Below are 71197 nucleotides of genomic sequence, written 5' to 3'. Positions count from 1 at the left end.
AGAAGAAGAAGAAGAAAGAAAGCTTTCTCCGCCATGTCTTGCTTTACAAATATGCTTGGGAAGAAAACCAAGGAGCCGGCGGCGGAGGTGGAGTCGGGGCAAAATGAACGACGTCCCACGAAGAAGGCCGAGATATCTAAGCGATTCAGGGAGTGGTTTGAGCAGCAGCGCGGCCGACTGACGAGTAGCACCGATGAGACAACCCAGGGAAATGATCAATTTGTTGCCGGAAGGACTTGCGACAAAAGAGGCTGAGTGAAAAGAAAAAAGTGTGGCGGCCAAAGAATCCTCCTCTTGGGACTCTTAAAACATCTGGGTATGGGTAATTCTTCATGATTAGTGAGGAGGGAATTTGTTTTTAAAAACAAAAACCATTGTGCAAGAACTATCTTTTAATGGATCAATTTTTCTAGCCTTATTTGGATTGTGAGTTTTTACATAAAAAAAAAAAATTCTCTTAACACATTTTCAATCGTCTTTTTATCTCACAAACGTCACATTGATATAGTTAGACATCACAATGCCAATGTAGAAAAAATCAATTTTTTTTGGGGAGCTATTATTTTCAATTTAGCAATCCTATGTTGCTAATTTTGGTTGTGTAAGTGAATATCTAGTACGTTATAATGTGCATGATGAAGATTTTATTCCATTACTTGGTTATCTTTTAGAGGAAGCAATGTTTAAATCTGGATGGTTTTTATTATGCCACATCCCTAATTTGCAATGAGATTTTACAATATAATGATTTTTCTTGTACATGAAAAGCTATTGGCTTGCAAGTTGCAAATTTCTAGTCCAAAAAGTCAATTTTGTATCCTGATGTTCCATTTTCCTTTCCGTTCACCTTTCATTGACCTTTTTCTTATCTTGAACAAGAAACTGTAGAAATTCTACTCCAAAATTTTCTAATTTTGTTTCTTAAGTTGATTGACTGCCAGATTACCTTGTGACCCTCCAAATCTAAGACAGTATATCTGCAGAACCTGTTTCTGTTCTCGGTATTGAACGAAAGTTTATGCCATGTCTAAAATACTGTCGCTAGTTGGCCTAGTATTTGAAGAACAAGAGGGAATCAGAATTTAAGGAGTCGATTGGTGTTTTTCTAAGTTTATTTTTTACTATGAATGAGACAGAGTTCTATTTTATCTAAAATGTAGAACAAAACATTAGTTTGTTTGATTCAAATCCTTTTTTCCTTTCATCGTTTCTTAAACAAAAAATTAGCATCTTGGGTTTGTAATCTTGAAACACATGAGGGGCAAAAAATGCATTAAAGGACTAAATTTGGACACTTTACAATATTGAGGGATAAATTTAAATCTTGAAACAGATAAGATGCCAAAAGTTAACAACTAGATAATTTATATTGTTTTATAAAATTTTGGTTACATTTTGCACTTAGAGGTCGATTTTACTTAGGTGTACTCAAAGGCTACAGGTCAGTCGTTCCACATTAATAATTCTCATATAGAGGATTGTCACTTGGCACTAGGCAAATTGTTCTGCTCTTCTACATCATTGAGAAGCTAGTGAAAAAGTCCCAAAAAAAAAATCAATGGACATGAGAATGATTGAAACTCTAAAAGTATCTTCCACTCAAATGAGTCACTATAATTCAACATACTAATTAAGTGGGGTTTAATTGGCATGTGAATTAACAAATGGGATTTTTATATATCCATGTGAAACTTTTTTATTAGTTTTGGAACAACTACTAGGCATGTTAAGTAGTAGTTACTTCAGACATACATAAAATTTTTTGCAGATAAGAGACCAAATAGAAGACTTTTACAGAGGAGGAGAGAACGAGTTTAAAAGGAGAGGAGAATCTGTTTTTGGTTAAAACATGATCAAAGGGTTTTGTTAGCTATTAATTTGGATTTGTGGATTCCTTAGTCACTATCAGTTGCTTCTTTTGATACTCAATTAGTGATTTTTAGTTGCTGCTTTACCTATTTAAGTGAGCAATGACAACCCCAAATGTTGGCTCTAAAAAAGCACAAAATGGAAGCATATATCATCCAACATCACTTGGGAAATTTTTAAATTCACATAATATTGGAGCTAACACTGGTTGTGTTTGGAAAGATAATTATTTAAAATATTATTTAGAATAATCGTTTTATCAATTTTTAACACACGATGTATATGAGATGAAAAGATATTTGAAAAGATAAAAAGTGATTAAAAAACGTAATTTAAGATGCAACTAAATAATTTTTTGCAAGTCATGCCAATCCAAACATACGTACTATAAATCATGGAACAAAAAAATAAGGGTGGAGCCTTTAATTTGGGAGGCAAAACAATAGTTCTATTATTACTATACCACACCTCTAAGTGACACAAACAGTAGTACATATACACGGAGGAATTTGGATCGACAAACTTTGGAGTTGGGAGAAACCGATCTAAAAAAATCCCATCTATGAATAAGTTATTGAAGACACATTCTAATCTAACTAAAATTACTAGGAGTCAACCGACTATTAAAGCTAAAATCACACACAAAGATGTGGCACAAACTTCCTAGTAGCACACAAGTAACTTAACTAAACGAATGAAATAAAACACCTAATAAACTATGGAATACTCCCAGTGGGTAGCTCGGCCGGTTCCGGTTGTCTGTCTTTACAGTAAGGTCCCAGGTTCAATATCCACTTGCTACCGTTGCTGGGGCATCTTTGGGGCGAGTTCTGCCCAACCTGGGAGATTAGTCCAAGTGATTCCGGGATATCATTTCACAAAGCACGAACTTAGTGAAATCAAATGCCGCTCCGGCAGAGCCAAGCATCAAATGAGAATTCATCCTCTCTGAGAATGGACCAGGAAACTCTTCCTCTGCAGATCAAATCACATTGACTTAATCTGCACAAATTTAGTTCTTCACCAGCAGCAACACAGAAGTCAAGTGCAACTGCAGTTTTCTATGTACCAAGATTCAGTCTTTACAGCAATTGACTGCACCTCATATAAAACACCATGCCGGACAAAATGTTAAGCTAATATTTTATAATCTTTGGCTTTTGATTTTGATATGTAGGCAAATTAGCATTTAAGAAAATTAATATTTGTGCTTTTCATTTGAAATCCAAGCTTGGTAGACCTTTTGAAAATATATCAACATGCTAACCAGTAACAATGATTTAAAGCTGCAAATACACTGCTATACAAAACTTGCGTAGAAGGGTATTGACCATTTCATGAATATCATTGTCACAAACATTTACGAGTTTGTATTTCTCCAATGGCATTCAGAACTCGTGGTTTTACCTGAACCCATATGTTTAGAAATATTTCCCACTAAAAAAGAACAACTATATTTTTCAAGAGCAATTTTGTTACCAACATTGTGGGGTAGTGGCCGCGTCAAATGCTGCCACTCCCTACAGGTTAGCGGAACTTTCTATTACTAAAATATAATGGTCAAAGAAGTCAGAATTCGGAACATCGGAGTGGGTCTTAAGAATTTTTTTTTTTTTTGTTTTGTCAGAGAACAATATCTACTTTACTCCTATTTAACCTTAACCGAATGCGTAACGCACTCGTATGGAGGAGAGACAACATATAGTGATACAGTGATTGGAGGTAAGATTTGAACCATTGACCTCCCATCTCATCAAGACTTAAAGTCTTTAGTGATGGTCAACAGTCCAAGGAGTCATTGATTGGGTCTTAAAAATTTAGTATTCCAACTTCATCGATGTCCACATGCTCATCAATTACTAAGGATCTGTTTGAAATTCATCAATCCCATATTGATAACTAGGGCTGACAATTAACGGTAATAAGCCTTTGAAATAAATTGTACAACCAGTGAATATAAATTGAACCACCTTCGGAGCAAAGAGATTGTCCAACTATTTGTTGTTTCTTTCCTTTTTCTTTGGAGAAAAACATAAGTTAATTTGGAGGAATAAGTTTGAATGTCTCTAAAATGATAAGGAGAAAAATCTGAAATACTTATTCCGATTAATTTTTTTTTCAAATGAGACATTCACAACCTTCATAAATGTTTTCTTCAAGTGCTTAGAAGATTCATCAATGATTTTGGCCAGGTCTATCGCTTTAGAAAAGTTTAAAAAATCCAGAAGTGCTGACATTAGATTTGGCCTAAGAAATAAGGTTAAGCAATTGATTTCAGGAATCGTGGCCATATTTTACAAATGCCCATGTGGCGATGCTGGAGTGGAGGCCATGAATGGAAAACTGATGTAAGCTACATACCTCCTTCTCATATATAAGAGCCTATTTGAGAGATGAATTTATCCAAGTCCCAGTTACCAAAAGTAGCAACTAGGCAGCCAAGAGATATTATACATGGAGCTCTTGCTTCTATTTATTTTTCTCCTCCTTTCTTGCCTAACAGTAATCTCTTTCCCACCAAAATCCAAAGCCATATTCAATTCTCAACTCCCCCCTGGCACAACTGGTTTTGGCCAATTGTTGGAGAAACCTTCCAATTATTCAACATGGTACAGGAGGGAATCCCTGAAAAATTTTTCATGGATAGAATGAAAAAATACTCCAAGGAAGTGTTCAAAACCTCACTACTTTCAGAACCAACTGCTGTTTTTTGTGGGGCTGCAGCAAACAAATTTCTGTTCTCAAATGAGAATAAGCTTGTTTCTCTTGCTTTTCCAAGAAATATCAGGAAAATCTTCCCATATTCTGCAACGCCAACAACAACAATAGCTGATTCTTCCTTGAAGCTCCGTGTCATGCTGTTAGGATTTTTCAAACCTGATGTTCTGCATAATCTTGTTGAGGTTGTCGATTCTGTCGCGAAGAAACACTTTCAAACTCACTGGGATTCCAAAAAGAAGTCAATGTTTTATCACTTGTCAAGAAGTTTGCCTTCACGGAAGCCTGTAGAGTTTTTTTGAGCATTGATAATGATCCTAATCAAATCCAACATTTTTCCGAGCCATTTGATGTAATGGCTGCTGGGATTTTCTCCCTTCCTATAAACTTACCAGGGACTTCATTTTATCGTGGAATCAAAGCCGCACATTCTATAAGAAAGAAATTATTGGGAATTATAAGGCAAAGAAAAATGGATCTCGTGGAAAAGAAATCATGTCATGCTGATGATCTTTCATCATATCTGCTAACCGTGCCAGATGATGGAGGCAAATTCATGTCTGAGCTGGAAACTGCTGATAAAATATGGGGCTCGATTATCGGTAGCCAAGACTCAACTACCACAGCCATCACTTTTGTTATGAAATATCTTGCTGAATTTCCCGATATCTATGATGAAGTCCTAAAAGAGTAAAAGGTAGAAAAATCTACAATTTTCCTTTTATATATAATTGCAAGAAAGTATTGGACTGACCCTTCTGATCTGAATTTTGGAATTAACAAGAACAAAGGAGCATTGCAGAAAAGAAAATTCCTGGGGAGCCGCTAAATTGGAAAGACCTACAGAACATGAAGTATGCCTGGAATGTGGCTTGTGAAGTACTGAGATCAAAAAGATCATTTCATTTAATAAATTTGCAATAATGGCAGAAAATATATCAAACATGATCCATATACATATAGATCTGAAATCTATAGATATAACATATTTAATAAATCAATACAAATAAAGATAATATTGATACTTTTACACATCTTCCATTCGAATGAATCATTGTAGCTTAACATATTTGTGTATGTCTTTTGATAGTCACACTTGATTAAAACTGATTTAAGTCCAAAGAAAAATTTTAAATTTGACAATAATAGAAAAATTGCATATATGAAAAAATAGATCTTAAATCTACAAAATCTCAAATTTCACAAAAAAGATAAACAAAAATAACTTTCACAAAGAAAAACTCAGGAAACTGCGCTAGAACAATTTAGGAGAGAAAAGAAAAACTCTCACTAAGAAATCTTAGGAGAGAAGAATCTCTCATTGGGAAATCCTAGAAAAGAATTTATTCAAACAAGAGAAGCTAAGAACCAGAGAGAGCACTTCCTCTAATGTGGAAGAGAGATGAAGGAAATTTTGATTGAGTTAGAAAAGGAAAAGAATTTTAGAAGAAGAGACTATTTATGTACTGACAATGTAGTGATATTTTTATGTTAGCAATAATGAATGAATATCACATGTGGCTGATTTAAATTTTAAATTTGAGTTTATCTTATGTGGTATGATCTAAATTTGTTAGAATAAAAAATTTTGTACACTGACAGTGTACGTATAAAAAACTCACTCTTAAAAATTGAGAAACTTACAAATTATTTCTCTCAAACGTATTGCTAATCTATTTCCATATCCTTAAATTATAAGTATGCCCATCCCTATTTTCTAGACACTCACGAATCTTGAAAATCCCAAGTAATGACAAGTAATGACTTTCCAAGTTGTGTTTAGATTGAGAGATTTGATGAAGAATTTGAATCCTTTCAAATCATTTGAATTGTTTAAATTACTCAAGAGATATTTGGATTTATAAACTACCAATTAATTTAGTGTTGAAAATGTATTTAAATAAGTAATAAATTACAAATCTAGATACTTTTTAAGTAATCCAAACAACTAGAGCGATTTAGATGGATTTTAAATCTTTATTCAAATTTCTCAAGCCAAACAAAACCCTTCTGTAGAGGTATTCATTTTCTATTTTACATACAGTATCTGTTATGCTACTGAAATCCTTTGAAAAAACGGTTACTCTTACTTTGCAATGGTCATGTAGTGTACAAATGTGATACCCTCAAATTCTCTTTGTATCTAACTCCCTGGTATTTTGTACAGATATATTGGACCCCCAATACAACGCACAAGAACCCAGAGTATTTCCCTCAACCAGAAAAGTTTGATCCCTCCAGGTCTGAAGGAACTGGATCAATACCTTATGCATATGTCCCTTTTGGCAGAGGACCTCGGATATGTCCCGGAAAAGATATTGCTCGATTGGTTATACTGGTCTTTATTTACAATGTGGTGGGGAAGTTTAGATGGGAAAAACTCATTCCTGATGAGAATACGGTGGTGGTACCTGTCCCTTTGCCTGCGAAAGGACTTCCCATTCGCCTCTATCCCCATTGAACTTGAATTCCCATTGAGTCTATAATGGCAATGGAAGTAATGCACAATTGTAGAAGGAGAGAGGGTTGTTTTATTTATTTTTTCTATCATAATTAAAGAGATTACAAAGGTTTATCATGCAATTAGACATGAGAAGAAGGAAAATTGTTGCAACATGCCAATGCATATTGTTGTCCACTTAACATTAAAAATTGTAAATAATCTGGTGATTTGAGACGTCTTGATAAAAATGAGAATGTAAATGCTTATGCATTATAACCACAATCGGATCTCTTTGAATTCACTAGTCTTGCTGAAATTTGTTGCACTCTTCGCTTTGTTTTCATTTTTGGGTTGAGAATCACAATTGATAAAACTAATCTTCTGTTAGGACTAGGAAAAGATGGTTTTTATTTTGCCAACTAAAGAATCCACCAGCTTCTGCTAGTTTGAACAAGATATGGGTTGGGAAGAATGATTTCTTTAGCTTCCTTCGCCAATTATTTATTTTTAAACGTGATTGATTTATGGGCTTGTCTTTTGACTTTTGATTGCTTTTTTGCGATTGCGTTCTTCCACTTATATTCATACATATGCTAAACACACGAGATCATACTTCAAATACTAAATTACTTCAAGAGAGTACATTGGTAAGAAGTTTTCCACCAGTTTATGAATCAAAATGCAGGGACAAAAAATTGAAAGATAATGAAAAAAAATGATGAAATTCCATGAAGAAGCTAATGGATTTCGTGGAAATCACCCAACAGAGAAGAGGTTTTAATTATTTTGTTACTAATCCGATGTGAAAAATTGGCATTTAATCCGCATATAAAGTCACTAAAATTCAACGATCACAGTCTAATGCTGAGATTTTTTTTCCCTTTCTTTGTCTTTTTTGGGAGGTGGTAACTTGGAGTTTTCTGGTAATAAACGGTATTTCCTATATAATATTGGCACCTTATTCTAAAATGCTGAGATGGATGAGAAAAATATTAAGCTGGCATATGGAAGAAATGGGAATTTTTTGCTCTTTAAGCTGATAATTTAAAAGTCTAAACGTTGGTTCAGTAATAATATCAATTACGATATGTCTAATTTGTCATAACTTGTAACTGCAAGATGTCAATTGACTGTCAAAATGTTACGGAAAAAAAACAAATTTGTTTGAAAAGGAAATGATAAAAGTTGATAACTGTTCCATTGAAGGATTTCTTAATTGTTGTAGCCAGGAAAAGAACCCCCTTTCACCCTTTTGTTGTTAATTAAAAAGATTAGCAAATTTAATATGTGAAGTAGTGGGTATTTGCTTTCCGGTATGAAAATCCAAATTGGTCTTCCAAAAATTTGACATCTTTTGGCTGATGACACTTTTTTTATTCTGTAGTATCTCAATATCTTAAACTCATCAGATTTCAGCTCATTTATTAATTATAGACCTGTTAAGTCTTACCAAAGAGACATCAGAATAATAAAAGAATAAATTGAAAAAAAAAAAAAGCCAACTGCATTGCTTTGTCATTTGAATGGAAAAAAATTCTAGCAGATCTTTTGGAATTATTCTAACTTATTAGCAAGTAATCCCCTTGCATATTCCAAGTTATAAAAAGTACTGCAAGAAAAATTAATTTCGTTTTTAAACTGAATTTCATGTGCTTTATTATATGCAGGGATGATTTCATAAACCTCCATGAGATTTCTAACCATCACAAGAAGCTCCCTCTAAATTTCATGCGCTTTACAAGTAGCATCATATATTATGTGATTTTGAAAGTTACATATACTTGTACAATTCTTATATGTTACTTCGATACCTTTAAATATTATAAAACCACATGAGTGTCTCAAAAATAAGGTGTAGATGTGCCTGAAATTCATGAATAAAATGAATTAGCAAAACGTTAAAGGTTAAGTAGGAGGTTTTGAAATTCAATTAAGGGTCTAATTTTCAACATCGATCAAAGTATCTGCAACTTTGCAATTTCTCATTTATGATGGCTTGCCTTATGATGAATGTGGTCACAATGGTTAAGGGTAACATTCATTACTGGTAACAAATATTTACTGCACAATAACGTATGCTCATTCCTCCGGTAATAGATATACTCATTTACGTTTGATTTGATTTCCCATCTCTATTTTAGCTCTATATTAAGACAGATATTCTTCATTATTAATATCTCCAACTTTATTATGCTGAATCATTGGCGTCTATAATTTGTGGCAATCGAAAGCAAGATCACCAGCTGGTAAAATGTGTTATATTTCAGCAAAAACCCATTTCTCCTTCGTAATTCTGACACTTTATATTTCCCCAGTGATATATGTTTCCGCAACTTTGGAACCATATGATGTCTATGTAGTCAACAATCTTCCTGATAATACTAGCCCTTTAATCATTCATTGCAAATCAAAGAATAATGACCTGGGAATTCAACATCTTTTTCAGAATGGCGGTTTCCATTGGCATTTTCGCATGAATTTCTGGGACAGCACTTTGTACTATTGTGGTTTTCTGTGGGCTCAGAAGAATATTACTTTCACAGTTTTTGATTCAGGCTTGGCTGATCATGAATGTGGTCGCAAGGCTAAGGACAACATATGCTATTGGTCAGTACAAAGTGATGGTTTTTATATTGCTAATATACTTAATCCACCTGCGGGTAGTTTGAAGAAAAAGCAGACTTGGTGATAAGTGAGAAAATTGTCATTCAATGCTGTTAATAAGTAAAATCTCTTTCATTCTTTACTTTTCTTCTTTGTTGGAATTTGTATCAGTTTTGTTTCTTTGCATTCTTGGTCCAATATATGGTGATGATAGGAGGCCATCCTTTATCAAGATCTTTGGTAGTACCATAAGTATTAAGGGAAGCTAACAAATTCATGCCAATATTTTGTAAAATTTGTGTTTTCTTAAGACCAGGAAAAATACAACCTAGATGGATGTATACATAATTCGTGTGTCATATATTTTGATAGTTCATATTTTAACGATCGCTTAATAATTTAACTATTAGGCATGTAAAGGAATTGTTTCAAACCGACATAAAATTTCTCAATCACCATCCAATTTATTCTCTCTAAAGGATAGATGAACTGCATAATCTGATGTAGAATATATAACTACTCCATGTTCACATATATTAAAGAAATCGTATGCTTTTTTTTTTTCTTGATTGTTTTTGTTGGGCCCTAAAAATATATATTTTAGATGAGAGGCTCAAAGGAAATGAGCCCAATAGTTTATCAGCAAGAAAACAAAGCTTAAGGGAGGAAGTTGTATGAAAGGAAGATGGGTTGAGATAGAAATTTCATCACAAGAGGTAGAGTTTCAATTGGAGTTTTTGGTATTTTCTGCACAAAGGAAAGGAGAATGAACTGAGAAAGGACACGCACATTCATCAGAAACTCTAATCAAGTTAATTTTCTATTCTATAGCAACAATTTAGGCAGGTTGTTTCTATTTCTAGTTCCTTTTAATCAATTTTTAATCCTAAACAAGGTAGAAAATCTTTTCGCAAACAGTTTTTATTTTGTATCTACCTAGAATTCTACTACATCAAGGGTCTTATTTTATTTTCAATCCAAGTTTGAAGGTTAAGACAGCCTAGATACCGGTATTATCCTTGGAGACACAAAAACATTGCATAAACAGGGTTTGAAAGAAGGATCTTGCGCAAGCCTGCTTGCAAGAGGATTTCTTAAGATGAGAGTACTAAATGCATGTAATTTGTTATGTTTCTAAACATAATTTTTTCCCAAAAAACAAATAAATAAGTCAAAAAAAAGAAAAGCTTTTCACCATCTACATTTTGGAATAGTGGATGCTATTCCTTTTTCCTTTTGTTATTCTAATGCATGAAGTTTCGTGTTCATCTTATCTCAATCGTGGTCTTTCCTCCATAAAAAAAAAAGGGAACAATATCCCCCCTCAGCACGTGCGCGCGTACACACATATGTGTCCGTATATATATATATATATATATATATATGTATATATGTATAACTTATGGCAAATTAAGCATTTCAAAAGCAAGATCATAGCAAATAAAATGAGTTTTCTTTCAATTAAAATCCCTTTTTCCTTATTTGTCCTAACTATTTGTAAAACCCACGATTTTTGGGCTCATTCTATCTTGCCCAATTTAATTAAATGGTAATTTACCCTTGGTAAAAGCAAAAATAATTATAGGATAGGTTAAAGGATTTATTGAGGGATAAAAATGAGATAAGATAGGGTAAAAGTTCATGACAGTTAAAACTCTTATCTAATCCATTTACTAGTGTGTGGTTATTAGGGTTTGGCACACTTATATATATTTATATATATATATAAACAAAAAAAAAAAAACCTATTCCCTACCTTTTATTGTCTGCCTCCCCTTAGAGCAAGAGCCGTCAGAAAATAGAGAAGGAAAAGCAAGCGTCACCGTCAATCAATCAGACGACTAGGTCCCTAAACCTGTAAGTCCCAAATTCACATGAAACCTCTTCTTTAAATTCTAGTAATCGAATTAATTATCCTAAATATTTTATAGATATATATTATTGTTATATACATATTGATATATGCGTTTCTATAAGAGATTAGGAGGATTCATGTTTGGATTAGTAGGAATAGGGTGATAGATTATAATCTTGGGATGAATAGATTTCCCAATCTGTTAAAAGAGAAAAAGAAAAAAAAAAAAAAGGAAAAGGAGGGAAGAGCAGCGGCGGCTGCCGCTGCCCCTGTCCGCAACGCAACAAAAGAGGAAAAAAAAAAAACAAGGGGGAAAAGAGCCGCCGTTGCTGACGGCAAAGGAAGGAATTTCAAGGTTGGCCGAAAGACCAAAAAACAAAAAAAAGGAGATGAGATGATGTCGTCGCCAGCAAGTGCTGGCGACAATGGAGCAATTGTGGTTGGCCGTAATTGAGGAAATTGGGTCGCCAGACTCTCTGGCGACAATGGTCAGCCATGGTTGGCCCACCAAAAATAAAAAAAAATTAATGATAATAATAATAATAAAATAAAATAAAATGAAAATTAATGATAACAATAAACAAAAGTAAATAAGTAGAAAGGGAGCAATTTAAACTTGGACCAAATTATAGTATAAAAATTTAGTAAATATTTAATAAATAGATTTAAATATAACTAGTCCATTTTTATAGTATAGTGTGAATATTAAAATTCAGGACCCAATTTAATATGATTGTTAGTGTTGAGGGTTAGTCATGTAAAATATTACTTTATTAATTAAGTCTAAAGTACTTAAATAGAAATCTAAAACACTTTAGCCTAGCCTTATTAGATTAAGTTATACAATGTAAGATAAGCTCTAGATTGTTGAACAAAGCGCCTAAAATAATAATAGTAATAATAGTAACAATAATATGGACGAAACAAATAAAGGATATAAACGAAAATATAAAGATAAATACAAGTGTAATAAATTAAGACAATAATTATAATAATAAAGCAAAATATATATATGTACATATATACATAAATAATAATAACACCTACACACGCACAAAGGTAGGAATAAAGTGAAAGGTAATAATAACTAATTAATAAATATATGTAAGTGGTAATAAAATAAAGTAGCAACGACACGGACGATAATAATAATAATAATAAATAATTATAAATTATAAACATGTATAGTAAGATAACAGTCAAAATAATAAACATGATTATGGATAATTATTTTATTTTAAATTAGAAAACGTTACAAAAGGGGAAACTTTCCAAATTAAGAAACTTTCTAAAAATAGAAACTTTCCAAAAATAGAAATCACCCAATTTGAGGGATATGCTATTAGGATCCATTTAATGGTCTAGGTACGAATCTTATGCTTACTTAGAGATTGTATATTTATGCATCTATAGGAAGTAACAACTAATTAGGGACCTCATGCGTTTGATAGGTACGGTACAAGAATCTAAAGTAGTTCCACTCGAGCAGCTAAACAAAGGTAGGTGGTACTTACCCTTCTGAGATTTCAAACGTGCAAAGTGAATTTTTGTTTCAATGCTATTTTGTTGTGTTGACTCGAAAGGTGTTTGATTAAATGTTTTGCTTGGATATTTATGAAAGTTATATTTTACTATACAAAAATAGACCATGTGACTTATTTGAAATGTGTTGATATGTTTCTATATACAAAATGAGCTGAATCTTTAATGAAAGCAAAGATTTATGTATACGATATATGAAATGAATTTTAAAAAGTAAAACTCAGAGCAGTCATGGAATAGACGGTAGGGACTATAGTCCTGTCTAATCGCCATGGTAGTCTGGTATAAAGCCCAGCCGATTGGTGAGGTCATGGTAGCCTGGTATAGAGCCCAGTCGATTGACCGATTGATAAAGTCATGGTAGCCTGATATAGAGCCCAACCGATTGACCAATTGATAAAGTCATGGTAGTCTGGTATAAAGCCCAGCCGATTGACCAATTGAGAAAGTCATGGTAGCCTGGTATAAAGCCCAACCGATTGATCAATTGAGAAAGTCATGGTAGCCTGGTATAAAACCCAGCCGATTGACCCAAGAATGAAATAAGACCAATCGGCAGTCATGAAACCTATTGGTCGCCCACTTAGAAGGGGTAAAATCTCTAGGTTGAGTACTCAGTAGCTGGTCATTGCATGTACTTGTTATGAGCTGATCTGATGGAATGATTTATGAACTGATTTGAAATGAGACTTAAGAACTGATATGAGTTGATTTACGAATGGATATGAAGAGATTTGTGACTTGAGACGAAATGATTTATGACTTTGCAATTTCTCATGTACAACTATCAATAAGATGCTTTTAAATTGCTTGTCCTTATTTACTGCTGATTGCTTTACAAATGACGTTATTTTCAAAATTACGGATGTGAGTGATATGCAAACGATTTGAGTTGTACTTATATACTTATGTATCTATAAAAGTAAGAGTGCATGGTCCAACAGAGGGGTAAATATTACCTACTGAGCGATGTGTCGCTCAACCCACTTCTTACCATTTTTGCAGATTCTGAGGAGTATGAACTGGTTTACATAGAAGACCCTGAGGATGACTTTTATTAGCTTAGATGAATAGAAGTTGGCAGGCTAGCTACTTCTAGTTATTAGTCTTATTTACTTTTGTTTCCGCTGTTTCAATTGGAGAATAAATGTACGAACGCCTTGAATATTTGTAGACTTCCTTTTATATGTAATTCGAACCGCACTTTATTTGTTTAATTATTTAGTATTGCCAAGTTTAATTAGTTAATGTAGCCTTGTATTCGAGATGGGACCTGGGAGTACGGCGGATGTTATGTAACATGCACGTGCGGGCTTGGGGCGTGACACTATTTACTTTCAAACCATGCATGTATTTGCTGGATTAGAACCATATAGAGTTTTATATAGTCAATAACCTTCCCAGTGATACTAGTCCTCTTAACCGTCCATTGTAAATCGAAAAATGATGGTCCTGGAATTCATCAGCTTGGTGAGTTGGTACGAATAATGGGTTCCATTTGAAATTTCGCATGAATTTGTGGGAAACCACTTTGTACAACTGTGGATTTTCATGGCCGCCGAAGAGTACTGGTTTCGAGGGTTTTAATAAAGACAGCTTATACTCACTGTGGTAGTAACTATAAGACTAACTAACACATGTTATTGGTCAGTCAAAGGAGATGGTTTCTCTTTTGCTAGTGTAACGAATCCATCTCTAGATAGATTGACAAAAAATGAAGTATTGGTAACGTAAATATTTCCTCTTCTTCAATAAGAAAATTATGATGAGCAAAACATGTGTGAAGAAATTGCAGATCTTTTATTTCTAGTATTTAATTATCCCTTTTTATTACTAATATAAATTACTTCACAAACACATTCAAAATTTCCTTTAGTTCTTAAAGAAATTGGAGCAATAAAATGAAACATAATGGTTCCATGAAGAAAAGAGAATAGGTTCCATGGCAATTTAAGGAACCAATAGGAAAGAAAATTTTGGTTATTTGTTAACTAGCTTGAAACAAAGGTCACTATTATAAGATATCCGCCGCTAATTAGTAACAACTATTAAGTGAAGGCCGAGTTTGTAAAATTCGCTAATGCAAAAGCAGATGCAACTTGTATAACGAAGTTGGATAGCTATAAACATCATATTATATATGTTCTTTTTAAATCCAGTATTTCTAAACTGGAATGGGATCAGACCGGCTAATTCAACTGGTTGAAAAAAATTGGATGGTTATTCAGTTCGAGTTGACAAAAATCGAACATTCATTGACTCGGAGAACTTGGCCTAACAGTTTGATCAAAAAATTTTGGAAAAAAATGTGTTTTCTAATTTCTTTGTTTTTTGAATACTATTTTTTGTACTTTTTTTTTTGCATGTTATTTATTTATTTGATAATAATTACTAAATCTATGATATCATGCAATTTTTATTATTGGTCTAACTAGATCGAGCCACTTTCCTGTTCAAGTATTAAAACATAATTTAGATTGAGAGTGATAAATTTCAATTAATGATGTCCTCACTAAAAAATGATTGCTTCCAAATTAAAAATAAATACAAGAATGAAAGACACAAGTCTCATGAAACTGAATATGCAATTTCTCAAAAGCATGAATGAGAATTAAAATATATTACACATCGACGTATATGTAATTCAATAAGATTACAATTTATGAAGCTATTACAATTGATTGAATTTGGACAATAAGATTCAGAACTTGGTGAGATTTAACTTAAAAAACTCCTAAACCTCAACCTTAACTACTTGATGAAGGCCTCATTGGCAGCATGATAATACTTATTTACCAATTCTTGGCAAGAAAATTCTAATAAAAAAATATTGAATTAAACCATGAACAAAAGAGAATTTAATTTTTAAGTTTATAAAGTTGGGGCTACATGGTACATACCAGAGCTAAAATAAATTTTAGTCTAGCCTATATCCAATTACTGGCCATAGACAAGATTATCCGCGGAAAAAAAGACTAGTTGCGAAAATGTAACGACATTCAATTAACAAATCCTTCTTTATATTTAGTTTTCTTGAGCTTTATCTATTTTTGGAAATGTGGATTCTATTCCTTTTTCCTTTTGTTATTTTAAACAAGAATTTCATGTTCTTAATAAGTTCGTACTAGTATTTTTTTATTTCAATTAGCGTACATCCTCCAAAAAAAGGAACATAATGCCTATCTGTGTATAAAGTTGCAAGTTTAAAATATAGACCTGGATTAGCTGACAAGTAATATTGGATACAAATTACAAACAAGAAAAAGATGCGTCACAGAAACTTTCATATCTAGTGCCTAAATTATAGGGCTATAAATGAATCGAATCTCAATTTAAAGTTTTGGACTCGAACTTGAATTTGAACTCAAATCTTATATGAACTCAAAATCTAAACTTGAGCTTGATTCGATTTCATATTCAATGAGTTCAAGCTCGATTCAAGAGCTCTAAAATTTATTTAATCCTTTCATTTTAATATTAAATTATTACTAGTGCATATAATATATTTAATAAAATAATAAAAATATAATTTTATCTAAAATATTAACAAATATTTTAAACAAAAAAATTAAAAATTAATTGAATTGAATCAAATCTTAACGAGCAGAATATCTACAAATTCAAACTTGATCCGATACTATAAATGAATTCTAAATTTTATTCGAATTCAAATTCGAGTTCGTCGCAAATCAAACTCGAATTGAAGCCTTAACAAGTGAGGCCAAATTGTTCGTTAAGGCTTCGGCTCATTTACAATCCTATTACTACATAATAGCTCAGATTGCTAGGGTTTATAAGTGAATGAAGGGATGGTGCAGGTGCAACCACACCAAGCTATTCATGACTTAGATTAGGCCAACTCAAATTGGCCTGATCTTGGCCGTTGATTTAAAGAGTTATGCTGGTTTGATTCGGACTATGAACAGCCGTCTATAGTTGCATTTGCTATCACAGAGACCCTAGTTCTGTTTATGTGTGTTTCTTTTTCTTTTTTCTTTTTTTTTTAAGTTTTACTTACTCAATACGGATATAAATGGATGACGTGGATTACCCTCTGCCAACAACTACATTAAATGAATTAAAGTGGTCTTAAAAAATTAAATAAATCTGATAGGGTGTTAATTATTGATTATTTTATTATTAATTTTTCCTTTGTTCTTGCCAAATATTGTTTTAATTATTAATATTTACTTATATTTGGTATTTGAACTTAATTTCAGGGAATGAAACAGAAAACTACAAAAATGAGGTACTTTTTGGAGCAAATTACTTCACACGTGGGAGACTGCTAAAATGCTCCGTCAATGTGGCCTACAAGAAGATAATAAAACTAATTTCATACCTTTTTGCTGATAAAGAGAAGACTCATACTTGGAGTCCTACTATCAATCAATGTTTTCAGAATCGGGCCGGACCGGCCGGTTCGACCGGTTGGACAGCGAACCGGCCATGTCACCGGTCCGGTCTAATGCTAAAGCCGGAAGTTCATGGAGAACCGTTGAAACTCGGACGAACCGGACGAACCGTTAAGAACCGTGAACCGGCGATTTTTTAAATTCTTCAACAAAATATCAAGAATGGTGTAGCTACGATTCGAACCTGGGTCTCCAAGTTTGGATATGACAATCTCACCGCTAGACTATAGTTAAGTTTGTTGAGAATTCTACTTGACTAAAAAATATATTAAAACATCAAGTTCTTCTCTTATTTTTTTTTCAATTTTTTCTTCTTAACCATTTTTAACCCAAATATCCACAACAAGATTTTCTCAAGTCTTCACCATTATTATCAGGTTATTATCTTTAGCAAATTGTAAACAAGTTGAAAATTTCAACTTTTCTTGTTTTCCAACATCTTAGTAAGTTTAATTTTTTTCTTTTCAAGGTTTTTTTTTTCTATATTATTATCTTTAGTTGATTTTTTGCATTTTCTTCTTTTTCCCCTCAATTTTCATATGTTTCCCTCATTTTTGTTTTATTTTTATTCGATTAATTAAGGATGAAATTTTTGCAAAAGTAGTGCACATCCGTGTAGGAATTGGGTAGGAATTACAAATAATAACATTGGGCTGGTCAAAAATATGGTAGTTGGCACATAATCGAAGCTATTGATAATTGAATTTAAATTAATTAATGGTATAGGATCATTGAATTTAATATAACATGTTAATTAGTAATGTTTAGTAGCAATTAATTTTTTATGTGTTTAACTGTATATTTGTTTTTCAAAAATTTTTAGTTTTTTTTAGTTTGAGCAATTAGATTTATATTTTTATAATAAAATTTTAACTTTTTCAGCTTAAGTTGATGAAATTGTGAAGGTGGTGTGGTTGCTTATCATGCCACTGATAAAAGTTTGCTATTCAAATAGTTTGTCTTAACTTGAAATCTTTTATGGATTTTTTTAAGGGTTGTAAAAGAATTTCAATATTTAATTTATTTATTTTTTGTGTTTTTATTTGTGATAATTGGTGAACATTTGGATTGTATCTATTTATGTTTATAATGAATTTATGAAAACTTATGGTGAATTATGATATTTTAATTATATTTATCATTCCATGTTTTATGTATAACTTTTAGAAAATTTATTATTATCATAACTTAAATTAAGTTATGTTGGAAAAGTTCAAGTGTAGAATGAAACCTGCTTAGTACTTAACACTAAAAAAAAAAAAAAAAAAAAAAGTGAACCTTTGAACCGGCCGGTTGGACCGGTCGGACCGCGAACCGGCCACCTCTCCGGTTCACTGACCGGTCCGAGTTTAAAAACATTGCTTTTCAAGGCTCCAATTAAAGACCTATGTGAAACTACGTTGGACTACACTATGTTGGACTTTCAAGGTTCCAATTAAAGACTTACGTGATTAATCAAATATTCTACAAACTTTATTACAAAAATTCTTTTTATTTTTATATTTTTCTTGTTCTTCTTCCAATTAAAGACTTACGTGATTAATCAAATATTCTACAAACTTTATTACAAAAATTCTTTTTATTTTTATATTTTTCTTGTTCTTCTAATTTTTGTCTTTCTATTGATTTTAATTCAGAGTATTTATGCCAAAGTAAATCTATTTTTGCTTGTCTTAAATTTTTTAGAAATGATGCGGGATGGTGGTGTGCTACTTTAGATAATCTAGCGTCTTCTATTTGTATATGTGCTAAACACTGGTCTGTTGTTTCAATTTCCTCTAAAATTTTGTCAAAATAATAATAGGTATCTGGTTGTCTGAGGGTTTGTAATGCTAATCTGTATGCGTTTTCTGGAGTGGATGTAAATTGAAAAGGCGGTTCAAAATTCATATAAAATATCAGGATGATTAACTGGAATTTAAGAAATAAATGACTACTAGATACTTTAAGAAAGATAACTGAGATTTTACCTTCCTTGCTTTAAATCCAAATTTTCCTTCTGATGCTATGAAAATGGGAATCTTGTGATTAGGAGTTTTGCCTCACCGGATCTTCCCCTGGCGCCTGCTTTGTAACTGAAAGGCTTTAATGGGTACTACACCGTCTTTTGGTCTTTTAGGATCCTAAAAACAAGGTATCTTTTTCAGAGTTTCCGGTGGTTTGGATCTAATCTAGGGTTGGCTGCCTAAATCTCTACTTTCTTATTTCTCTTTCGTCTTATGCTAGCAATATGAGAGAGCTAAAGACTTGTAAAAAACTGCTAAAGAACGTATGAAATTGGAGTTTTTATTGGATGCTTTAATTTACAGGATGTAAGTGCATCGTACCCAACATTGGTTTGGGACGTATGCCTTTATAGACTTCTTGTGCAAACTGTGCGGACTTAAAATTTTTGACTCAAAGTCCGTGGACATGACATGTTAACTTTACGGACTTAAGACCTTCTGAAATCCGTAAAAACATCAAATCAATTTTGCCTAACTATACAATGTGGCCGACAACTAATAAAAGCATTATGACCGACCTATACATAGATTCTAAATAAATTTGGCCAAACTATACAATGTGGCCTGATAACTAATAAAAGCTTTATGACCGATCTATACATTATAGCTTTTGACAAGATGGCCGAAGAATTATCCTTCCATCATATTTTCGATGTTGCTCATTTCTTCTGGTCCCATTGTTTCCCAATAATGATCATCATTATATTCTTCATCTGCTTCGATATCCAAATGCCTTGCTCCTGTGCTCATATAATATCCTTCCAAATATTTTTCAAAGACTTCTGGATAATTGGTACTTATAGTGAAATCTTTTTCTAACTTAAACCTGTATGGGACATATATCTTTTGTATCTTATTTTCATATACTAACCTAATTCCATTTTCCCATTGATCTATGAAATGTCTGTAAGCTAATTGGATCATTTTAGCATTTATCAATTGTTCTTTCAATTCTAATGGACATTCCACTAGACTGCTGCTGATTTTCTCTAGTTCTTCTGTCGTTCTCCTTGCTGGTGGTATATTGCTGACTGTAATCATCATTCTATGTATTGCTGGTTCTATATCAAAAAGTCCTATCCATTCTGCTGGCGCGGATTTGATATGTACAGTTGCCCACTGTCCATAGTCTAGCATTTTTCTGATGAAGTATCCGAGATGAGTTCCAAGACAATGAGTATCTTCTGGATTTGTAACAATAATTTTTTCCAGGAATCCGGCATCCATAAGAAATTATGGTGTTAAAATAACTCTTTCCCCATTTACTCTTAGTATCTTTGGGGATGAATATTTTGATAAGATAATAGTGGCTCTGAGGAAAAAATTACTGAGTGTATGTATACAATGGCTATTTATTTTCTGGTGGTCACAGGCTTCTGGATTGTTTGGGCAATGTTTTTCTGGGTCGATGAAGAAAGATGGATGTAGTCTAATGGCTGCTGTATTTCTAATTGGGTCTTTTGCTATTTCATAAAAGTATTGTTGGACTGCCATTAATTTTGAATAATATTGGGCTTGGGCTTTTTGGCTAATAATTTCTTGGATATGTAAAGGGAGGAAACTAAGTAGGTGATATGGTTTAAAGAATATTCTGGGCTTAAGAAATTCAAATGGTCTTTCTGAAATGGGCTTTTCTTTTATAAAAATTGTCTGTTTTAATGGGCCGGATGAAGAACTGGCCATTTGAGATGCTGTATGAGACAGCCTTCCTTTGAGCTCCCCAATCTCAGAAATTTGTGAGAGAATAGTATCTCCTTGTGAGCCTGAGATTTTATACATTTCTTTGAGTTGTTCAGTTAAAGATTTTATCTTTTCTTTTTGAGAAAGATCTTATTCTTCAAAATTTTTACACTTTAAATTTAAACTTCTAATAGCTTGCTCCATGCTCTTACAATGTCTACAAAATTCTATTCTATTTGTGTTATCTTTTTCTAATGCATATTGATAATTTCTACTGCTACTAGGGGCATCTGTATTTTGATATACTGGAGCCCTCATGCTGTCCATGCTAGCCTTAGGATCTACATAAAATGTTGTTCCTATATTATGCCTAGCGAATTCTAGTGCTTCATGTATGCTATGAAATGCTTTCCATAAAGGATTATGAAAATGATTTATTTGTTCTATAACGGAAATCCATTTGGAATAGATTCCAGGTATTTTTCCTTTTACCACTACATAATATGAAAAACTTTGTTTTGGAAGATTACTAAAATAAAATGCTAAGATATTAAGATTTCGAACTTTATCAGTGCTATTTCTGCTATTCCAGAGGTTATTTAAGATATCCTGCTGGATGTCTTCTAAATTACCTTCCTCTTGGCTATGGAAATGTAGACTTGTACCTTTAGGGTACTTTGTAAGTTCCCACTGGCCAATTTTGACTTTCTGGAAGTTATATGCCATCTGCTGAGAGATCAGAAGAATTGTTAAACAGTCGTGATAAAAAATCTGCTAAATTATTATCTTTACCTTTAATGTGTTCAAAAACTACTTTATATCCATTACCAATAATACTATCTACAAAATTTAACCATCTTCTAGTAGAACTTCTTTTTTCATTATGTTTATCAAAAAACTTTTTTATTGCTTCACAGTCTGTTCTAATAGTTATTTCAGACTTGTTGATTATAAAAAGTCTAAAATTATCTAAACTATATTTTACTGCTAATAATTCATTATCTATAATACTCCTATTGCCTTTTTCCTTATATTTACCACTAGCATATCTACAGATTTGTTCACTATTTTTACTGCTATACTTATTTGGTTTTGCAAAAAGAACTGCTCCCCATCCGGTACTACTGCCATCACATTCTATTATCAAGTAATCTGTGTCTAATGGTAATTTTAGATCATGTAAATTGCCTATTGTTTGTTTAATTTCTTGTATTAGTTTGACGTCTTCTTTATTAAAGAATTTTTGCCCTTTTAAAGAGGTTTTATTATACAATGGTGCTACTAGGTTATTTAAATTTTTAATAAAAGGTCTTGCATAATTTAATAATCCTAAGAATTGTTGAAGTTTCTTTGTTTCTTCTATCTTATCTGGAAATTCTAAAACCTTTTTACAAATATGTGGTTGTAATTTTATTTTTCCTTGTCCTATTTCTGTTCCTAAAAATTCTATATTTTTTCTAAAAAATTGTGCTTTTTTATTACTGATTATTATTCCGTGTTTAATAAATTCTGAGAAAACTAATTTTAGATGGCTTACATGTTCTTCTTTATTTTTTGAAAATACTAATATATCATCTATGTATACTATGACAAAATCTTTATATTTATTAAAAATATTATCCATTTTTCTTTGAAATATGGCTGGTGCATTTTTTAACCCAAAAGGCATTACTAGCCACTCATAGTGTCCTAAAGGACATGTAAAAGCTGTCCATTCTATACTTTCTTTATGCATTTTTACCTGCCAAAATCCTGACTTACAATCAAATTTACTAAAAATATATCTATATTGGATTCTATTTATTAACTCATTTTTATCTGGTATATCATAGCTATCTTCTTTAGTATTGTCATTTAATCTTTTATAATTTATTACCATTCTACTTTTTCCTCTAACTATTTCACTATGTTTTTTAACTATAATGCTGCACTTCTGTGTGGACTAGTACTTCTTCTAATTATTTTTAACTTATTTAGAACAGCTATATGCATTTCGAATTCTTTTATATCATCATTACTAGCTTCTATTTTTGCTGTGCTAATTTTTAAATTTGGATTTAAAATATCTAACTTACATTCTGTTTTGTCCTTATCCCAATGAATAGTTGGATTTTCTCCAAAAATTTCTAATTTTTCTAATTCACTTATTAGTTGGTCTATATCGCTATGTCCTGTTTCTAACAGATCATATAATTTTTCATTATTTAAAATAGTTTCTATTGTGTCATAATTTTCTATCTCTAAATATTCTTCAAATTCTTTGTCCTCTAAACAGTTTTGAATTCTTTGTGACGAATATAAAGGCCTTTCTCCAGTTATCTCCATATTGTCAAAAGAATTAGTTTTCTGATTCTTCCCCCTATATTCTTGGGTTGAATCATTCTTACAGCTACCTTTTATATCACATTTACAATTATCTTTTTCTTCTAGTCCTAAGAGTCTTGTAAATTTATTATCTTTGTTTATTTTAAATTTATTGCTTGTTAAAAAAGTATTATATGGTAAAAAATGTTCTCTAAGGAGTGTTAATCCTGTTCTAGTAAGAATCATGCCATGATATGCCTGTAAAATAAATGATAGTCCTAATATCATTTGATAAGGAAAACTTCTAATATATATTTCTATTACAGGATATGGTTGTGTACAGTGTATGCTATCTATTTCAAAAAATAATAAAGAATTATGTAATGCTGTGTCATATGTATATGTACTTCCATCCATTTGTCTAGCTGTTCTAATATGGTATGCTTTCTCATAATATTTTTCTGGAATTAACTCTTGTTGGATTACTATATTACTAGCTCCTGTGTCTATTACTGCTAATAATTGTGTTTCAAAATCTCCTATTTTTATTCGAGTTTTTACTTCTATGGATGTTATATTTGATGTTCCTGCTTGTAATAATTCTAGATCATAATTATGTTTTATTTCTTCTATTTCTGGAAAGATTTCTAGATCTATGTTTTCAATAGATACTTCGCTTTCTATTGTTTTTCCCTTATTTAATTTTTCTATTTTTTGCTCTAAATGTTCAACCTTATTTTCTAAAATTCTTATCCTTCTTTCTAAATAATGTTCTAAAAATCCTAAACCACAAAAATTTTAAAAGATGGCTAGCAGAACATCATTTTCAGGACCTAGTAGAACAGTCAACGAAAACACACAAGTAGGAACTAGTGTATTAAATATAGGAAGACAATTAAGAAGGAGTAGGAGCATGCATTTAGAAGAAGCAATAGACGTAGATAGAGACTTGGAAATATACAGGAATAATGAAATAAGTTTATTAAACCCAAGAACCTTGTACTCAGTAGGATTTCTTAGAAGTAATATAGGATTATTTAGACAAAGCAGAGAAGAACCAGTGAGCGCATTAAGTAACCCCGTAAATCTTAGAATGATAACACAACAAAGCATAAACCAAATTAGAAGACAGTATACATATATGCATATAGGATTAATAGTTATAGGAATTAAAGGACTAACAAGAAAAGGATTGGGGAAAAAAGTATTATTAGCAGTATTAGACAAGAGACATAAAAAAGTAGAAGATGCATTAATAGCCAGTATAGAAGTAGATATGAATCAGAATGGAGGAATATTTTATTGTAGCCCAAATTTTATGATAACCTTAGAAGATATAAAAAATTTAGAAATAGGAATACAAACTAAAGGATATGAAAATTTTCAAGGAGATAATTTAACAATAAGTATCGGATTTATAGGAAGATTAACAAATAGTAGTAAAACCAGATATAAGGTAGAAATAAAGCCAATAGTAGAGACTATGGCAAGTAAAGGAATAAAATTAATAAAACCAATAGAAGTAAGTTCAGAAAACTTGGCAGGAGAAGAATGGGAGATTAGTAAATTTGTAGAAGAAAATAATCCAATAATACCAAAGGATAGTATAATATATAAAAATAGTCAAGGAAGAAAAAGCCTTAGATTTTTCAATTATGAACCAACAGCTTTAGGAACAGATAATGAAGAAATAGACAAATCCGACGTAGAATCAGATCTAATAGAAATAAATTTATTAGAAGAAGAATTAATAGAAATAAATCATAGGATTCTTTATCCAAAAGAATTAAAAATGGACTTAACAGAGAAAGAACTATTTGATTTAGAAAGAAAATTAGAAGCAAATGGACAAATAGCATTAAACGAAGTATTATACTATGATAACGTAGGAAATATTAGAGTTAAAGAAGAAGAAGATAATTCTGAAGAAGATAATTTAGAAGTAGCCAGCATAATGTCATATAGAGAATTAATGGATCAACAACAACAAAGTGGTGAAAGTAGTAACAGACCAACAGATATGCAGACCGATCCTAGTCACACAGGCAATGTTAGAACATATGAACCAGGACAATCACCCAGAATAGTCTATAATGAATATAGAGAACCAGAGGAAAAATATAGTTCTAGGGGAAAAAGAAGACCATTAGAATTAGAAATAAAAGAGCATTCAATAGATGAAGGAAAAACTTTAATGTTAACATCTTACGATCCACAAATGATAGAAGATGTAATAGGAAGCTGGAAAGCTAGAGTAGTAAGAAATTATATACAAAAAGGATTCGATCATAACGTAATAGAGATGTATACATATTTAGAAACATTTTTAGGAGGAGTAGCAAGAGCAACATGGGAAGCATTTAAACAAAAATTTCCAGATAGGTTACAACAAGATCAGGCACATGAGGTCAATCCAATGAATTTTGTTAATCGAGTAGAAGAAATTCTATTAGCAACAAGTCCAAATAGAGGAGGAGTAATGACACAGATAGAATCGGTAAGAAAACTAGAACAATTATCAATTAGAAACTGGAAATATATTAAACCTTTTTTACAAGACTTTTTATATTATAGTTGTTTAGCAGGATGTTTTTATGATGAAGGAATTATAGAAAAATTATTTGCAAAATTACCAGACGACTTAGGAAAGAAAATATATACCTTATACAAAGCAACGCCCATGGAACCAACATTAAAAAATGTGAGTACGGCAGTAAGATTTATAATCAATAGACTAGTAGAAGAATGTACTTTTATAAAAATACAAAGACAATTAAAAGGAGAATATAGTTTTTGCTCAGAAATATACACACCACAAAAATATGGAGAAAAAGATAAAGAAAAAAGAAAATATAGAAAGCCTTATAAAAATTATAAAAGATACCCTAGAAAACAATATTATCTTAGGAAAAGCAAAGCTAGAAAACCATTTCTCAAAAAAGAACATCATGTTAGAAGATATAGACCAGAAAGAACTTATGGAAATAGATTATCTTGTTTTATCTGTAAACAACCAAATCATTTAGCAACAAATTGTCCACAAAAACATAACTCTTTTAATAGAGAAGCCCACTTAATAGAATTATTTTCGGAAGATTTAATAGAAATAGATGATAATATACTAGAGACAGAAAGTATTTATAGTATAGTATCTGAAGACTTAAATTTAACAGATTTTATAGAACAAGAAGACACAAGTTTTATAGATGAAATTTTAGAAAAATCAGAAAACAAAACTATCATGGATAATATATATTTAGAAGAAATGAAAGAAGATTTTAAAATGTTAGAAGACTTAGAACTAGTTGAAGTAGAGTGTATCCATAAATGGGAACATAGAAAAGGAAATTATAGTAAACCATGTTATAACTGTAATAAATATCCGTCAATAGAATTAAGGTTTCAATGTCAGCTATGTTATATAGAAGGATGCAAATTCTGTTTAGAAAAATTTACACAGGAATATGTTTTAATAGAAAATATTAAAAAAGAAAAAACTGAAGAAAATCTGCCTTTAGAACATTATTTAGAAAGAAGGATAAGAATTTTAGAAAATAAGGTTGAACATTTAGAGCAAAAAATAGAAAAATTAAATAAGGGAAAAACAATAGAAAGCGAAGTATCTATTGAAAACATAGATCTAGAAATCTTTCCAGAAATAGAAGAAATAAAACATAATTATGATCTAGAATTATTACAAGCAGGAACATCAAATATAACATCCATAGAAGTAAAAACTCGAATAAAAATAGGAGATTTTGAAACACAATTATTAGCAGTAATAGACACAGGAGCTAGTAATATAGTAATCCAACAAGAGTTAATTCCAGAAAAATATTATGAAAAAGCATACCATATTAGAACAGCTAGACAAATGGATGGAAGTACATATACATATGACACAGCATTACATAATTCTTTATTATTTTTTGAAATAGATAGCATACACTGTACACAACCATATCCTGTAACAGAAATATATATTAGAAGTTTTCCTTATCAAATGATATTAGGACTATCATTTATTTTACAGGCATATCATGGCATGATTCTTACTAGAACAGGATTAACATTCCTTAGAGAACATTTTTTACCATATAATACTTTTTTAACAAGCAATAAATTTAAAATAAATAAAGATAATAAATTTACAAGACTCTTAGGACTAGAAGAAAAAGATAATTGTAAATGTGATATAAAAGGTAGCTGTAAGAATGATTCAACCCAAGAATATAGGGGGAAGAATCAGAAAACTAATTCTTTTGACAATATGGAGATGACTGGAGAAAGGCCTTTATATTCGTCACAAAGAATTCAAAACTGTTTAGAAGACAAAGAATTTGAAGAATATTTAGAGATAGAAAATTATGACACAATAGAAACTATTTTAAATAATGAAAAATTATATGATCTGTTAGAAACAGGACATAGAGATATAGACCAACTAATAAGTGAATTAGAAAAATTAGAAATTTTTGGAGAAAATCCAACTATTCATTGGGATAAGGACAAAACAGAATGTAAGTTAGATATTTTAAATCCAAATTTAAAAATTAGCACAGCAAAAATAGAAGCTAGTAATGATGATATAAAAGAATTCGAAATGCATATAGCTGTTCTAAATAAGTTAAAAATAATTAGAAGAAGTACTAGTCCACACAGAAGTGCAGCATTTATAGTTAAAAAACATAGTGAAATAGTTAGAGGAAAAAGTAGAATGGTAATAAATTATAAAAGATTAAATGACAATACTAAAGAAGATAGCTATGATATACCAGATAAAAATGAGTTAATAAATAGAATCCAATATAGATATATTTTTAGTAAATTTGATTGTAAGTCAGGATTTTGGCAGGTAAAAATGCATAAAGAAAGTATAGAATGGACAGCTTTTACATGTCCTTTAGGACACTATGAGTGGCTAGTAATGCCTTTTGGGTTAAAAAATGCACCAGCCATATTTCAAAGAAAAATGGATAATATTTTTAATAAATATAAAGATTTTGTCATAGTATACATAGATGATATATTAGTATTTTCAAAAAACAAAGAAGAACATGTAAGCCATCTAAAATTAGTTTTCTCAGAATTTATTAAACACGGAATAATAATCAGTAATAAAAAAGCACAATTTTTTAGAAAAAATATAGAATTTTTAGGAACAGAAATAGGACAAGGAAAAATAAAATTACAACCACATATTTGTAAAAAGGTTTTAGAATTTCCAGATAAGATAGAAGAAACAAAGAAACTTCAACAATTCTTAGGATTATTAAATTATGCAAGACCTTTTATTAAAAATTTAAATAACCTAGTAGCACCATTGTATAATAAAACCTCTTTAAAAGGGCAAAAATTCTTTAATAAAGAAGACGTCAAACTAATACAAGAAATTAAACAAACAATAGGCAATTTACATGATCTAAAATTACCATTAGACACAGATTACTTGATAATAGAATGTGATGGCAGTAGTACCGGATGGGGAGCAGTTCTTTTTGCAAAACCAAATAAGTATAGCAGTAAAAATAGTGAACAAATCTGTAGATATGCTAGTGGTAAATATAAGGAAAAAGGCAATAGGAGTAGTATAGATAATGAATTATTAGCAGTAAAATATAGTTTAGATAATTTTAGACTTTTTATAATCAACAAGTCTGAAATAACTATTAGAACAGACTGTGAAGCAATAAAAAAGTTTTTTGATAAACATAATGAAAAAAGAAGTTCTACTAGAAGATGGTTAAATTTTGTAGATAGTATTATTGGTAATGGATATAAAGTAGTTTTTGAACACATTAAAGGTAAAGATAATAATTTAGCAGATTTTTTATCACGACTGTTTAACAATTCTTCTGATCTCTCAGCAGATGGCATATAACTTCCAGAAAGTCAAAATTGGCCAGTGGGAACTTACAAAGTACCCTAAAGGTACAAGTCTACATTTCCATAGCCAAGAGGAAGGTAATTTAGAAGACATCCAGCAGGATATCTTAAATAACCTCTGGAATAGCAGAAATAGCACTGATAAAGTTCGAAATCTTAATATCTTAGCATTTTATTTTAGTAATCTTCCAAAACAAAGTTTTTCATATTATGTAGTGGTAAAAGGAAAAATACCTGGAATCTATTCCAAATGGATTTCCGTTATAGAACAAATAAATCATTTTCATAATCCTTTATGGAAAGCATTTCATAGCATACATGAAGCACTAGAATTCGCTAGGCATAATATAGGAACAACATTTTATGTAGATCCTAAGGCTAGCATGGACAGCATGAGGGCTCCAGTATATCAAAATACAGATGCCCCTAGTAGCAGTAGAAATTATCAATATGCATTAGAAAAAGATAACACAAATAGAATAGAATTTTGTAGACATTGTAAGAGCATGGAGCAAGCTATTAGAAGTTTAAATTTAAAGTGTAGAAATTTTGAAGAAGAAGATCTTTCTCAAAAAGAAAAGATAAAATCTTTAACTGAACAACTCAAAGAAATGTATAAGATCTCAGGCTCACAAGGAGATACTATTCTCTCACAAATTTCTGAGATTGGGGAGCTCAAAGGAAGGCTGTCTCATACAGCATCTCAAATGGCCAGTTCTTCATCCGGCCCAATAAAACAGACAATTTTTATAAAAGAAAAGCCCATTTCAGAAAGACCATTTGAATTTCTTAAGCCCAGAATATTCTTTAAACCATATCACCTACTTAGTTTCCTCCCTTTACATATCCAAGAAATTATTAGCCAAAAAGCCCAAGCCCAATATTATTCAAAATTAATGGCAGTCCAACAATACTTTTATGAAATAGCAAAAGACCCAATTAGAAATACAGCAGCCATTAGACTACATCCATCTTTCTTCATCGACCCAGAAAAACATTGCCCAAACAATCCAGAAGCCTGTGACCACCAGAAAATAAATAGCCATTGTATACATACACTCAGTAATTTTTTCCTCAGAGCCACTATTATCTTATCAAAATATTCATCCCCAAAGATACTAAGAGTAAATGGGGAAAGAGTTATTTTAACACCACAATTTCTTATGGATGCCGGATTCCTGGAAAAAATTATTGTTACAAATCCAGAAGATACTCATTGTCTTGGAACTCATCTCGGATACTTCATCAGAAAAATGCTAGACTATGGACAGTGGGCAACTGTACATATCAAATCCGCGCCAGCAGAATGGATAGGACTTTTTGATATAGAACCAGCAATACATAGAATGATGATTACAGTCAGCAATATACCACCAGCAAGGAGAACGACAGAAGAACTAGAGAAAATCAGCAGCAGTCTAGTGGAATGTCCATTAGAATTGAAAGAACAATTGATAAATGCTAAAATGATCCAATTAGCTTACAGACATTTCATAGATCAATGGGAAAATGGAATTAGGTTAGTATATGAAAATAAGATACAAAAGATATATGTCCCATACAGGTTTAAGTTAGAAAAAGATTTCACTATAAGTACCAATTATCCAGAAGTCTTTGAAAAATATTTGGAAGGATATTATATGAGCACAGGAGCAAGGCATTTGGATATCGAAGCAGATGAAGAATATAATGATGATCATTATTGGGAAACAATGGGACCAGAAGAAATGAGCAACATCGAAAATATGATGGAAGGATAATTCTTCGGCCATCTTGTCAAAAGCTATAATGTATAGATCGGTCATAAAGCTTTTATTAGTTATCAGGCCACATTGTATAGTTTGGCCAAATTTATTTAGAATCTATGTATAGGTCGGTCATAATGCTTTTATTAGTTGTCGGCCACATTGTATAGTTAGGCAAAATTGATTTGATGTTTTTACGGATTTCAGAAGGTCTTAAGTCCGTAAAGTTAACATGTCATGTCCACGGACTTTGAGTCAAAAATTTTAAGTCCGCACAGTTTGCACAAGAAGTCTATAAAGGCATACGTCCCAAACCAATGTTGGGTACGATGCACTTACATCCTGTAAATTAAAGCATCCAATAAAAACTCCAATTTCATACGTTCTTTAGCAGTTTTTTACAAGTCTTTGGCTCTCTCATATTGCTAGCATAAGACGAAAGAGAAATAAGAAAGTAGAGATTTAGGCAGCCAACCCTAGATTAGATCCAAACCACCGGAAACTCTGGAAAAGATACCTTGTTTTTAGGATCCTAAAAGACCAAAAGACGGTGTAGTACCCATTAAAGCCTTTCAGTTACAAAGCAGGCGCCAGGGGAAGATCCGGTGAGGCAAAACTCCTAATCACAAGATTCCCATTTTCATAGCATCAGAAGGAAAATTTGGATTTAAAGCAAGGAAGGTAAAATCTCAGTTATCTTTCTTAAAGTATCTAGTAGTCATTTATTTCTTAAATTCCAGTTAATCATCCTGATATTTTATATGAATTTTGAACCGCCTTTTCAATTTACATAATAGATTTACTTTGGCATAAATACTCTGAATTAAAATCAATAGAAAGACAAAAATTAGAAGAACAAGAAAAATATAAAAATAAAAAGAATTTTTGTAATAAAGTTTGTAGAATATTTGATTAATCACGTAAGTCTTTAATTGGAAGAAGAACAAGAAAAATATAAAAGTAAAAAGAATTTTTGTAATAAAGTTTGTAGAATATTTGATTAATCACGTAAGTCTTTAATTGGAACCTTGAAAGTCCAACATAGTTTCACATAGGTCTTTAATTGGAGCCTTGAAAGTCCAACCACTAGCCTGTTTGGTATCAGGTTGTCAAAATAATAATAGGTATCTGGTGGTGTTTGGTACCACTAGCCTGTTTGTTTCAATTTCCTCTAAACTTTTGTCAAAATAATAATAGGTATCTGGTTGTCTGAGGGTTTGTAATGCTAATTTGTATGCGTTTTCTGGAGTGGATGTAAATTGAAAAGGCGGTTCAAAATTCATATAAAATATCAGGATGATTAACTGGAATTTAAGAAATAAATGACTACTAGATACTTTAAGAAAGATAACTGAGATTTTACCTTCCTTGCTTTAAATCCAAATTTTCCTTCTGATGCTATGAAAATGGGAATCTTGTGATTAGGAGTTTTGCCTCACCGGATCTTCCCCTGGCGCCTGCTTTGTAACTGAAAGGCTTTAATGGGTACTACACCGTCTTTTGGTCTTTTAGGATCCTAAAAACAAGGTATTTTTTTCAGAGTTTCCGGTGGTTTGGATCTAATCTAGGGTTGGCTGCCTAAATCTCTACTTTCTTATTTCTCTTTCGTCTTATGCTAGCAATATGAGAGAGCTAAAGACTTGTAAAAAACTGCTAAAGAACGTATGAATGATAATTAATACAAATCCGTGGGGCCCTTGTACCAAACAATGGTTTATCTATGGTTTTGCCATGGTTTTGCCATGATAAATCCAATTAGCTTAAGGAAAATCTTCCAGAAATATATTATCAAAGGGCCCCACCTTTTTGTATTCTCTTCTCTTAATTCGGCAGGGCATTCTTCTAGTAGCTTTTGGACTCTAAATTTCGGCGGGGACCACGGAGAGAAGGCATTGATGATTAGTCATTTTGGCTTTAAAAAGAAAGAAACGTACAGGCGGCTCTTATGATAGCTTTTAGGTTAGTTTAGTTTTTTTTTTTCTTTCTTGGTCCCTTTGATGGCCTGGACCTCAGTAAAATTACGTGGAGATTTTCTCATGAGGCGTGGCTAAGTTTTTCATCTAGTCGAAGGTCAACTTGAAGACTCGATTCCAAATATCTATGAGATCAAATTATTTTACTTATTTCTTTTATTCATTGGTATTCGTACGCTTTCTGGTTTAATTGCTTATGATTATTCTGTTATTTGAATGTCAAGAGCCCGATATTCGAATTAACCTAATAATTTACTGTCAAATTAATTGATTGGATCCTTAATCGTTCAATTGATTATACCAATGACGACTAGCGTGATTGGTTTCATGTTAGGGAAATGCATGATCTAATTTAAACAAACCCTCGTAGCGTGTTTGTTGGTTAGGGTTGAGTTTTTCTAATTATTAATGCAATCGAGTAATTAAATCCTACGGTCGTACCTAGGGTTATTTCTTGGTTAGGGAAATAGTTAACGGTCGTACCTTAACTATCGAGAAATTAAAAAAAGACTGGTTGTTCATCGCGTGTATGATAACTATAACCAATTTATTAATGAGTAATTGAATTATCTTTGCATCGATGATCAGTTGCATGGACCGTGTCTGAAAAGTTGTACCTTTGGCTAGAGTCGTATTGGTTATTGATTAATTTCTATTTATTTCTAGTAGTTGTTTTATTGGTTAGTTAATTAGTTATTTTATATTCTCCAAAAATCCCCATACTTCGGACTCTGAAAGAAATAAGTTATCCCCAGTCCCTGTGGATTCGACCCTGCTCACCGTTATATACAAAATTTATATTTTTCTCGAGTAGGTAATTATTATTGTACAGGCTCGACACCCTGTCAAAATCAAAGTGAGTCAACCATTTAAGTGTACTTGTTTTAGTTATCCATACACATTTGTCAGCTTTGGTGTCGGTTGGGTAATTATTTATGGATTGAATTATTTCCTCTAACATGTATGCATAATTGCATATACATATACACACACACCAAAAAAAAAAAAAGCTAATTCACACTTACAATAACAAGAAGAAATGCTGCACAAGAAATGATGCCAAATGATAATTTCCTCAAACCAAGGTATACATTTACAATATCTATCCGAAGGTGAGGGGAAAATAAAAAAAAATTACACAATTTTGTATATAAAAATTCACCTAGTGCCTCATATATTCAAAATTGCAAAAGGGTCCGCAAATTTTTCTGACTTAAATTAGAGATGCCTAAATCATATTGTTTTAAATTGAAAAATGGAGCTAAAGTTTTGGTTGCCTGCAATTGGGACAACCTAACAATTCATGGCAGATTGACCCATCCTTTCAACAAGGAGGACTGTAAAGTGGGAAAACATACATCATTTCGACATGAATTGTGTGTATCGATTTGACCTCTCTATGTTCAAGATTTAATTCAATGTGCTGTTACGTCAGTTAAGATTTTTCCTTATTATGACGTACTTCATTTTGACCCCGCAATATTTATGGTGCCCTGTTGATCACCTCTGTTTAAGGCGGGAATTCTGCATTTCACGTGCAAGATTGCAGCCTACAGCTACAGGAAGTACAATGAGTTTCATTTCAATTAAATGCCCTTTCTGCTTGTTCATCCTAACTGTTTACTTGGTTCAGAGCATACATGTACATGCCCGTTTAGGAAAATGATTTCTCTTTTTTATATACACGGACGGAGTTGAATGGATGTCATATTATACGAATTTAAATTTAAATATTAAATTAAATATAAATATATATATATGACATGCATTTAAATCTGTTAGTATATACAATATCAATGCATAAAAAATTTATCCTTAGAAAAATATAAAGTTTTTATAACCAATAATCCAGTTAGAATTTTTTATGTCACTATTCGGTGTGTCAAATTCAATATCAATCCTACTTATCACGTCAGAATAAAAGAAAATTAAATAAACAACATATAACAAGTTAAATAAACATAACACTTGATATAAATATATCCCACGTGCCATTAACCTAGCCGATGCCAAAAGTCCTCTGATCGTCCATTGCAAATCGAAAAAAGAAGATCTGGGAGTTCATCAGCTTGCCATGAATAGGAATTTTAACCGAGACATTTCGCATGAATTTGCTGGATACCACTTCATTCACCGGTGGTTCCGAAGAATACGTAGTTTTGTTGTTTTTGATCGTAACTTGTCTTCTCAATGTGGTCGCAATTTAATTAAATCTAACATATGTCTTTGGTCAGTTAAAAAAGATGGTTTTTATCTTGTTAAGGGAATGAATCCACCTGCGGGCAAATTCAAGAAAATGCACGATTTGTAGCATAAGGATTTCTCCTTCTTCCACAAGAAATTATGATGAAAAAAGTTTATGTGAAGAAATTTCAGATTTTGTTTTGCTACGCTTCTATCAGCTTGCAGTTTCTTTCTTTTAGAGACTTATGCTGATTCCTCCAGATTATCCTTCACAAAGTAAATTACTTCGCAAGCAGAGTACTTGGAAGTTTCCCTCTAGTTTGTGAAGAAATTGCAGGAATTAGTATTAAGAAGTAATGGTTCCACGAAGAAAAGTTAATAGTTTTCAAGTCAATATTAGGACTGAAAGGAAAAGTAATTATGGTTATTTGTTAAAAGCAAAACTCATAGGACAAATTACATTTTATCCCCTATAATTTTCGCAAAAATCACATAAACTCCTATGATTCTAAAAGCTATACATATACATAAACTCTTGTGATTTGGGTTGAAGTGTCAAACAGACGAAAATCACTCGTCATCGCGACGATTCGTGACTTAAACGCGGTTGTACTACTGGTAGCAGTAAGAAACATTCTCATATTACCCCCGATCACTTTAACGGACTCAATAGAACCTAGATCTAGATCTGTGCTCTTTATCTTTTTCAATGACGTCAGTGGATATGGCTCTGTAGATGGTAATGGTGGTGGTTATGGGGCTGGAAGCGGAGGCAGCAATGACGGCAGTGGATATGGCTCTGTAGGTGGTAATGGTGGTGGGTCAGGTGGAAGTGGTGGTAGTGGGTCTGGATTGGGTGGAGGTGGTGGTCCAGGCGGTAAATATGGTCCAGGTGGCGGCGGTAATGGTGGTGGATGGAATGGTGGTAGCTATGGTCCTGGTGCAAGCAGCAGGCAAGGGAGTTGGGGCAGCAGCTATGGCCATGGCAGGGGCTGGTGCAGGGCCCTGGCTCAGGATATGGCAGCAGTAGTACTGGTCATGGCAGCGGAGGTAACAACGGAGAAGGGCAGTATGGAATCAATGGTGGGGGCCTAGACAGGGACAAGCAGCAGCTCCCATGCAGCATGAAACCATGACTAGAGCTCTTGTTTCAAAATACTTTCTCGTGACACTCTTTGACAGATACTCTTTCACAGCTACTTTCACAACAAAGATTAGAGCAAGGGAAAATCTGCTTCCTTTTTTGTATTTATATTAGGGTAATTTGGACATTTCACCCACACGAATCGTGTCACTGTAGGTGCTTTCCGTCTGTTTGACACTTCAACCTAAATCACAAAGGATTTACGTATAACTTTTAGAATCATGAGAGGGTTATGTGATTTTTACAAAAATCACGGGAGGATAAAATGTAATTTGCCCGAACTCATGAGATGGTCATTGAGAGGTATGACTATTGGCTTGTATGGTAGTAGTATAGTTCACATATCTCTGCTGATGGCATCAGATTTACACACTTTTATTTAGATCAGACTGGCAATTAGACAAATAGAGGACATGCACAGAAGTGCTTACATTAACAAACAAAATCTGTAAATGAAAATTATTACCACATTCCTCTACATTTTTTCTTTAAAATTTTCAATTAGATGAGCCAAAGAAATGTAGGATGAACCTTCCTCCACAATTGCCTGTCTGCATATTTCTTTCAGATCCTTCACCTTCTCTCTGATTTCATCCTTGTTTCTGTCCATCATAAGTCTCTTTATCCCATTCTCTATCTCATCAGCTGAGACTATTATCTTGCTCTCCATGTTAGCATCGTTCCTGTAATCCATTTTTATTTCAACAGCAATTCCCAGCTCCGCTACAACCTCAAAAGCATTTGTCTGTTGCTCAGCATACATAGGCCAGGCAGCAATGGGCGCTCCAGCCCACAAGCTCTCCAAGATAGAATTCCAACCACAGTGAGAAACAAAACCTCCGACTGCAGGGTGAGATAAGACTGCCATTTGTGGTGCCCAACCAATCACTTTTCCAACCCCAGAAGTTCTCTGCAAGAAGCCTTCAGGGAGAACTTCCTCGGGATTTGCATATGCAGATGGAGCATCAATCTCTCCCTTTGCTGGAGGCTGCCTTAAGGACCACAGAAACCGACACCGACTATGCTCCAGAGCCACTGCAATCTCCTTCACCTGCTCACAGCTGAAGCTTCCTAAGCTCCCAAAACACAAAAACACCACAGAACAAGAAGGTTGAGTGTCTAACCAGCTCATGATCCCATCATCCTGCTTAGAGTTCCAGTTGATTATAGGTCCGATCGGGTAGATTCGTGGGATCTTTCCTTCTTGACCCGAAAGTGACTTAATTGCATATGACTCTAGCTCGTGGAACGTGTTAACTATGATTCCTTTCACTTCTAGCATCCTTCGAGCTGAAGTAACAACAGCCGCCGAGCCCCAGTTTTTGTCTAGCATTGTGGTGGGCAACACCTTAGCAGGCACTGGATTGCTGAAACTCGGGACCAAGAGCTCAGCATCTGAATCTTTATAGTGGGTGATATCTTCATTGTATTCATCATGTAATGACTGAACATGCAACATAAGTCCAAGAAAACCAGCGCTAGAAGTGAAGAACAAGTAACTGGGCAGCTCAAATTCTTGTGCCACATCAATCATGCCTACACAGAACATGTCAACTACAATACCTGCAATTTCTCGATCCGAATTGGCCTTAGATATTATGTCAAGGACTGCATCTCTGACAAGTGGTTTCTGTCGATTGATCAGCTCAACAGCGACAACATTTCTGTTCTTGGATTTTGGTTCTTGATGATCTGATGAATCAATCTGATAAGGGATGTTCACAAATCGTATGCATGAATTGGCGTCTGTTAATTGGGATTCCATGAAGGCATCAACTCCAGTATTATAGGAAAGGTCAATGGTGATGTAAACTATAGAAAGATGCTCATCTCGATTGATAAGAAGCTTCCCAAACTCCACAGCCGAGGCCAGATGACCCATCCCTGGACCAGGGATGAACAAGAGCTCTGTTTTCTTCATTTTCGTTGTGGTCAAAGATCTAGCGTTGTGCTATATGTCTGCTTCTTTAGCTTGTATATAATGATGTTTTGCTTAGTCTTTTTCCCTTAGGTCACGCGCATTGCACGTGATTATAATATTATAAAATATAATATTTCTTATACGTTAATTATTTGTTAATCACTGTGGTTGACTCAGAGATTAAGTTAGGGCTGTTAGGGTTCTCTATTGTTCAGGATTTGAATCCTGTATCTGATAGTTGGGGATGCAAAAGATATGGAGAGCAGTGGGAGGGTAAAAAAATTAAATAAAATATTTTTTTTGTATAAATATCCACTGCATGCTCTACCATTTATATAAGTTGAATTTATTAGTATCTTAATGAAATTTCTCAATATTAAGTTATATGCACCGTTTTTTGAAAAATGAAGAGATGTCTATTCTTTGAAATTGAATCTTTTGTATTATTTTATATATTATTTCTATTAACAACAGAGCATAGATGATTAACCAAATAAAAAAAATTTCCCCTCTAACTATTCATTTTTTTGAGAATTGAAATTTCATAGGTAGAGATAGTTGATATTTTCTTTTTTTCTTTTGTTATTTTTTTTATTTTTTTAGGTAGAATCTAAAATAAAACACAAACAAAAAAATTCTATTAGAAAATTTGAAAATTTCCTAAGAGCACCACCATGTTTAAGTATCAATAGTGATGTTTTTGAAGATTTGAAAATTTAATTAGGCTATAACCAATCAACAATTTTTAATGGAAATAAAAAATGAAAAATAGAATTCAAAGAGACGCATTGGTTTAGAGTGTTACTTTTTTTCCTAACTGCTACGATTATTGCTATTATTAAAATATAATAAATCTAATTATTAAGTAGAATGTTATTTTAGACAAATAGAAAACTAAGACCAAATCTTGCTTAGTCTCTCATGCTTAACATTTTATCTTGTCATCAACTATTATTTTCTTCTAAATCAATAGATATGATATAATGAATTTTAATCATCATAATAAAATTAAAAAAATATAATATGAAATTTCAATCATCAGTTAATAAGGGCATATATAATTGAAATAATAAAAGCTAATATCACAAGAATGCTTACGTTTACACTTATACTCCAAAATACCAAGACTCATGATTCTTTTTATATACTAATGATAATGATACGCAATTTCCGGTGTCTACCTTTCGTGTTTATCATAAGTTAGAATCTTGACCGCTATAATCTTAATGATCAATCAATTGGCACTAAAAAAAACCATGAAAGCAACTCTTTGGTTGTCCCTAGTAATAAAATCAAGAAAGACAAGATGCTTGTGGACAAAAAGGATCTGTCACTGCATGGTTTATTAAGCGACGGATGTATCACGTCACAAAAAACTACTTACAAAAACTTGGCTTTTCTTATACATGGGACGGAGGAAGATGCCGTGACGAAAGGAGGAAACAAGAAAATAGGTTTTTATATTCATGGGACGGAGGAAGAGGCCGTGCCGGGAGGAGGACATAGTTCGTGAATCGAGCCAAAGTTTTGTGATGTGACGCAAGGCATAAACCATTATTCTACATTAGATTCTTGAATCAACTGCATAATTGATTTCTACAATTTCTTCTTCGAGTATGATTTTTATCTTGAATTTTTTTTTCTAAATTTAATTAGATAGTTTTTTTTTTTTAAGTAGAGAATACAAGTACATTAACAAATAAGCATAATACGCAGTCTTAAACAGGTACAGAACATGGGAGGCTAGCTCCCAAAGTTCCTATAAATCCTGTTATAATCATGGTTTGAAGACTCGGCCGAGTCTCCGTCTCGGGCGGCCGAAATGAGACCGCGATGAAACGTTTTCGAGATACGTGACAGGTCGAGACGTCACCGTGAAGGGTTGAAACGGTCGAATCACTCTGAATCATTCCGAATCAACTTGAATTTTTATTATTTTTACTAATTTTTAATTATTTTTATTTATCATATTTTTTATAATTTTTAGAATATTAAATATTTCAAAAATTCATGTCTCGCCAAGATCGCAACCAATATGCCGAGACCGATGTGGAACGGTCCAAGCCGTGACTGTGACTTTTAACCATGGTTATAATGGCTAAAAAATATTTGGCTAGCTGAATCAAAACACATAGAAGGAAGATTCATAGTGGCTCCCATTTTTTGCCAAAGCATCCACACACCAATTGGATTTCATAAACATCCCATGACTAAGGATATCCGGCTAAAGGGATGGTTTTTCTCACTGTGATGGAATCCCATAGAGCTGAATCCAAACACACAAAAGGAAAGATCCACAGTAGCTCTCCTTTCTGCCAAAGCATCCATGCAAAAAGTGGCTTCTCTTAGCTATGGTGGATCTCTAAACATGCTATGAGCCTATGACCAAGGATATCTGGCAAAAGTGATACTTTGAATCTTTGTAACAAAAGGTATCACGTTAGCCTGATATATGGCCTTAGTCATAGAATGTTGAACTTTGAGCAATTAAGTTGTGCCAATAAATTGTTCTTGAGAGAAGTAACTGCTTCAAAATCCTAACACCAGCAATCCATGGCCTTCTTGTACTCTGGCCCTTCTAGGGTCAAAAAGATTAAGACCCTCCTTGTGTTCTTAAGTCAAAATCCTTTTTCAAGTTTCTGACATGTACCTAACCGTAGATGATAATACTACAATTTCTTACAAGGGAGCCAATTTCAAGTGTTGGGATTATTATAAGAAAACCATTTGCAGGATTGGTTTGACATATATATGGATTAGTGTGGACAGGTCCTGCTGAACCGGATGAATTGATTAATGGATACCATTTCTGCAAGTATGATGGAAGAAAATCCTTTTAATTGCTCAAGCTTCTTCAAAGTGAGTCTCAAGAATCAGCCGGTTGTTCCTCAATATGGCAGTCCATGTCGTGCAAAACCAAAGTTGCAGATTGTCAAAACTCAAAACCATCTTAGTGCTTCAGATAGAGATCATGTTTCGCTAATCAGGAAGAATGAGTGCTTAGGCAGACAATCAGGATGTTGAATACAGTTAAAGCATTATACAGACTGCTAGTGCCTAAAGATCTGAAAATGAAAATTTCAGTGCAATTGTTGTAAGCCGTCATTTCCATTTTCCAACCCTTGTCTAGCCTGTAGATTTTATAGCATAATCAAGAATATCTTCTTCGTCATATCAGTCAATAGTCGTATTATACAGTAGAAAATCCTTATTTCAAAGTATGCCATAAAAAAAAATAATAATCAAGGATTCATTAGAAGGTTCCCATGATGAGTTACTAATGAGTCACCAAACTTGCTTGGATCAGGTTTCGATATGGCTACGGCTTAAGCCAACCTGCTCCATCTATCAATTCCAATGAAAAGATGGAGCTGATCTTAGAAACAAGCAACAACCCCCATGCAATGCAGGCAACTTGAGAGATACTTGGCCTTGATTACTCGTGAGATGCAATTTCAGATGGGGAAAGCAGAATTCTTGAAATTTCTTATCTATAAACTCAAAAATATGAGAAGAGGAAATGAGTGAATATAATCACATTTTATTAAGGCAGTATGCTTGTGCGTTTGCAAGGATCTAAAGACCCTCTCTCTCTCTTTTTCCCCCCTGCTTCTTATTATGAAAAGTAGCAGCACATATTTTGAGGTTAGGATTCCATACCTGAGCGATAACAGACCTTTTTCTAGCCTATAACGAATTACCGGTCGTGTTTAGAAATTATCTATAATATTGTAAGGTACAATTATCGAATGACCGACCTTCAATTAACAAATCCTTCCTTATATTCCATGTGTGGTAAATCTGTGTTATTAACTAAAAATCAAAGAGGGACTTGAGAAATATAGCAATCCAGGCTAATCATTAGGATAATAATTCCAACAAGCAACGCAGAACTTCAAAGCATCAAATTTTTGTCCTCGGGAAAACTTTCCAGCCTTCAAACATGATCTCTATCAGGGCTTGCGATCAAATTATCAGGACTACTGAGTTTTAGTATATACTCTCAGCGTACCCAGTCTTCGCTTCTAGGCTAGAAATTATCAGATGTGGAAAAAAAACTTATCGTACAAAATTCTCTATGCTAAAACAAGTCATGCATTTCCTCCAATTGCAGAGCTATACCTGCCAAGAGAAGCATTTTTTGCATTCATTCCTGTTCCTTCAATTTCTTTAAAGTTCAACAGTATACCATCCATAACTTTCACAGGTTACATATTCAAGAGTACTTTCAATCTTTAGAGCTACTAATCACTTCAAGAGTGACAATAACCATCCTTTGATTTATCATTCTTCTTCCCTTAAAGGTAAATGAACACTTACAAATTCAGGCAGGATAGCATTTCCACCAACTTAAAGCCGCAATTCGAATTCCCTCTATATACAAAAATATCCTGCAATAACACTAATCCTCTGCCACCATTCACTTAATTTCAACTTAAACCCCAATACTAAATAACGGCAATAGCCTGCATCCAGCAAAAAAATCCAGTTGAAGGGGAACTTCAATAAAAATAAAATAAAATCATTCATGACATGACAAAACCATTTTGCTTCATTTCATCGATCACCATATCTAGCTTCTCCTGCAAGCCAGCTCGTCTATAGCCAGCAACCAAGAGATCATAAGTCGATCTTCTGAGCGTAAAAGAATCTCTTATGCACTCTAGAAACAGGTCTAGCCTTTCGTAAGCAGCCTGCCGGAAATACAAACAAATTACGTTTTCAACATCATCTGGAAACCTGAATGACATCCCGTGTTTTAACATCCTCCCAACAGCAAATTCTACGTCATCCAATCTAGCTGCCCTAACATACATTCTGATAATTGCATGATGCACATAGGAAAGAATATCTGAGGCTTGATTTGAATTAGATAAAACAACTAATAGCTCCTCCAAATCTTCCACTCTTCCCAGTTCAAGATACAGAGCTACAACCTTCTTTACTGTGCGACGATCAATATTACCTGAACCATCCAATACAAACATCATAAACTCTTTGATTTTATGAAATTTTCTCTGCTCAGAGTAAACCAGAAGCATGTTCTGCAAAATGGATAAATTTGGTACAAAACCAGTTAATGTCATTTCTTCATAGAATTTCTCAGCATTACTGAAATCTTTTGACTTGACACAATCAAATATGAGAGCATCATATGTTTGAGGATCCGGCGTATACCCAGCATCCATTCTAGCCGAGTACCAAGCTTGCATTGCCTCCTTGTTTCCTGAACTGGCATATGCTGTAATAAAAGCAGTATACGTATCAGCATCAGGTTTAGACTCCTCGGAGATCTCCATTAATTCATATAAACTTAATGCTGTGACAATTTCATTCGAGGCCAAGCATGCAGATATGAGGGCATTAAAGACTGAAGAGGTTGGCTTGATTCCTTGAGCCTCCATTGCAGAAAATATTCGCAATGCAGTTTCAATATTGTGTATCTTTCCACATAGCAATATTAACCAAGAATAAGAATCTTGATTTTTCTCATTTTCCTTAATAAATTTCTCTAATCTCCACTCAACAACCTGAATACATCAACCAACAAGAATAGTATCAATAACTTTTCCCTTCAATATTAAAAAACCTTCTAAATCCAGAGTTAGGGAGTAATGTTGTATAGGCTCTTAAAAGAAGGCCATATTTACGTCACACAAATATATCGGTAAGATTTTGACCTTCTAGCAGTTGAGTAGTACTGAGCAGGCTAAAAGGACAGGTTTAGCAAAGCTATTAGCACAAGCAAAACAACCAAATGAGGATATATGAAATAATGTAACATAACCCACCCCTCCAGCCAAATAAGAATAATAATAATAATAATAAAATAAGCCACCATCAACCTATTGACTATTCTTCCCACAAATGCAAAATGAACCAGTAATTTTTCCAGCTCCCATCAATCAGCAGTCCCCAATAGGGAAGCAAAATGCACAAATAATTACATGAAAAAGAAATGTTCTTTACCTTCTTGAATCCATCTATCCCCAATTCTTAGTTCACATCTATTAAACTAAATGCAGTGACAGATGAAATTTTAAAAATCCATTATAAAAGACTGGACTGAAACACAATTATAAAAATGCTAATTCAACTCAATGAGAGTTATCCCAAAATATAAACTTGAAAACGAAAGAAAAATACCCACAGAAAAGGTACAAGCTTACTCACCAAATTGGCCTTTCTGGGAAATGAAGAAGACAAGAGAGCAGAAACAAGCCCATCCCATGAAAAGTCTTGGCTTTTGAGGGTGGAAAAATGAATTTTCTCCTCAGAATCCAGTGTTTCTTTGATTCTTGAAAGTGGCACCTGGACCAATTTTGCTGCTAAAGAATTGTTGCCACGGACCAAGAAAAGACGAGAAATTGAACTGATGATTAAAAACTGCTTTATCTTCGTTGAGTGTATGATAGAACGAGCTGAAGCTAGAGCCATATTTCTTTTCTTCATGAAATTTCCTATTCGTTGATTGAGATTTTTCAGAAGTCGACTAGCCGAGATGGTGGTTTTTAATTTCATTACCGGAAAAAAAAAATTCATTATTCTTGTTTTCCTATTATCCTTTGTAAACGGTATTTACATTAAACCCCTACAATTAGTGCTAATAATACTTCAATCCAACTTATAGCCGGTCGTGCATCAAATTAAACGAGGGAGTCTGCTAAGAATCTTTTGTGATAGATTTCTTCCTTTTATATTAGTGACATTCCAAGCCAAAGACAAAGGATGCAGCTAATTATGAAGTGATTTTGACATTATTTAGAGAAATATTTATGCAGCGTGAAACTAGGTCTCGACTAATTTAGTGTATATCCTTAAGAGTATGTTTTTTTATACACGATCAATGTATAATATATATATTTTTTACATTAGCGTGTCTAGATTATAGCAGATAACATAAATGCAAAATTTAAATTTAAATTATGCATATGTGATATATATATATATAAAATTGTAAGTGGAAAAAATCAATATCGGTAGATATAAAGTTCATCCATATTCTTATACCAACAACTTGAACCTTGTGTTACAAATGGGTAGAATTGATTTTTGGACTAAACTCACATTGCGATAATCTTTTTATATGGTAACGGGAGATAATGAATTTGTGGGTGTAATATATATGAGTCAATATAAAATCTGAGGGAAGTTGAGTATGATTTCAGTATACACAATGTTGATATGATATGTTTTAATCCTATTTCAAGCATTAATTTTTTAAAGAGTGATGTTGAATTGGGCACTGAACAAATTATTTGCATTCCTAACTTTACACTTTTGAAAATTTGTTTCTCAAATTTCATTAGTTTTTGCAGGGGTGGCAATTCGGGTCCAATCAGGTTGGTGGATGGGGTCAAGACCCGACCCGTCAACCCACGGGTCAGTATATCTGACACGAACCCGAAAATTTTGGGTTGATGGGTTGGCGGGTCAACCCGAAATGACACGAAAATTAATTTTAATTTATTAATTTATCACTGTAAATTCTAATAAAGCCAATTTCTCACAAAATTAATTACATCATCAAGTAATAAAAATTTAAATAAATAATTTCAAATCAAATCCAAAATAAATTAAACACCGTAAAAGTGTTTTATTCCAAACCAAATATAAAATAAATTAAAACGAATTATATTATTTGTCCAAATATAATAATTTTAACTTCATACAAGGTAAATAAATTCTTTTAGGATTAAATAATTAATGCTTTTGAAAAAAAAGAATGATTTAGTTTAGTTAGATAAAATAATTTTTATGTTTATTAAATTATTTTTAATTTGTAAACGGGTCATATCGGGTCACCACGGGTTGACCCGAAATTGACATGTTTTCTTTTCGGGTTCATCGGGTTCGACCCGATTCTGACCCGAACCCCCAAAACTTCAACCCAAACCCATTAATTTCGTGTTAGGTTCGTGTCGTGTTTTCGGGTCGTGTCAGAAATTGCCACCCCTAAGTTTTTGGTAGTGCAGAAAAGTTTCTTTTCAACACTCAAAAGGAAAAATGACCATTTTCGTCCCTAAACTTTTTTTTTCTGTCGATTTAATCCCTAACTTTTATTTTTGGTCAATTTAATACATGAACTTAATTTTCGAGTCCAATTAAGGCCCTTTACGGCGGCACCACCATCTAAAAGCAATTTGGCCCCTAATTTAACATCAAACAAGGGCATTTTGGAAACTTCAGGTAAGGAAAACATTAGTCTTCAACTAAGGAAAGACAGATTGGCTCAAGACCCTACTGAGGGATGGTCTTCAACTGCCACTAGCCAGCGATTTAAAGAGTAGCCTCTAAACCTTGACCCTTTTGTTATTATTGAATCCCAAACTAGGGTTTGTTTGGATAGAGATTATTTATCAAATTTTATTTGTTTATATCATCAACATATTTTCAATAATCTTTTTATCTTATACACATCACATAAAAAAGTGTTAAACACACTCTATATTATGTTAAACTTGACATACACAGTACATAATTTCTCAAGAACATAAAATTACCCTCTCAAGGCCTCCAATGTGCACCTCTACTTAGGGGTGGGCGCAGATCGAGTACCCGCCCTATTCACCATTTTGGCTGACCCGACCCGCATCTTGCGGGTCAACCATTTTCTGACTCTTATCCGCTGAGATAGGGTCGGGTCAGCAGGTACCCGCCCCCGCCCTCGCCCCATTTATCATTTAATTTTTTTTTAAAAAATAATTTATACTAATTTAATTTATATTTTAAACATTCATCTAAGATTTAATAAATTTTTTTTCTAAAAAAGGGTTTCCCACCGAGAAACAAGCATGTGAAGAAAATATAAGATAAAGGAAAAAAATTAAAAGAATTCAAAATCAATAAATGTTTGAAATAAGTAGCACAATTTTTAATATATATGTTCCACATTAATTAAACTTTTTTCTATAAAATACAAGATTATGGCCTCTACAAATGAATCTTGTAAATAAACTATAGTCTCTCATATTTGTAATGCAATTTGTTCAATAAAATTACTTATTTAGTTCTAACTTATTATTTTATAGTGTGTGTATAAAATAAAAATATATATATGTGGGACAGATCGGATACCCGCAAATTTTTAATTATATGACCCTAACCCGCCCCCCATCTTAGCGGGTACCCGACCCTCCTTTGACCCTATCAAATAATAAAAATCAGATATCCTAATTTTCGGATCGGATCGGAACGGATATGACAGGTTTTCGGGTTAACGGATAATTTTACCCATCCCTACCTCTACTAGGTTTGCCTGGTTGAGTCGCAAGTTTCAACTATGGCTTTTGTGGTTTTATAGGCCCCTTTTTTAATTCTTTTTTTCAATTTATTATTATTATTATTATAAAGTAAGGAAAGAAGAGAATTTAAGAAGTGGACAAGAAGAAAATGAGGACATGAGTAAATCTTATACATATTGTTAATATACACACTCTTATGATTAAATGAATACCACTTATATAAAATTTATATTTGAAATTCAAATTCAACAGATGTAATATTTATCCAAGCATGTCAGTGTATATAAAATTAATCAAAATCCAAGCATGTAAGTGTATATAAAATTAATCAAAGCTTCTATCTAGTATTTGCTCAATCCTTTTAGGTGGAAATAATCTAACAACATGCCTCTCGTTTGCCTTTTCTCTTGTATTGTTCTATTATTTCATCAACTGGCAAAAAAAAAGTTTTACATTGGAAAAAAAAAAAAAACTTCATCTACTTCCATACAGAATCAATAAGATTAATGCTCGAACAAATCAAGGCAAACCAAACTTGGACAAGGCTGATTGGAACAAAGATGAGAAAGCCTCGGACGTACTCTGATCATCAGCTTTGATCTTCAACTGAGCTTTACTTGCTGATGTATTGATTATGCATTCTACAAGGTAGTTTGAAGATTCTTTTGCCTTTTGTGCGAAGAAGAAGAACTTAAAGTTTGGAGCTTGACCACCTGAAGCCATGCAGTGAATCGATTGCCCTTGCATGTGCCGAATAAGCGCTTGAGGAGTTGTCAGTGCTGTAATTCCTTGAGGGCTTATGGAGATCTCCTGAACAGAACCACCAGGCAATAAAACGATTAAAGAAACGACAAAATATCAGACTTGCAATAGAAGAAAGAGTAGCCTGTAAGTCTTGCCACGTGACAGCAAACATGAAAGCTCTTCCCATACATGTTCTGATAATGGAATGCAAAAGAATTTCATGTGATAATTAAGAATCAAGAACCAAGTTACGAGAGGAAGTGCCAAGGAGAACCTGTGATATAGATATTGGCAGCTGTCGCCATTTTTGCTGAAATGAGTTTGGATCCAGAACAGCTTTGGGATTTAGTTCCAAGGCAGGAGGTGGAGGAGGAGCAGGGGTAGATGCAACTGGCAATCCTAGGCCAAGTAGATCATCAATTGCTAAGCTGGTTGATGATACACTTGCTGCTGGTGTGTGGTCGAGGGACACAAGATCTAATTGAGTCTGTGGTGCTGCTGTCAATGCAGGAGAACCATCATATGCTGGAGCATTATAGGCGGAACCATTATTACCAGGGCCCCTACTTTCTTCTTTTTCAGAAGTACCCAACAGTAAATCCTTGTCATTTGCCTCAACTCTCTGGGCTGTGACTATGTTATCCGCAGATTCAACACCGATAGACAAACTCCCGAGTTCTTCTGAGAAAGCAAAGGGTCCTCTGTGTTCTTTATCAGTAAACATGTATGATGGCTGCAAGATTTACAGATTCTTAGTAAAACAAATGGTCTTCCAACAACCAGATGGTGTTAAGTCTCTAGACTCTCTACATAACGTGAAGTCAGATTGGTATACAGGTTAAACTTACAACTATCACAAAGATCACATACACTTGTTTGCTATTAACACAGAAAGTAAGTTAGCCACATCATAGCCTCAAGCAAGATTAGTAATGACACTCTTATGAACAACATAATCTAATTAGAAGTAACAAAAAACAGTTTATGATGGATTCAATTCAGTAAAATGTTATAAAATACTGATTACCTTTTGATATACAACAGAAAGACTGTTAAATTCATCAAAAATGCGATCTTTAATTTCACTACTTTGAGTGTCAGCAAAGACTGAAACAGCTTGCTTTGGAGGATTAACCACGCGTTCTGCTACAGATACATCATACTGTAAAAGTCTGTAGTAGAGCAGTGCTCTGTCATGAACATCCTGCAGTCAAAGAAAGATGAAACAAATTCTTTGGCAGCAAAGTATAGGAAATGTTCTATTCAAAGATCAAGTAGAATCTGCTAGATTTAAGTATGCTAAAAAAGAAAAAATAAAAAATAGGAGAAGACCTGATGAAAATCAGCAAGACCAGAAGCCAAGGCATCTCCTAGAGCTTTTTGAGTCTCTGGTGGTCTTCTTAAGAAACACTTCATAACTGCAGAGAGTAAATGTAAACGAACCTGCAAAACCAAAAGTATCAGTTGCTTGTTCACATTATACAAGTTGCTTGAACTATGTTGTAATTGTCAACCAATTCTCCAGAGCCATGGTGCCCAGCAAAACATTAATGCCTCAAAGATTTCTACAAAATGAATGAGATACTTCCCAGTTCTATAACAAAAACAACCTAAGCACCAAGAGTCCAACTGCACTTAGTTCTGTAAGAAGATTGTTGAGCCATAGAAGTTGTCATATGTTGTCCAGCTTCTTTTGTACACAAGTAAAAATTTAAAGTGACAAGCAGGTGAATTATGTGACTATCTCAAGCCAAATCCAACAAATGAGAACATAAATCAACAAAATGGTGCAAAAACTACTTGCACATTTTCTTTTTCAAATTTTTGAGTTTTCTAATTCCTAAACGCTTATATATGTTCTGCATGCACAAGTTTTTCCAATAATGGGGATTTCAATAGGAGGTTCTCAACTGCAAAATGCACTTCTGATGCTGATCCCTAGTTGGCAGTCCATTTGGGAGTAAGCTACAGGAGACATGTTTGTTTGCTTGTTTCATGTTAAAAAGGTCCGAATATTCAACACTTCCACAGGAAACATCGTTAGGGACATCCAGAAAGAAATTCCAGAAACTTTGGTAATGTGCTGAAAAAACACTCTTAACATAAGCCTACAAACACGTACACAATACTCAAAATGCAATGCCTTGGGCCCAAGGGCTGCCCCAACAACCTTTGAGCGAAATCCACCGGCTAGAAATGGTTTACCCAGGTTGTTAGTATCCCATGAGCCTAAAGACCTAAACCAAACATTTCCACTCCATTTTCCCAATGTGGGACAAACTGGGGTATCACACACAGAGACAGAGCAAGTGCAGATAATGAATTACTAATAAGTCCAAAGTTGTATTTAATAAAGATGAATTATTAAAAAAGGAAGGCTACCTCTGCAGAATGCTCCTCATCCCAATTCTCAATAAGACTTTCCAAGATGTAAGGAGCATCTTGCATGTCTTGAGCATATTCCCCTAGCATCCAAATTAGAGCAGCCTTGGCTTTAGGTTCCTGAACATTTTTGCTACTAATATTCCCGACAACTGCTATACAATCATGACTCCACTGGGGGTACTTTCTGAGAAGATCTTTGACCAGAACCTAAAAGGGAAAATTCTAATTCTCTCAAGCTTGCTGGTAAAGGAAAGAACACCATTTAAGCAACCAGAAGAAAGTAATCACCAGTGTTTCAGCGGTCACATAGTCCTTTTCCATTTCCAGAAACTGAAGCAGCCTATCCACAATTGCATTTACATCATACTGCTGAAGAGCTATTTTTCCAACAGCCCGAATTGATTCTCTTGCTATGGGTATGTCGACATTTGCAGCATATTCACATAGTTCAGTCACTGAAAGGACATACAAAAAAGGGTCATGGAAGAGTTAGATGAGAATCAAGAACATAAACACAATGGAGTAGAAGTTACAAGCTAGATTAAAAATCATCCTGGACAACAAAAGCACCAAAACATCCTCATCTGATTCATACGTACTGACCTATCTCATAAGTATTGCTTTCATTTGCAACAGCAGTCAACATCTCAAGCTTCAATTTTTTGACATAAAATGGTTCATTGTACTGACAGTAGAAGTTCTTGTAGTCTGAAGAAAAAATATATGGTGCACGCATCACTAATAGATGCAGGTGACTTAACACTGCATATGATTGTTCTGGACTTCCCGAGCTCATCAGTGTAAGCAGAGGGGCTTTGATACGCTCATACACCTGAAAACATGCACAAAATAACTTCAATTCAGAAAACCAATTCAGGATATTCTGACTCGGCTAGTAGACACGTTTAAAACAATTCAGGGGTAATACAATAAATGAGTAAATTGAGAATAATTAACGGGGAAAATTTAAAGTAGTCACCTGCTGATGAACATCAGTCATGGACAATGTCAAATGCAGGAACACCTTAATAGTTGCCAGGACAACAGCACCATTCGCATGCTGAAGTCTATCTTCAAGAAGATTCATGATGTCAAATATGTCATTGCTATCTGAAGGCACATATTTAGCTACCAACTCAAGAACGATACACTGTGCCCATTCATTGAATTCTTTAATTCTGCAAAGAATCGTGTCAAAAGTAAGCATCTTTTGAGGCATCCCCTTGATGATCAAATTACTGCACCAATAATAGGGACAATAATGCCATTGCTCCATTACAAGGTCAAGTTGAACTCAATTGTTGCGTTTTCCTCAATTTTTCTTAAAGGAAAAGAGACTGATAATTCTGCAAAGATGATCTGACTACTATTAGTAGTTCCAGCTGCAACTTGATGCTTTCACTAGTTGGACAATAGATGTTGCAGTTTTTTGGAAATAAGCTACACAGTTGTAAGGCGAGAAATCTTACCTATTTAAAAGGTAGTATACAACTGGCTTGCTTAGCAAACCTTCTCTCTCCCTTGAGGCTTCCTCAGATTTACTTGCCTCCAAACTCCAGATCTCTTGTAAGGCTGATAAGCAGTTTGCAACCACCTAAAAAATGATAAAGAGAATAACGGAACTTTTCATTGGTTAGTGCAGAGGATGAGAATCTCGATTTCAACTTATGGCTACATCTAGATATCAAAGGCCTGGTTCTATATCCTATAATTTATGTTCCTACTGCTTTGAGTATGCCGAATATCACAGATCTCTTGCATTTTTAAGGAGGTTTAAACATAGAATTATATAGTGCATAACTATGTTTTTAGTGCAAGTTAAAACTTAAAACCAGTTAATTGGACCTCAGGAAACACAGCGAGTGCCAGAAACAAAGAAATCCATTGACATTTGGACCACAGAAATGATGGTTCTAAACCTGTAAATAAATCATTTAAGAATGGAATTTAATCATGGAGTGTAAAGTTTGTTGTGAGTGAACTCAACTGCTAAAAACAGCAATGCACATATATAATATACTTTCCTCTTGCGGTTGAACTTCTTTTTTCTGCTTTAAATCGTAAACACACTTAATTTTAAAACAAACTATAATCCAAACAATATCAATAACAAATCTATAACGACGATACAACTTTTCGTTAATCATCATGATCATCAAATTATAAAAAACTAACTGTAACCAATAATTCCATCTTGAGTAATGGGCAAAAAGATTATGAATCCATGAATATAATAGGTAAAAATATGATTGCTATCTTTAAAAAGAAAATGATTACTGTCAAGTAACAAGAATTCATATACTTATAGGACAGAAAATATTCTATCAAGTCATTCTTCAACAGCTAAGCCAACGTGTGAAGAACGCCATTTCCAACCAACTATTTTCATTTTTGACCCTCTTCTTCCTACTCACTTGTGTGTTACGAATTACCTCTTTTACATCTTTACTGCATAAATTACAGTAAATATAGAAAACAACATTAAAATTTAATTCACAAAATTGTGAATTTGCTTAATTATCTGAATGACCATAAATTTGGAAAGCTAACTAAAAGAATCCATGTTGTACTTGCAAAAAGTATTCTAGAGATTGTCTTCACCATGCTAACGAAGGAAGCAAAACCCTTAAGGACATCTAAGACTTACTGTAAAACCACAAAGTAAGGGCCTCTAGTCTTGACAAAGAGACAAGAGACAAAAAGGCTTTTAAGTGGCTCTGAATGCCCTTCTCTCTGCAATACTTATAGCATGCTTATGTTACCTACCACAGGAAAAATACTTCCTCTCACATTCAAGATTTCAAGTACATGGCATTGCATAGACCATGTGTCGCACCTTTGTACTATCTTCACACAAAAGCTTATGCAGACTCAAACTGTGTGGTCCTGTAGTAAAGCAGCAACAAAACGGAACTACTTTATAAAGAACAAAAATGTCACCTGAGCATCTGGATCATCGAGCATCAAATGCTTTAGCGTGGTTGGGAAATCTGCATCCACACAAGTAGAAGCTGAAATATGGTATAATTTCAAAACACCCATTGCTGCAACCATCCTTACATAATTATTGGAATCTTTTAACCCTGAACCCAATGGACCAACCAAGTACTCCACTAAATTTGCAACCCGAAGAGAACACAAGCTCCTCAAAGCCAATCCCCGAATCATGGGATCCTCATCCTTACAGTCCCTCTGAAGAAAATTAATCGTCAAAAGTGAAAGATCCGGATTGTGTTTAGCATAATTGCCAACATAAAGATAGCACATTTTCTTCAGCACAATGTCTGAGGTAGCCGAGCACATAACCATCTCACTGAAAACGGAGGAAACATCAATCCCTATGGTCATGTATGATATCACTTTCTTGAAAAGATCCCGCTTTGCATCATCAGTCCCTGGCGCTCGGCTCCCAGCAAGCTGCCGGAGCTGCATTTTCAGGTCGGAGACTTCGCCTTTTCTGGTCAGATTAAATTTTGAGTGAGATTGATCAGGATCAGGGTTTTCTCTAAATTCATGCATGTTTGCACGCCCAGAAGAGATACGAAACTTCATTGCTTTTTGCAACATAAAAGCCCTAAAGTCTCTAGCAGCAATTATTTTGTTTACACAGACAAAATAACCACCCTCACTATAATAACAATCAAAGGCACAACTATCTGGATTACACTTTAAAGAACGATGATTCTTTTTGAATTCTAAAATCGAATAAGATCATAGACACAACATGATAACATGAACAACTCCGATGATTCAAGATTTATGACCATAAACCAAGCTAAGCAAGCTAAATTCAGCGTAGAAATCATATGAATGGCCATTTCGCATTCCCAAATAGTAAAGTTTCAGCTCCAGACGCAATGTCTGAACAATCTAACTGTTGCATGAATTCATCCAATTTGACAACTTTTGTTGGCACAAGGGTCCAAACACAGCTTATAGCTACAATGGTGCAAGTGGAAGCTTCGTGCTTTGTCTTTAGTAGCTGGCAATTAGTACAACCTAGTGGATCCCTTTTAGACCCTTATAAATTCTCCGCCTGAAGACACTAAAATACCAATCAAATAATACAAATACATGCAAATACAATAAGGGAAAAGGGATGATTAATACGAAAACACACCCGGATGGTTGGGAAGGAGAAGGGGATCTTTGATTATAAACTGGAGGAGGAGCCATTCCTTCTTCTTTTCTGAATTCAGCAGTGAACTTGCAGGATCTTGAGTTGATTCTGATACTGAGAGAGAGTTCTCAGAGGTAAAACTGCCGGATTTTTGTGGGATCTTTGAATCTAATCTAATGCCTGCTCTGCAGTCTGAATCAATTAATTCCACATTCTCTTCTTTTACCAACAAGAAAAAGCGAAGGAGTAAAAAAAAGGATCGAATTTTTGCCCAATGCAGAAAAAAGGAAGCGCCCTTTGTTTTAGCGCTTTATTCCAGAGAGATGTGGTCGACCTATCTGCAGCACGCTTTCGTGTTTAATAGGATCCTTGCGGCAAAGTCGTTTTGTTCCGGAGTTAATTCATTTTGACTCCCCCAGAGTTGCCATGAAATTGGAATTCGCCTCCAAAAAGTGAAAACAATTAATTTAACTTCCAAATGAAGAAAATTATTTCAATTGGACCCTCGATTTCAGTTTTCTTTAAATACAATAGTCTTAAAATCATCTAAGACCCCAATTTTTGCCTTGGTTTCTGTTCAATATTTTGAGCGAAATTTTTGAGAAACCAATTTGTTTGCAAACTGCTCTGAAACCAAGGCTGATTTCTCCTTCCTATTTCCATATCATTTTTCACTCTTAAACACTTTTTGCCTTTTTCGCTTGATGATTTGATACTTTCATTCTTATTGTCCTTTTCTCTATAAAATCAATCACACAAAACGAGCTAATTGGGACAAGATAGCAATATTCATTGATCACGTTCAAAAGCAACTTCTTTGAGAAAATCACCACTTCAATCCTAGATTCCACTCAAAAAGTTACCAAAAAGTTCTAAAATAATCACAAAATATAGTGCATTAATAAATACTTATCAAACTAGATTAATGAGAAACTTGTCTGAGGCCATCTTAGTAATTTTATCTAGTCTTTCTTTATTGATATATAGTTTTATCTACTCTACTGCATACATTAATAGATGAAAATTTTTGATATATACAATTACATTTTCTCAAATAAGTCAATAGATGGTACAAACTTTTGATGGAACATTACATGCATCCATAAAATAAAATGTCATTTTATCTTTCACTAAGGGTCTGTTTGTTTGGACTGAAAATATTTTCTGGAAAATATTTTCAGGAAATTCTGGTGTTTGGCAGCCAAAAAGATTGGGAAAATTTTTTCCCATGGAAAATCTTTTACGCAATCAGGAGTAAAATGACTTCCGCATCTGTTGTACTGAAGTTATTTTCCAATAACTCTCAGAGCTCATCAACCTCACGATCCCTTTAACAGGAAAAATTTTGAGAGGTCATCAGTCTCATGATCCTTTACTAAACCGAAAATTTTCAGATCATGACTGAAAATTATCTATTGTGCCCAACCTAGACCTACAGCCGCCTTCCCCACCACCACCACAAAGAAGCCTCCCCATCTTCCTTATCTTTCTTAGTACTATTTGTAAGCATCAGTGAAGTGCTTCATCTGATAGAAAGGATCTTATTCTCGAAGCAATTTCCATTGACATAGCGATTAGGTAATTAGTATGATCGATAATGGTAATGGGTTTGCGATACTATGGATTTCCTGATCATGGAGTATGATCTAATTTTTTGGAATTTGAAGTATTTGGATTGGGGTGATGAATTGATATAGGTGTGGATGGGAGTTCTGGTCGTTGGCAGAAGGAATCTGACGAAGCTTTGAGGGGAACATTCTTTGTGGGTTTTGGCTTCAAGGACTATTTTTCAAAAGTGCACCAAACACCTGAAAATGAAGGGAAATAATTTTTTTTCATATGAAGATGATTTTCACTGAAAATATTTTCCTTGGGAAAAAATTTTACACCGAAACAAACGGACCCTAAGTGGCTCTTTGAAATCATTCGAGGCCTATATTGAATGGGAAACCAAAAAAAAAATGCAATGATGGCCAAATTTTTGGGAAAAAAAAAAAGTCTCTTGTTTGTAGGGTTAAATAAAAATTCTTTCACTTTAGGGAGCTCAATTAAAACTTCTGGGTATTTTGAAGGATCTGATTGAAACTAATTATTCTGCAATTCTTTTATTTTTTTTTAAAATTTTTTCTGTGATTCTTTTTATTTATTCTTTTGTATTTTTTGGGTCCTCAAATCTATTTTCCAAGGTTTAACCCGCAAAGCAACCTGAGAGCCCTGAGACCAAAATCCAACTCTTCAGCTCCAAAGAAACAAATGATTGTCTCCAATCTTCCAAGACTCCAATCTCACTGGTTACCAATCGTCACTTCACCTCTGACCCAATTCTTCATCTCCAAAACACCAAAGAAACAGTTTTTCATCAACTCCACACTCCTATCGAAGCCTTTGTCAACAACCCTTTTCACCAAAACCCCGGAGAAAAACTCCTCCACATTGCAAGAATCAAGAAACCAAGAAAAATTTGTTGAAACACCTCAGATTGAGCTATCCCTTGAAAAGCTGTTTTTGCCCCCTGATACTGATGTTTCTTCCTTGACAACCCCTTTGAGTAGCAGAGTTTTGAAGGGCTCTAACATTGTGCTTAGCAAGTATGCTTCTGATGCTCAAGTTGACTGTGCTGAGTTCATAAAGAGCAGTGTTAAAACTGAAGAATGTCCTACTGATGGATTGCCTGAATTTGCTCTTGTCGGGCGGTCTAATGTGGGGAAATCCTCGCTTCTTAATTCGCTTGTTAGACGAAAACGTCTTGCTCTCACCTCGAAGAAGCCTGGTATGTGGTTTGTTGCTTACGGTATTTAAATTGATTTTACGATGTAATTGCATATTCTTTTGATTCTGCTCATAAAATCTTGCATTTCTTTTTGTTTGTTCATTCTGAACTCATTGAATGACAAAAGCTTACTGTTTCACTTGGTGCTAATTTCAGTATTAAGCTGGTTAAGTAGGTAATAGGTTCCCCCAGTCAGAAGCTTGTTTGATTTGTTTCAGGATTTTGAAACCTTTTGAATTGCAAGATTAGGTGTATGATCCTTGAAATGAGTGGTTGTCACTTGTCCGATACAATGAGCAAGTTATAATAGATTGTAAGCATGCCAAAATCGGGGTAAAGTCATATTAGTCTAGTTAATTAAAAATATGATGCCCTTAACTGGCTACATTTGGTCCTTACTGAAAAACATGCATCATTTATAAAAAGATTTTTCTTGACAATTATGTGAAGATAAAGCGGAGATTCTTCGAATAGATGAAACGGAAACTGATTGACAGCATAATGAACACTATACAGAGTACATGTTTGTGAGAGGCATAATGGGGCAAAGAATGCTAGAGCATTAATGTTCAGGTAAGGGTTTGATCTGAAGCTGGAGCTATGAGAAGGTCAATTATGCAGAAAAATTGCAGAACGAAAATACTTCATGTATCGGAATTGAGATACAGATATATTAATCGCAGTTAACTTTAAAATCAATGTTTAGCAATACATCCAAATTGGTTAGGTTGTTGGCTATAGCATGCTAAGATTTAGAAGCAGATGGAGTAATTTCTGCTATTATTGGTTCATGCCATCAAACTGCTTTAGTTGAAATTCCTTATACTTCTCCTTTGTTATGGTTAACTGTGTTTTAGAAGCTTGTTATAAAACTACTTGTTTCTTGTCATCCATGAATGTGTTGTCTTGCTGAGTTACATCTTTACATGTTTATTTTGCAGGAAAAACACAGTGTATTAACCATTTTAAGATCAATAATAACTGGTACCTTGTGGATTTGCCTGGTTATGGGTATGGAATTTACCACATAATCTTTCTTCCTATCTCTTATTAAGTTTCAGAAGATGGTTTTATATTTACTGCAATTAATGCAAGAAATTAACTACGTAGGTTCTGCTCTATCATTAATTTCGTAACTAACAGCATAGCAACTTAAACGCCAATTTTTTATTGTCAAACATTCTTATCATGGATATGTCAGTCTCCAGCCTGTAATTAGATTATCTGAATCTGGTCAAATATATCTAAATATCCTATTTATTTTTTGTAGTAGATTTATAACCAAGTCATCTAAAGTAAAGTTCTCCATATAACATAAAAGGTTGAGCATAAAAGTTATTCCCCGGCCAGAAACATTAGAAGCTTGAAGCAGAAATTGTCACTGAGTACTTTCAAACTCCTTGCCTTGGCTGTAAGGGCTCGATATTGCATTATGCTCCCCATCTTTTTGTGAAAAATTCTTTTTCCAGTCTAAGTTTGAATGTATTAGAGACTAATGAATCACTAATTTACTTCAAATACTTATGTTGTGGATTCTTCAAATTTAGCTGAAACATCAATTAGAATTGATTGAGATTTTTGTTAGCTAGGCAGCCAATCGAATTTGAGTTCATGGTGGCATTATTACCATCTGATGGACATCTTATTGAAGTCAAATATACTGATTCTTCATCTCTTGTAGCTTAAGTTTTGTACAAGTTGGCAGCTAAACATGATACTGGAGGTGGCAAGTCTGCACATTTCACATATGACAGACAGAACTAAGAATTATTTTGCAGCAAAAGTGTAGTCTTGGAATGAAGCCTTGCAGCTGTCTTTTACCAATGTTGCATATGCATTTAGCTAGCGTTATTGCATCTTTTGTCCCTGATATTTTTCATTTTACCTGAAGATGCTTAATATTTAGAAAAACTGCTGGTTTTTTTTGTACCTAGTATCTCAATGTTGTCAGCTTGTTGCCAATACTAGGTCTGACACTTAGCAAAGTTTGAAAAATTGCCGAGCATTAAGAAGCACCCTTATTAGTCTGACTTAGATGACTTGCCATTTATAAATAAAAAACTAAATGAGAGAGCTAAGTTCATGCTGACTGACTGCCAAATTCTGCTCCTCTATCTCACTTCCTGTTTTGGGTACAAAAAAGATCCTCTTCCTGCATGTCCAATGTAATAGTTAGACAATTAACAAATTATGCCTCAGGTGATTTGACTGCAGTGTGAACAGTACGGCAAAAACATTCTTGTTATTGCTTAATTGGTATTCTCATTTATTGTAACCTGCAAAACCAGAAGGATAGGAAACCATAATTTGTCTGAAAACCTGTCATGCATTATTGTTTAAACAAACTTTCTAGACTGTTAGACTTTTGTCAATATAAAAACTATTAATAGTTTGACTTATGGATGCTAGGATCTCATTGATCTAAATTATTCTTAGTGCATGCTTCAAGAAGTGCTTTATGTCAACTGCATTATCTTTTAACAAGGAGATCTTGCAGTCAAAATCACATGTTTGATGGTTGCTTTCTCTGACTGCTATGAAATCTTGTTATAAACAAGACTGGTTGTTATACTGCTCTGTGGCTTTTATCTGACAATAATTTAGATGTGTTTAAAACTATGCTAGGAATTTCAATTTTATTTCCAAACTTTTCTAGAAGGTCTCATTACCACGGTTAAAAAGTATTTCTCACAGCTTTTTCTCCCAAAGGAGAAAGGTTATGGTTTTGCCTACTCAATTTGGTATTGAAACCCGTTGTTTGTGAAATGAGATTTGTGGACTCTCCATATGTCATCCATTTTGCTAACATTGTGAAAAAGTCTTACTGATGTTTGTTTCATGCTAAGATAGGCTGGGCATATTATAACCTGAATGAACAAACTTAATTTTGACTATATAGCTATTACATTTTTTAGCTGCCTCTTTCATTTGGAGGTTCCTTTCATGAGCGTTGTTAATGACCACAATTGCATCAAAAGACAGTTAAAAATAAGTCCCAAGTTACCCATGCTGATAAATGGTTTCTGTAAATCATGAGCACTTCAGGCCAGCATAACTATTTGATATACATATTCTCTATACTATGGTGACTCTGGCCGCAAGGTGATTCTACTCCCTTTGACCATTCCTGATGCATGCTTTCCTACAGTGGAGTGCCTTTAGGTATAATGTTCTAAGTGCATTCTAGCAGAAGCCCTAGTCTATCAAATATTAGGAATAGAGTGTGCTTATGTGTTTTGTGTTTTTTTTTTATTTGTTTATTTCCCTGAGAAGAACATTGAAAGAATGCTACTAACTAGTGACTCAAGGATGATTCAATACTGTTTTATCGCCCAACTCCACAACCCAAATTTTAGATTGAAGTCAATTTAGGTTGTCTTGGAAGCTATATTTTCTGATCTAGTTCATTGTATTCATCTCTATCGACTATAGTTGGTCTTATCTTATGATTGAAAAATATTGTGCTATATTGGATAGGTATGCAGCTGCACCTCAGGAATTGCGAACAGACTGGGATAAGTTCACCAAAGATTATTTCCTAAACCGGCCAAATCTTGTTTCAGTGTTTCTCTTGATAGATGCTAGTATTCCTGCTAAAACAATTGATCTCGAGTATGCTAGTTGGCTGGGACGGAATCAGGTGATTCGATCACTTTAGTTTCTCCTTTCATCTAAATTACAAAATGACAAGTAGACGAGGAATTTCTTGTAATTGTTTTTTCCTCTTATGGGTCTCAAGACAAAGTAGTCAAGATGGGCCTTCTCTTGAATTATCTGTTTCACTTAATAGCACTTTATTCAACTTGGTTTTATGCCCCCACCATGTCCGCACATCCATCCCTAAAGTGAAAATGAAAAGCAGAAAAAATTTGCAAGATATCCATTGTATAGTAGTTTTACCTGAGTGTGACCATCTGCTCTTCTATCTTGTTAACTTTTTAGAATGCAATCAATGTCCTGAATTCTCATGATTGGTAAGTTTTTTTCTGGTGGGGAACTAGTCAAGTGTTCATAGTTCATTTGTGTCTTACCCCATTTCTCTTGAGGCTATCATTCTTCGTTGTCTCGTTTGCTCGTGTTGAGAAATATATTCCATTGGTTTCAGATACCCATGACTTTAGTGTTTACCAAATGTGACAAGCGGAAAAAGAAAAAGAATGGAGGGCGAAGACCTGAGGAAAATATTCAAAATTTTCAGGAGTTGATACGTGAATTTTTCCAAACTGCCCCTCCTTGGATTTTGACCAGCAGCATAACCAATCAAGGCCGAGATGAGATACTGTTGCATATGTCTCAGCTAAGGAACTACTGGCTCAAGCACTGAAGTTCGAATCAACCTCTCAAATGTAAGCATTCCCTCTGGGAAGTGTAGCTTGTAATTAATTCATCCCATGCTTTTGTTAAATGCACTGGACAACCGGAATATGGTTGGGTCTATAGCATCCTAATTCTTCCCATGCCTTGTTAAATGCTCTGGAGAACCAGATATGATTGGGTCTATAGCATCCTCGTCGTGTACGGAGCATCTGAATGCCAGCTGATAGCAAGAAAATGGAGTCAATAGATGCCATGATTTGATCCTTGAGATTGAAGAATGATGCTTGGTAGTGTGAAATCTTTGTGAAAGGGCGCAGATGATAGATGTTCTGGATCATATGAAGTGGTCAACTGAATTTGGCATTAATCTTGCTGGTCGAAGGAAGGTGACTTAGGTGGGTTATGTAATTGTATAAAGACGCTTTTCTGTTTCTTTTGGCAAGAATGTTAAAATAGGAGATTTAAATGATGAACTAAGCCCTGTAACGAGAAAGCCAAACCTGTTATTCTATGTATTATCTTCATTTACAGCATTTACAAATGATGAGGTTATCTCAACTGGATTTTAATCGCAATTTCATTCAATGAGCTCATGGCTGCGGAAGCACTGTGTGGCTTCAAGGTGGCAGGAATAGCATTTCTAAGTTTGTCGCCGGTTGCTCTTAAGACTTGACAAGTTATAACCGGATAACCAAAATGGGATTGACTCGTGCCTGTTATCTGGAAAAACAATTTCTTACCATTCCAAATAAAAAATCCTATGTACGTATTCAAGCAAAGGGCAACCTGAAGTGGCAACCTAGTATGTTGAACCACAAGTCACCACGAAGTTGTAACATTTTCAAGGAATTGCACCGAGTCAACAGATTCATCACAAGACAAGACATCTGTTGCCCACACAGACGTCCAGATGTGAACTTAACAATGTCACAAGAATTAATTAAAAAATAATACTCTCGATAAGATAAGTAGACAACAAGAGCTCGTGCAGACACCCACCCAGAAAGCAATTAAAACCAATTAAAAGAACATTTCTTTTATCTGCATTCCTGTAAAAGCCATCCCTAATCAGTGATTCTGTACATATGATTGAATTTGTTAATGTTTACAACAGATAGCAACAGCCAGAAGATTCAAAATGACCTACATTGATCCTCAGAAAGACGAGTGAAACTAAACAAAACTGCAACAGCCTTTCAGGTTTATGATGCTGCATCAGCTGCTACCTTCTTTCTTGGTGCTGCTACAGTACCTAAAAAGATCAAGAATTATGAGTCAGATACTGATATGCTAAAAAGAACTCCACCTAAAACAGTACATAGATGTATAGACCCATACCTTCTCTGAAGTTACTTTTGAACCTAACAGCAACATGACGTAGGTACCTCATACGGCCTGTTCCAGTGGTCTTTCTTCGAATTGCCTTGATGCTCCAATTATCTGAATGCCACGCAAAAGAATAAACATTGAATTATCAAAACTTCAACCATGCAGTTTAGCCTAATGTCGGGACTGAATGAACTGTATCTGCAAGGTTCAATGTACAAAAGCGCACAAGAAATATCCAAATCCTAAGTTAATTCTCATATAAATCTTCCATCCTTAATACAAAAGCAAACAGTATTATTTTCCTGTTGACTGGTAATTGCCTATAATTGAAAATGGTCTTGCATCTTTAAAACCTTTAAAACATTTTAGCCAAACGAAAACCAAGAAAATCATTAATGGTCGAGTGATTCTCCAGTTTTATATCTATAGAAAACAAGAAATCAAAGTTCCAAATGGACATCAACCATTTGAAAAGATGTAGTTTCCCAACGTCCAAATGCTCCACAATTGAAGCACTGGATAGCGAGAGAAACAATTCTCTGGCTTCACTTTAAATAGTTCAACACATGGTATGAACTGTGTAAACCAATAAAAAGCAAGCAAAGCCAAGCGAATAAAATGATTAGGAGGATTTGAGGAACTACAGAGTTAGAACAGGAAGAATTTTAAACAAACTCAGTCCCTTAGATGTTCATAAAAAACTGCGATCATATTCGCAACTCATTACAGGTCTGTATATACTCATCATCGTTGTTCAATCACTTCCTGACTAAATCATAAAAAAAGCATGTACATACAAGAAATACAAAATGTAGCTGCCCCAGTGTTCTTCAAAGACAATAACAGAGTTGCCAAAGAAGAGATATGGAAGAGCAGCACACCCAATTTCGCTTCAAGGGAACGAGTTGGTCAGAAACTAATTTGTTCTGGCAACCAGATAGTGAAGCCTTGCGATCTAATGGCACTACAGACATGCAGAAAACCATAAACTTCACCATCAGCACTCAGGACACTCTTAAACTCAATAAAAAAAAAAGCAGATGGATTGCAATGTGCATTTACCTAACACTTGCGAGTGATAGAAATGTTTGAATCTATCTAGGAAAGGAACAGGACAAAAAATGTTCCCTACCCTCAAACTGATTCACGGAAAGACTCAAGTCTCTCTTCTTATGCGCCTCTGTCTGAACCGAACAGCTTGTGTGCAATTGCAGCACCTTCCGGTTATTCAAGAGGCGACCATGTTCAGCAGGTTATACACATAGAAAGACTAACAGATTCAAAAATAGGAAGGAACAGCAAATATGACTCAAAGACAGAAGCCAATACTATTGATATTTCTTGCAAATAAACATCCCTATAGGAAAACAGAAGGAAAAAAAGGGGGGGGGAACCATAAAGAATGTCTAAGGCTGCTTGGAGGACACTTTATAGAGTGCAAAGAGTCCCCTCAAAAGGCCTTCAAAGACCCAAAATACCTTAAGATATTTTGAATCCACATTTCATTATATGCCTCTTAACTAAGCCAAATATGAAACTCCTAAATTGTTCATATGGCTACTCAAAGAGGCATGCACTCTAGTAACAAATATGACATCTACATGAAGCAAAGGGGAACAAACCCTGAATTGAAAAATGAGGCATTTCTGTCCATTTAAAAAGAAATTAATGTCAAAATGGGAAGTCCTCACCGTGAAAGAAAGATATCTACGAAAATGGTCACACCATAAGAAAGTTCGATTTAGCTATTTAGCCATAGCAAAATAAGCATCTTCCGCACTTTTTGCCCATTTTGAGTACAAATACCCAAAAAGAAAATAACCATAACAAAAGCTAATCATTTGACAATACCCAATTTTGATGCATATAACAGACAATTTCCATTTGCTAAACCCACAAAATCCATCTTCGTCTTAATTCTAGCTAAAATCAGTTTCTCTCCAAGCCTTCACCATTTACATTTCTAATTAATCTTTCCTAAATAGTCTCATCTCAACAACATGGCAATAAAACATAAACAGGAAAAAAAAACTGAACGACAGTAAAACAAATCCCATATGCATAAGAAGTTATTTTTTTATGTCATCAAAAAAGTTAATTTTAAAACAGAAATAAATGAAAACTGAGATTAGTGAATATACATTTCCGAAGACGAGCTGCAGGGTAACCACATGAAGCACAACGGCTCTTCTGCAGGTGGAAGCTCCGCCGCCCACATCTCACACACAGTGTGTGTGTTTTGTTCCTTCTCTTACCAAAACTACCTGTTCCTTTTCCCTTTCATCCATAAAAAAGGGAAAAAAAAAACAAATACAAACATCAATAACCATCAAATACGGTAATATTTATGCATATAAACATAGATTAAAAAAAATGAGGGATTGAAGGGGCATAGAAAAAGTACCATGGAAGGAAGGAAACCCTAAAGAAACCCTAGGCGAACACCTGAGTTTTAGAAATGTCTGTTGTGAGATTTAATTTATAAGTAAATCGTTCTCAAGTTAGGGTTTTTTTTTTCCTTTGATAGGGCTAATTTCTTCTGCACAACTGGGCCGTGATTTAGACGAGTAATTTTCATTTGTGTTCTTGGGTCCTTTAGCAGTTGTCACAACTGGGCTGAATCGTATCTCATGTCTTTTGTTTGGACCATGTCTTTGAATTTTTTGTTTTTTTTTTCTTTCAAAAAAGGTAGTGTCCGCAGTTAGGGATAGTAGCTAGGCGGTGTTAGGGTAGAACCGTAGAAGAAGGTAGTGTCCTCGTTCCGTTCTACAAAAGGTAGTGTCCTCATTCCGTTCTACTAGCAGATGTTCACCATGCTTGCGCATGGTGGAAAATCATAATTGTGCCCAACCCAGTTTTGGCTAATAGTTATGAATATTATATATGAAAAAAATTGCATAATATTTTTTAAGTGTGTTAATGTGTTAATCTTTTAACAAAAACTAAGTCATAAATTAGAATAATATTTTTTGTTATAGGATGTTTAGTAGGGTTAATCCACAATTGAATAATAGCTGGACACAGGTCAATTTTGATATTCACAGAAAAGAAATAAGTCTGTTGTATTTGAATTATTATTTACTAAAACAAATGTATGATAAAAGCTAAGAAATGGATAATTAGACTTTCACTGCTACTGAAGTTAAAATTATCTATTTATCTTTAAGATACAAGACTAACATTACAAGAATTACCATCCACATGAAAATAATCTCTATAAGAATTGAGCTTCTGATTGCCAACACGATGTAGGTTAACATTTTTCCAATCATCTCGCTGCCTTGCCTTTTCTTGAATAGCAACATCATCATCATCCTCCTCTTCACCACGTCTCAAGTCATCCTTAGGACCTTAGCCAATGTGACAGTAGTCAATTTCTATAATAATCAACAACCAAAATGTGAACAACATTTTTCAGTAAAACCACTACAACTTCTGATCTAAGTAGGTGCATGGCATCTCTTAAAATATAATTGGCTTCTTGATTCATCATATATCAAGTCAACAAAATCGAGGTAGCATCTCTAACATGTTTGAACATTTGATGGTGTTTAGAAAACCATGTAGATGACCTATTAGTCTATTTAAAAACAGAAAAAAGGAAACTATAGAAGGAAATTAAAAAAAAAAAAAACAGGATGTAGTGTGTGTCTCTGATGTAGAGAGAGGTAGAGAGAGCATTTCCTAAAGAAACAGGGTAGGATACAATTTAGGTTCTCAGGTTGTATTAGGAAAGCTGACTATGAACTCCAATGATTCTAGCCTCGTTGGGAGACAATAAAAGCTTGGTAAATGGGATAATTATCTAGCACCATGCAAGCAAAAACGTCCTCGCCCCCTTGCAAAAACGACCATTTGTTCTTGATCATTCGAAAGAGCTAGGGAGTAAAACCACCTAAAGCAAAGCCAACCAAAATGCATTGAACATTTACCATGCTCAAGAACAAACTTAGGGAATAGAGTAACCTTCTGCTATATTGCACAAGAGCCAAAATTTACAGCCTTAAAGTACCACATAAAATTGAGAAATCCCTCAAATTCAAAGAAAGATGGCTAACTATTTTCTTTATCGATCAAAAGAAAATATATAACAAGTACTTTTCAGTTCCATAAAACTTACCATTCATCCACTAAGGACTGTTAGTAATCCATGACAAAATCTTCAAACATGCAACTACAACACTGGAAAAAAAAACTAATAACAAATCTAAAAGGAAAAAAAAGGTGCCAAGAAAACAGGATCTCCAACAGCGAGACATTTGCATGTTATTCTTGCTGAAGAAAAAATATTGGTTGAAAGGTAAAGGTATTACGTTTTAAACTTGAATTCCACCATTGATATATAAGAATAGGGTAGAAATTCACATGAGAAGAAATTATCTAAAATTTGTCAATAATGGTCTGAGATGCTATGTGCCAAAGAAATATTAGGAAGAAAGGACATATAAAACTTATTGCAAGAGAGTAAGTAATTAGGGCATAATGGAAAGAAAAAATTTTGCATTTCATATTTACTTGTCAAACAATAAAATTATTTGTTCAGCTTGAATTTTACCATTGGAAATTAAAAATAGTAAACAACTCACGTCAAAAGAACCTTTCAAATTTTTCCCTTTTTTCCTTTTAGACCTCCTAAAATTTTTCATTAATGGTTTGAAATGCTCTAAGCTCAGGAGAAAGTAGAAGAAAGAAAAAAATAGATAAAATATATGCGCAATAAAATAAGAAATGAGGTCATACAAACCTTACCTTTTAATAAATTCTCAAACCTAAATCGCAAACTTTAAATAAACAATAAATGGACACATATTTCTGAAAAAAATCCAACAAAACCCACAAAAAATGAAATCTGTCAACAAAATTGTTTATGAAGGGAAAAAATTCTAGATATGATGGGTACCTATATCAGATTTTTCCACATCTTAGTAGAGGGACGATGGTTCTTGCTCCATCGTTTGGAGAGACTGAATCAAAACAAAGAAGGAAAATGTTACCAAAAAAAAAGAAAGAAAACAAGGACATTAAACATAGGCAAAAAGGGTGAAAGTTTACCATGATTACATTTGGGGAAAAAAATGATTTAGATGACTGAGATGAATCAAACATCTTCCCCCTTCATCTTTGTTTCCTCTTTACTATTATTTGAATAGAGAGCTTGAGAGGAATCGGCCATTAACAAAGAAGTGAGGAGAAATGGGTGAGACAAAGGAGTCATCTGCCTTTTTTCTATTCTGTTCTGGTGGGCAACCGAAGAGCAGGGGAAAAAAAATTTGAGAAGTGAGAGACTTTGAGAAAGTTTCTGAGAGGGGCGGCGGTGAAACGTGTTACTTGGCACATTGGACAGAGAGTCCGAACAGATGCATGCTTTGCTTTTTTATGCTTTTCATACATACATGCAAAACCTTTTTCGTTCCAACTTCCAAGACAACAAAAGAAGAGCCTTTCTATTAGTCTCTTTTGGATTCCAACACACCAAAGAATATTCATCAAAACAAAAAAATTCTCACACAAAACCACGTGCAATGCACATGGAGGACGACCATGTTTTGGCATTCTCTTCCCGGTTTATATACATTCTTTAAACAAAAGTTCTCTTTGCCCTTGTCCTGTCCCCACCCTGCCCCACTGCCCCCATAGGTGCATTCGTTCTGTCCCACTGTCATTATTATTATTATTATTATTATTTAATTTAACTTTTCAATTTATATAGATCTATTAATAGTTTTATTAATTATTCTTTTGAAATTTTAGCAAAAAAAATTACATTATTTTATTATAACAACATAACATGTTACTTATTTTATATAATATATTTATATAATAACAATAACAACTTAACATTTATTTCATATTGTACAGATAAAAATATACATATATATTATACTATATTAAAATATAGACAGGCCCCGTTATCATTCTTACACTATTAGATGCACTTAGCACATTTCTTTTAGATTATTCTGCTATCTATTTTACGAAACAGTAAATTATATATATATATATGTGTACATACATACATATATATATATATTCGTGTTCTGACATCCTACGATTGGAATGATCATTATTTGTACTAACAATTAAATACAATTATTTTTGGACATTCTTATTCATGGTAATATTTTTCGATCAACTCAATAACTTCATTTTTGGATGATCTTCAATCATGTTTTGACATTCTATGATTGGTTTGATCATTTATTGCTATTGTTTCTTTTTTTTTTCTGCTATTAATTAAACACAATGTTTTTTTGCAATTTCTTATTCATAGTAATTTTCTATTAATCTATTAATAACCCATCTTACACGCATTCAAATTAATTATGTCATATCTCTTACTCTTTTTTTTTGTCCTTCAATCAACTCATTGCTTTCATATTTTAATTATTTTCAAAATAAAACTACACAATTAGGACTTTCTTACTTCATGGCAATTTTCTATTAATTTATTAATGACCTATCTCCAATTTGAATTAATTATTTTGAGTGGCATTTTCCTTTTTTTTTTAATGATTGGTGCATTAAGACATAGATATAGTTCCTGTTTTAGTAGGTTATTGAGTTGTTGCTCTAATTTTCTGCTAAGTGAACATTTTTTTCCATAAATACAAGGTTGTAAAAGTTCTTCCAAATTATTTTTCTTTTGTTACTTTTTAATAATTTGAGCAAATAATAAGTTCATTTTCTTTTTTCTATATTCTTTTTTTTTTGTAAGTGAGAGGATTTAAACCCATGATCTCTTACTTATAACTCCTCCCACCTTATCACCCAACCCAACCGTTTCCCCCTAATAACTTTCTTATCTATTAGTTTGCTATTTAAAATTATTTTTAGCCATGAAAATATCAAATATTAAATGCATTATTTTTCTTTGTTTTATTGACTTATTGTAGTATACTACATGTTTTTTTACAAATCTATAAAAGGCACATTTCATACTGTTTATATTGTTCAAGTTTACCAAATCTTTATACCACCTATGTATAGTCCTATTCGAGGAATGGTTAAGAATTAGTAAAAGAATAAAATAAAAAACTCAATAACATGAGGGTAGGTGTACTTCGTTATTCTTTTCATACATTATATAATTATTTTCATGATTAAATTCAATGCCATTGGTCAAGATTTTGTTTTAATAAGAGGAGATTAAAAACCATAGGTGTTATTAATTATTTTTTGTGCTTTTATGTCACGACCCCACCTCCCCCTAAGGCGAACCAGAGGGTTCGGCGGGCCGCCTGCCCAACTCTCGCCGGGACTCAGTCGTTCACTAAAGTTCTCAATTGAATTTCAAGATATATATATATATCAAATATAAATCAAAGGTTCCAAACTTTACATATCAAAAGCGAAGCGTCCACGCTTCCACTGCGCCACTCTGATCCATGATCCCAATTATTATACAGGAGAAAGTCCAAAACTAGCCTATTACACATCCAAGCAATTCTAAACTTTCCATACAATCCCAATATGAATGATTACACAAAAAGAAATCCAAATTCAGTCCATACATGAGATAATCCATGAATAAACACTACAAGCCCTTCCTTCGCCTTGAGCCCTGTGGAGGGGAATAAAACATTTTGGGGTGAGTTAGAAGCTCAGCGAGTAACCAGTAAAATCAGTAATCAAATCTGTTTAACAATAGTTCATTTCAATGATGTCATTTCAATATGGAGTATCAATAATTCAAGAAACATTTACAATGGAAAGCGATAGTAACATTCGTGAAAGGATACGTTCGTTCTCCTGTCATTTCATTTCATTTATTTTCATTCGAGCATTCATTCACCCCGTCCCTGGCTTTTGGCCAGGCTCCACCAACCTACAAGGTAATATTCGAGTATACCGAAACGTTCACCCAAGTTCCTAGTCGCCCGACCGAGTCCGCTTCTGGCTCGAGACGACCGGTAACAAGGGGCAATAGCCAGTTCAGCCCAAAAGGCTTACATTCATGCGCAAGTAGCATTTAATCATTAATCATTGAAAATTTCATAT

General features: G+C 33.7%; 7 protein-coding genes, 2 long non-coding RNA genes and 4 other non-coding genes across 14 annotated transcripts; 4 read left to right on the top strand and 9 right to left on the bottom strand.

The window, feature by feature from the left end:
• The first annotated feature begins 4475 nt into the window (after positions 1-4475).
• On the top strand, positions 4476-4889 carry LOC140012809 (beta-amyrin 28-monooxygenase-like). Its single transcript, XM_072061124.1, has one exon. The coding sequence runs from the start codon at positions 4476-4478 to the stop codon at positions 4887-4889; it is 414 nt and encodes a 137-aa protein (XP_071917225.1).
• A 53-nt stretch (positions 4890-4942) lies between these two features.
• Positions 4943-7048, top strand: LOC113704878 (cytochrome P450 716A75-like). Its single transcript, XM_027226747.1, has 3 exons — positions 4943-5277; positions 5372-5441; positions 6755-7048. Exons 1-3 carry the CDS (start codon positions 4943-4945, stop codon positions 7046-7048), a joined length of 699 nt encoding a protein of 232 aa, XP_027082548.1.
• Positions 7049-11408: 4360 nt separating this feature from the next.
• LOC113703869 (uncharacterized) lies at positions 11409-14242 on the top strand. Its single transcript, XR_003451525.2, has 3 exons — positions 11409-11491; positions 12941-12988; positions 14037-14242. It is a non-coding gene; the product is annotated as an uncharacterized lncRNA (long non-coding RNA).
• A 22477-nt stretch (positions 14243-36719) lies between these two features.
• LOC113703579 (anthocyanidin 3-O-glucosyltransferase 2-like) lies at positions 36720-38315 on the bottom strand. The gene has a single exon (XM_027224982.2). The coding sequence runs from the start codon at positions 38287-38289 to the stop codon at positions 36844-36846; it is 1446 nt and encodes a 481-aa protein (XP_027080783.1). The 5' UTR covers positions 38290-38315; the 3' UTR covers positions 36720-36843.
• Positions 38316-42387: 4072 nt separating this feature from the next.
• LOC113703420 (pentatricopeptide repeat-containing protein At1g11630, mitochondrial) lies at positions 42388-45077 on the bottom strand. Of its 2 annotated transcripts, XM_072062232.1 has the most exons (3): positions 44464-45077; positions 43364-43820; positions 42388-43255 (listed from the first exon to the last, which is right to left on the bottom strand). In XM_072062232.1, exons 1-3 carry the CDS (start codon positions 44830-44832, stop codon positions 42816-42818), a joined length of 1266 nt encoding a protein of 421 aa, XP_071918333.1. In that variant the 5' UTR covers positions 44833-45077; the 3' UTR covers positions 42388-42815. The 2 variants fall into 2 exon arrangements, with proteins under 2 accessions (XP_071918333.1, XP_071918332.1); XM_072062231.1 differs by having other exon boundaries at positions 42388-43820.
• Positions 45078-47823: 2746 nt separating this feature from the next.
• Positions 47824-54980, bottom strand: LOC113703759 (beta-adaptin-like protein A). Its single transcript, XM_027225237.2, has 11 exons — positions 54784-54980; positions 53604-54120; positions 52133-52257; positions 51643-51841; positions 51267-51495; positions 50952-51118; positions 50661-50870; positions 49611-49721; positions 49306-49482; positions 48553-49011; positions 47824-48344 (listed from the first exon to the last, which is right to left on the bottom strand). The coding sequence occupies exons 1-11, from the start codon at positions 54837-54839 to the stop codon at positions 48054-48056; spliced, it is 2541 nt and encodes an 846-aa protein (XP_027081038.1). The 5' UTR covers positions 54840-54980; the 3' UTR covers positions 47824-48053.
• A 1969-nt stretch (positions 54981-56949) lies between these two features.
• Positions 56950-62428, top strand: LOC113702823 (GTP-binding protein At2g22870). Its single transcript, XM_027223969.2, has 5 exons — positions 56950-57553; positions 58495-58564; positions 61031-61193; positions 61659-61899; positions 62039-62428. Exons 1-4 carry the CDS (start codon positions 57037-57039, stop codon positions 61875-61877), a joined length of 969 nt encoding a protein of 322 aa, XP_027079770.1. The 5' UTR covers positions 56950-57036; the 3' UTR covers positions 61878-61899; positions 62039-62428.
• Positions 62429-62890: 462 nt separating this feature from the next.
• LOC113703012 (large ribosomal subunit protein eL37x-like) lies at positions 62891-65948 on the bottom strand. The gene is made up of 4 exons (XM_027224221.2): positions 65604-65948; positions 65341-65476; positions 63209-63310; positions 62891-63122 (listed from the first exon to the last, which is right to left on the bottom strand). The coding sequence occupies exons 1-4, from the start codon at positions 65604-65606 to the stop codon at positions 63073-63075; spliced, it is 291 nt and encodes a 96-aa protein (XP_027080022.2). The 5' UTR covers positions 65607-65948; the 3' UTR covers positions 62891-63072.
• LOC113705137 (small nucleolar RNA snoR136) lies at positions 63673-63808 on the bottom strand. The gene has a single exon (XR_003451786.1). It is a non-coding gene; the product is annotated as a small nucleolar RNA snoR136 (small nucleolar RNA).
• On the bottom strand, positions 63868-63954 carry LOC113705149 (small nucleolar RNA SNORD25). Its single transcript, XR_003451796.1, has one exon. It is a non-coding gene; the product is annotated as a small nucleolar RNA SNORD25 (small nucleolar RNA).
• LOC113705138 (small nucleolar RNA snoR138) lies at positions 64282-64439 on the bottom strand. Its single transcript, XR_003451787.1, has one exon. It is a non-coding gene; the product is annotated as a small nucleolar RNA snoR138 (small nucleolar RNA).
• LOC113705134 (small nucleolar RNA U19) lies at positions 64600-64730 on the bottom strand. Its single transcript, XR_003451782.1, has one exon. It is a non-coding gene; the product is annotated as a small nucleolar RNA U19 (small nucleolar RNA).
• Positions 65949-66311: 363 nt separating the features above from the next.
• LOC113703013 (uncharacterized) lies at positions 66312-68776 on the bottom strand. Its single transcript, XR_003451329.2, has 3 exons — positions 68252-68776; positions 68100-68163; positions 66312-66576 (listed from the first exon to the last, which is right to left on the bottom strand). It is a non-coding gene; the product is annotated as an uncharacterized lncRNA (long non-coding RNA).
• Positions 68777-71197: the final 2421 nt, after the last annotated feature.

This window comes from Coffea arabica, chromosome 8e (assembly GCF_036785885.1).
Source record: "Coffea arabica cultivar ET-39 chromosome 8e, Coffea Arabica ET-39 HiFi, whole genome shotgun sequence".
Classification (NCBI taxonomy): domain Eukaryota; kingdom Viridiplantae; phylum Streptophyta; class Magnoliopsida; order Gentianales; family Rubiaceae; genus Coffea; species Coffea arabica.
This window is presented reverse-complemented; position numbering and strand designations above follow the sequence as displayed.

Excerpts from the sequence above, each read along its gene's own strand:
- LOC140012809 (XM_072061124.1), top strand. The coding sequence starts at position 4,476 with ATGGTACAGGAGGGAATCCCTGAAAAATTTTTCATGGATAGAATGAAA.
- LOC113704878 (XM_027226747.1), top strand. The coding sequence starts at position 4,943 with ATGGCTGCTGGGATTTTCTCCCTTCCTATAAACTTACCAGGGACTTCA. Across the intron at positions 5,278-5,371 it reads TATGATGAAGTCCTAAAAGA|AACAAAGGAGCATTGCAGAA; the intron begins GTAAAAGGTAGA and ends GGAATTAACAAG. Across the intron at positions 5,442-6,754 it reads AAAGACCTACAGAACATGAA|ATATATTGGACCCCCAATAC; the intron begins GTATGCCTGGAA and ends TATTTTGTACAG.
- LOC113703579 (XM_027224982.2), bottom strand. The coding sequence starts at position 38,289 with ATGAAGAAAACAGAGCTCTTGTTCATCCCTGGTCCAGGGATGGGTCAT.
- LOC113703420 (XM_072062231.1), bottom strand. The coding sequence starts at position 44,832 with ATGAATTTTTTTTTTCCGGTAATGAAATTAAAAACCACCATCTCGGCT. Across the intron at positions 43,821-44,463 it reads TTCCCAGAAAGGCCAATTTG|GTTGTTGAGTGGAGATTAGA; the intron begins GTGAGTAAGCTT and ends TGATGTATTCAG.
- LOC113703759 (XM_027225237.2), bottom strand. The coding sequence starts at position 54,839 with ATGGCTCCTCCTCCAGTTTATAATCAAAGATCCCCTTCTCCTTCCCAA. Across the intron at positions 51,496-51,642 it reads TGACTGATGTTCATCAGCAG|GTGTATGAGCGTATCAAAGC; the intron begins GTGACTACTTTA and ends GCATGTTTTCAG. Across the intron at positions 49,483-49,610 it reads GTCTTGCTGATTTTCATCAG|GATGTTCATGACAGAGCACT; the intron begins GTCTTCTCCTAT and ends CTTTGACTGCAG.
- LOC113702823 (XM_027223969.2), top strand. The coding sequence starts at position 57,037 with ATGATTGTCTCCAATCTTCCAAGACTCCAATCTCACTGGTTACCAATC. Across the intron at positions 57,554-58,494 it reads TCTCACCTCGAAGAAGCCTG|GAAAAACACAGTGTATTAAC; the intron begins GTATGTGGTTTG and ends TTTATTTTGCAG. Across the intron at positions 61,194-61,658 it reads GTTGGCTGGGACGGAATCAG|ATACCCATGACTTTAGTGTT; the intron begins GTGATTCGATCA and ends CATTGGTTTCAG.
- LOC113703012 (XM_027224221.2), bottom strand. Across the intron at positions 63,311-65,340 it reads TGCAGCTCGTCTTCGGAAAT|ATAATTGGAGCATCAAGGCA; the intron begins GTATATTCACTA and ends CGTGGCATTCAG. Across the intron at positions 63,123-63,208 it reads CAAAAGTAACTTCAGAGAAG|GTACTGTAGCAGCACCAAGA; the intron begins GTATGGGTCTAT and ends TGATCTTTTTAG.